General features: G+C 48.1%; 1 protein-coding gene across 1 annotated transcript; it reads left to right on the forward strand.

The window, feature by feature from the left end:
- Positions 1-2,841: 2,841 nt before the first annotated feature.
- Positions 2,842-21,843, forward strand: twnk (twinkle mtDNA helicase). Its single transcript, XM_085994309.1, has 5 exons — positions 2,842-4,231; positions 9,860-10,100; positions 11,613-11,720; positions 13,546-13,687; positions 20,412-21,843. The coding sequence occupies exons 1-5, from the start codon at positions 2,845-2,847 to the stop codon at positions 20,658-20,660; spliced, it is 2,127 nt and encodes a 708-aa protein (XP_085850435.1). The 5' UTR covers positions 2,842-2,844; the 3' UTR covers positions 20,661-21,843.
- The last annotated feature ends 50,246 nt before the right edge of the window (positions 21,844-72,089 follow it).

Here is a 72,089-nt window from a genome sequence, read left to right on the forward strand (position 1 = left end):
TTCAATGAGATCACCTCTCATTCTTCTAAACTCTAGAGAATATAGGCCTAGTCTACTCAACCTCTCCTCATAGGACAATCCCCCATCTCAGGAACCAGTCTGGTGAACCTTCGTTGCACTCCCTCTATGGCAAGTATATCCTTCCTTAGGTAAGGAGACCAAAACTGTACACAATACTCCAAGTGTGGTCTCACCAGGGCCCTATATAATTGCAGAAAGACGTCTTTACTCTTATACTCAAATCCTCTTGTAATAAAGGCCAACATACCATTTGCTTTCCTAATTGCTTGCTGTACCAGCATGTTAACTTTCAGTGATTCGTGTACAAGGACACCCAGGTCCCTCTGAATACCAACATTTCGCAGCCCTGCCTTCGATCTAGTTCCTTTTCTCTCCAGTTTTGAAGAAGGGTCAAACCCGAAACGTCCAAATTTCTCTCCACGGATGTTGCCTGACTTGCTGAGTTTTTCCAGCATTTTCTGTTGTTATTTCCCAATCTCTCACCATTTAAAAAATACTCTGCTTTTCTATTTTTCCTACCAAAGTGGATAATTCAATGCAGAAAAGTGTGAAGTAATACATTTTGGTAGAAAGAATGAGGAGAGGACATATAAACTAAATGGAACAATGCTGAAGGAATGCACAAACAGAGAGACCTGGGGGTATGTGTGCACAAATCATTGAAGATGGCAGGGCAGGTTGAGAAAGCAGTTAAAAAGGCTTATGTGATCCTGGGCTTCATAAATAGAGGTATAGAGTAAAAAAGTGTGGAAATTATGACAAATTTGTATAAAACACTGGTTCGGCCCCAACTGGAGTACTGTGTCCAATGCTGGGCACCACACTTTAGGAAGGATGTGAAGGCCTTAGAGAGGGTGCAGAAAAGATTTACGAGAATGATTCCAGGGATGAGGGACTTCAGTTACGTGAATAGACTGGAGAAGCTGGGGTTGTTCTCCTTGGAGCAGAGAAGGTTGAGAGGAGACTTGATAGAGGTGTTCAAAATCATGAGGGGTCTGGACAGAGTAGATAGAGGGAAACTGTTCCCATTGGCAGAAGGGTCGAGAACCAGAGGACACAGATTTAAGGCGATTGGCAAAAGAACCAAAGGCGACATGAGGAAAAACTTTCTAACACAGCGAGTGGTTAGGATCTGGAATGCACTGCCTGAAAGGGTGGTGGAGGCAGATTCAATTACGGCTTTCAAAAGGGAATTGGATAAGTACCTGAAGGAAAAAGATTTGCAGGGTTACGGGGAAAGGGCGGGGGAGTGGGACTAGCTGAAGTGCTCTCGCAGAGAGCCGGCACGGGCTCGACGAGCCGAATGGCCTCCTTCTGTGCTGTAATCGTTCTATGATTCTGTTCTATGATGGGGGGAGGCTGAGCGATGTAAGTAGTGTCGGATTTTTGCGGTTGTGAGAAAGAATGAGTTAAAGTAGGAAATGGTGCAGTAAGACGGTATTGCTGCACACTGGATGCAGGGAGAGAACATACCATTTGTACACATTAATCTTCTGGGATGTTGCATAAAGAAAGACTTGCATTTCTTTAGCGCCTTTCATGACCACCGGACGTCCCAAAGCGCTTTACAGCCAATGAAATACTTTCTGAAGTGTAGTCACTGTTGTAATGTAGGAAACGCAGCAGCCAATTTGCGCACAGCAAGCTCCCACAAACAGCAGTGTGATAATGACCAGATAATCTGTATTTAGTGATGATGTTGATTGAGGGATAAATATTGGTCAGGGCACCGGGGAGAACTCCCCTGCTCTTCTTCAAAATAGTGCCGTGGAATCTTTTACGTCCAGCTGAGAGAGCAGACGGGACCTCGGTTTAACGTCTCATCCGAAAGACGGCACCTCCGACAGTGCAGCACTCCCTCAGCACTGCACTGGGAGTGTTAGCCTAGATTTTTGTGCTCAAGTCTCTGCAGTGGGACTTTGAACCCACAGCCTTCTGACGTGGAGGAGAGCGTGCTACCAACTGAGGCACGGCTGACATATGAGGAGTCAAGCCCAAGTGTAGGCTTCAGGTGAAGAGGGGTTAGAGGGCAGGGGCTAATTTTAAAGTCACACGTAGTGTTCCTATTTTGGTATTGCTACTCTACGTCCTGTGTCCACATTTCTAATGGAACTACCCATGTAAACTTGTCATGCTGTAATTACAGCCTCCTGCCAGTGGTGGTGCTGCAGCGCCTTTAATTACAGCCTGACAAATTTACTTAAGGCGTTCCCATTATAAATGTGGACGTGGGAATTTATAATGGGAGAACTGACAGGACGTGCGCACAGACGTGAGATTTTAAAAATTAATCTAGAAGTATCTTTGGATAGTTGTGATTACAGATGCTTGCATTGATAAAACGCTGAGAATGCATCATGCCTCGATTTTAAAATTCTCATCCTTGTTTTCAAATCCCTCCATGGACTCAGCCCCCTCCCTATCTCTGTAATCTCCTCCTCCTCCGGCCCTACAACCCTCCTGAGATCTCTGCGCTCCCCTAATTCTGGCCTCTTGCGCATCCCCGATTATAATCGCTCCGCCATTGGCGGCCGTGCCTTCAGTGGCCTGGGCCCTAAGCTCTGGAATTCCCTCCCTAAACCTCTCCGCTTCTCCACCTCTCTCTCCTTTAAGAAGCTCATTAAAACCTACCTCTTTAACCAAGCTTTTGATCACCTGCCCTAATATCTCCTTGTGTGGCCCGATGCCAACACTTTGTATTATAACGCTCCTGTGAAGCGCCTTGGGGTGTTTTTTACTACATTAAAGGCGCTATATAAATGCAAGTTCTTGCTGTTATTCTCTCAACTGTTTTTGTTTTCTCCCCCTCACTCCGCAGAGAGCATGCTTTGCTTGTTTCGCTGCGGCTGCAGAACGGTTAGTGGGGTCCTGCGGGGACCGACCCCCCCTCGAAGATGTTACAGCATCGCGGGCCTCGCACGCAAGCAGCGGCCTGCAGCGCCAGGGCAGCTTAGCCCACGAAAGGAGAAGTCCCGTATGATGTGGCTGAAAGGCGCGACGCAGTCAGCTCCTCTGAGCACCACACCCTCGCCGTGTTTTGGCGTCAAGGGGAATTTAAGGAGCAAGAGCTTAAAAGCCGACATGGTCCCCGCCTTCTCGCCCGTGACGGTGACCGAGATCCGCCAGTACCTCCGGTCAAAGGGCGTCCCCTTCCACGACGGGCACAGCTGCCTCCACGTCCCGAGCTTGTTTGTCGGCAAGGTGTTTGACTCGGGGAAGGCGGAGAAGGACACGTTCACCCTCTTTGTCGACAAGACCACCGGCCAGTTCCTGTGCAAGGAGACTCTACTGGAAGGGAGCTGGGAGGACTTCCAGGACTGCCTGGAGGTGATGCAGAAGGAAGGCCAGGACAACCTGGGCCCGGACGTGCTGCTGAAGGTGCCGGAGAGCGACTGGGAGCTGAGCGAGCAGGCGATGGACCTGGAAGAGGTGCAGCAGATCTGGAACAAAGCCACGGCCTTCGCGGACGTGGAGGAAGAGGAGGCCCAACTGGCCAAAGCCATGTTCGGGATTTTGAAGGTGTCCAATCTGACTCTGAAAAAGCTGAGCGTGAGGTACTTCAAACCCACTAAAAGCTTGGTGTTCCCCTGGTTCAACTGGAGGGATTCGAGTTTGAAAGGGTTGAAGCTATTGTCAGCCGAACAAGATGGCCGCGGTGTCAACTACGTTGCAACAACCCTACCGAAGCCCAGCAGTTACCACAACCTCTTTGGTCTCCACATCCTAACGAGGAAGGACACGGCGCTCATCTTGACTGGGAAGGAGACCGACTGCCTTGCGGTGGCCAGTGCCACCAGCCTGCCCTGCGTGTCCTTGCCCCGGGGTGTCAGCTGCCTGCCCCCTGTCCTCCTCCCGTACCTGGAACAGTTCAAGAAGATCATCCTGTGGCTGGGCAGCGACCTCCTCTCGTGGGAGGCCTCCAAGATCTTCGCCCGCAAGCTCAGCATGAAGCGCTGCTTCCTGGTGCGGCCAGGCGACCACCAGCCCTGCCCCCAGGAGGCGCTGGCCGCGGGCCTCAACCTCGGCAAGATCGTGAAGAGTGCCATCCCTGCCAGTCACAAGTCCATCATCTCCTTCCGCCAGCTGCGGGACGATGTGTTCGGGGAGCTGGCTAACGCGGAGCAGGTCTCTGGGATCAAGTGGCAGCGGTTTCCGGATTTGAACAAACTCCTCAAAGGACACCGCAAAGGGGAGCTCACAGTGTTCACAGGTAGAACATAAGACGTAGGAGCAGGAGTCGGCCATTCAGCCCCTCGAGCCTGCTCCGCCATTCAAAAAGATCATGGCTGATCTGATCTTGGCCTCAACTCCACTTCCCTGCCCGCTCTCCATAACCCTCGACTCCCTTATCGTTCAAAAATCTGTCTATCTCCACCTTAAACATATTCAATGACCCAGCCTCCACAGCTCTCTGGGGAAGAGAATTCCAAAGATTCACGACCCTCTGAGAGAATCATTTCCGTTTTCAATGGGTGCCCCTTATTCTGAAATTATGCCCCCTAGTTCTAGATTCCCCCACGAGGGGAAACATCCTCTCTGCATCTACCTTGTCAAGCCCCTTCAGAATCTTATATGTTTCAATAAGATCCCCTCTCATTCTTCTAAACTCCAATGAGTATAGGCCCAACCTGTTCAACCTTTCCTCATAAGACAACCCTTTCATCTCCGGAATCAACCTCGTGAACCTTCTCTGAACTGCCTCCAATGCAAGTATATCCTTCCTTAAATAAGGAGACCATAAGTTTGGTTGCTGTCTTGTAATATGGTGCTGAGCATGACCCCAAATCTTTCCTACAGCTCCCCCAGTGGCACGCACATTTCAATTTGGTAATGAGCTGTAAGACTCGTAATGCACCTTTCTCGACCTCAGGACATCCCAAAGCACCTTACAGCCAATGAAGTACTTTTAAAGTGAGGTCACTGTTGTAATGTAAGGAAACGCGGCAGCCAGTTTGCGCACAGCAAGCTCCCACAAACATCAGTGTGATAATGACCGGATAATCTGTTTTTAGTGATGTTGGTTGAGGGATAAATATTGGCCCGGGACACCAGGGAGGACTCCCCGCCCCCCCCCCCCTCCTCCCCCCCTGCTCTTCTTCAAGAGGTGCTGCGGGATCTTTTACGCCCACCTGAGAGAGCAGACGGGGCCTCGGTTTAACGTCTCATCCAAAAGACGGCACCTCCGACAGTCCAGCGCTCCCTCAGCACTGCACTGAACTGCCACTGCTGACACCCAATGAGCTGCATGGACCAGGATGGTCCCAGGTGTGATCCTGGTCTGTGCTGAGTTAGCAGATCTTAGAAGGATAGCAGGGTTTAGGTGAAAGATAGTTTACAGCGTTGGAAGCCTCCCCTTGCATTTAACAGTCAGTTTGGGAATACAAGTATCTTGAAATTTAAAGTGGTGGGATTTTTTTCCTCACAAGTTTAGCGTTGAATTCCTATTTCTCCGTTTAACTGTACCTGAATCACTGTTTGGATCTACCAGACCGACCATTCTCTAAATATGATGACACTCATTCACTGCCCTCACCTTCAACATCAGTTACTTTAAGCATTATGTTCAGCTTATACCCCTGCCACACGAGCTTCTGTTTAGCTCAGTGGGTAGCGCTATTGTCTTGGAGTCAGAAGGTTGTGGGTTCAAGACCCCTTTCGGGACTTCTATTTCAATGCAGTACTGAGGGAGCGCTGCACTGTCGGGGGTGCCGTCTTTCGGATGAGACATTAAACTGAGGCCCTGCCTGCCTGGCCTGGTAGATCCTATGGCACTGTTTTAAAACTGGAGGGGTGGGATATGTGTCGGTGCAGGCTCGATGGGCCGAAATGGCCTCTATCTGCACTGTGGGGTTTCTGTGTTCTGTGTAGACGGGAGTACATAATGCTTAAAGTAACTGATGTTGCAGGTGAGGGCAGTGAATGACTGTCATCATATTTAGAGAATGGTAGATCCAAACAGTGGTTCAGGTACAGCTAAACGGAGAAATAGGAACGCTAAACTTGTGTGAAACCAGTGAGGAAAAAATCCCACCACTTTAAATTTCAAGATACTTGTACTTCCAAACTGACTGTTAAATACAAGGGGAGGCTTCCAACGCTGTAAACTATCTTTCACCTAAATCCTGCTATCCCTCTAAGATCCACTAACTCAGCACAGACCAGGATCACACCTGGGACCATCCTGGTCTATGCAGCTCATTGGGTGTCAGCGGTGGCAGTTCATAGAAACATAGAAGATAGGAGCAGGAGTCGGCCATTCGGCCCCTCGAGCCTGCTCCGCCATTCAATGAGATCATGGCTGATCATCCAAATTCAGCACCCTGTCCCTGCCTTCTCCCCATATCCCTTGATCCCTTTAGCCTTAAGAAATATATCCAACTCCTTCTTGAATATATTTAATGAACTGGCCTCCACCGCCCTCTGTGGCAGAGAATTCCACAGGTTCACCACTCTCTGGGTGAAGAAATTCCTCCTCATCTGTCCTAAATGGCTTACCCCTCATCCTTAGACTATGATCCCTGGTTCTGGGCTCCCCGGCCATCAGAAACATCCTTCCTGCATCTAGTCTGTCCAGGCCTGACAGAATTTTATAGGTTTCGATGAGATCCCCTCTCAATCTTCTAAACTCCAGTGAGTATAAGCCCAATCGACACAATCTCTCCTCATACGTCATTCCTGCCATCCCATGTATCAGCCTGGTGAATCTTCGCTGCACTCCTTCCATGGCAAGAACGTCCTTCCTCAGATAAGGCGACCAAAACTGCACACAATACTCAAGGTGCGGTCTCACCAAGGCCCTGTACAACTGCAGCAAGACATCCTTGTTCCTGTACTCGAACCCTCTTGCTACGAAGGCCAACATACCATTTGCCTTCTTAACCGCCTGCTGCACCTGCATGCTTACCTTCAGTGACTGGTGCACAAGAACACCCAGGTCTCTTTGCACTTCCCCTTCTCCCAATCTATTGCCATTCAAAAAATAATCTGCCTTCCTGTTTTTGCCACCAAAGTGGATAACCTCACATTTATCCACATTATAGTGCATTTGCCATGTTTCTACCCAATCACCCAACCTGTCCAAATCGTACTAGAGTTTCACGACATCCTCCTCACAGCTTACCCTCCCACCCAGCTTTGTGTCATCTGAAAATTTGGAGATATTACATCCAATTCCCTCGTCCAGATCATTAATATATATTGTGAACAGCTGGGGTCCTAGGACCGATCCTTGCGGTGCCCCACTAGTCACTGCCTGCCACTTGGAAAACGACCCGTTTATTCCAACCCTTTGCTTTCTGTCCGCCAACCAGTTCTCGATCCAAGTCAGTACCTTGCCCCCAATCCCATGTGCCTTAACTTTACACGCTAATCTCTTATGCGGGACCTTATCAAAAGCCTTCTGAAAGTCCAAATACACCACATCCACTGGTTCTCCCTTATCTATTTTACCAGTTACATCCTCAAAAAAATTCCAGTAGATTAGTCAAGCATGATTTACCTTTTGTAAATCCATGTTGACTTTGTCTGATCCTGTCACTGCTTTCCAAGTGCTCTGCTATTACATCTTTTATAATGGACTCTAGCATTTTCCCCACTACCGATGTCAGGCATACCGGTCTATAATTCCCTGCTTTTTCTCTACCACCTTTTTTGAATAGTGGGGTAACATTAGCTACCCTCCAATCCATGGGTACTGTTCCAGAGTCTATCGAGTTCTGGAAGATGACCAGCAACGCATCTACTATTTCTAGGGCCACTTCCTTAAGTACCCTAGGATGTAGATTATCAGGCCCTGGGGATTTATCGGCCTTCAGTCCCATCAATTTTCCTAACACCATTTCCCTACAAATACTGATTTCTTTCAGTTCCACCCTTTCATCAGACCCTATGTTCCCCAGCATCTCTGGGAGGTTATTTGTGACCTCCTTTGTGAAGACAGAACCAAAATATGTATTTAGTTGGTCTGCCATTTCTTTGTTCCCCATTATAAATTCCCCTGATTCTGACTGCAAGGGACCTACGCTTGACTTCAGCAATCTTTTTCTCTTCACATATCTATAAAAGCTTTTACAGTCAGTTTTTATGTTCCCTGCAAGCTTACTCTCATAATCTATTTTCCCTTTCTTAATTAATCCCTTTGTCCTCCTTTGTTGAATCCTAAACTGCTCCCAATCCTCAGGATTATTGCTTTTTCTGGCCAATTTATATGTCCTCTCCTTGGATCTTATGCTATCCCTAATTTCCCTTGTTAGCCACGGTTGAGTCACCTTTTTTGTTTCATTTTTATGCCAAACTGGGATGAACAAATTCTGTAGTTCATCCATTCGGTCTTTGAATGTTTGCCATTGCCTATCCACCGTCAACCCTTTGAGTGACATTCCCCAATCAATCCTACCCAACTCGCACCTCAGACCATCGTAGTTTCCTTTATTTAAATTGAGGACCCTAGTCTCTGAGTCAATTACTTAATTCTCCATCTTAATGAAGAATTCGATCATATTATGATCGCTCTGACCCAAGGGGCCTCGTACAACAAGATTGCTAATTAATCCTTTCTCGTTACATAATACCAAGTCTAAGATGGCCTGATCTCTGGTTGGTTCCTCGACATATTGGTCCAGGAAACCATCCCGTAAACACTCCAGGAATTCCTCCTCCACAGTATTGTTACTAATTTGGTTAGCCCAATCTATATGTAGATTAAAGTCACCCATGATGACTGCTGTGCCCTTATTGCACGCTTCTTTAATTTCCCTTTTAATGCCATCCCCAACCTCCGCCTTACTGTTTGGAGGTCTATATACCACTCCCACTAACGTTTCTTCCCCTTAGTATTTCTCAATTCTACCCATACAGATTCCACATCATCAGAGCTAATATCCTTCATTACAATTGTGTTAATCCCTTCTTTAACCAGTAATGCTACCCCACCTCCCTTTCCTTTTTGCCTATCTTTCCTGAATATCAAATACCCCTGGATGTTGAGTTCCCAGCCTTGGCCATCCTTGAGCCACGTTTCCGTAATCCCAACCAAATCATATTCGTTTACCTCTATTTGCGCAGCCAATTCATCCACCTTATTACGAATGCTCCTCGCATTAAGACACAAAGCCTTCAGGCTTGTTTTTTTAACGCTCTTAGACCTATTAGAATGATTATTTACTGTGGCCACTTTTGATTTAAACCGCTGATTTATCTGACTGCCACTTTTGTTTTTCTCCTTCCTATCTTTTGCTTTTATCCTTGTTTCCCTTTCCTCTGTCTCCCTGCTCAGGTTCCCAACCCCCTGCCATTTTAGTTTAAACCCTCAGTGCAGTACTGAGGGAGCGCTGCACTGTCGGGGGTGCCGTCTTTTGGATGAGACGTTAAACCGAGGCCCCGTCTGCTCTCTCGGACGTAAAAGATCCCACGGCACTATTTGAAGAAGAGCAGGGGGGAGTTCTCGCCAGTGTCCCGGGCCAATAGTTATCCCTCGACCAACATCACTAAAAACAGATGATCTGGTCATTATCACATTTGTGGGAGCTTGCTGTGCGCAAACTGGCTGCCGCGTTTCTACGTTACAACTCCGGCAATGCAGCACTCCCTCAGCACTGCACTGGAAGTGTCAGCCTAGGTTTTGTGCTGAAGTCTCTGGAGTGGGACTTGAACCCACGACCTTCTGACTCTGAGGCGAGCGCGCTGCCCACTGAGCCGCGGCTGATCCCAGACCCTGATGTCGAGCCCGAGATCGGCACGTTGCTGCGTTTCTCCACAGGGATCGGGTAACCCGTGGCAACCTGCTGGACCAGGTCTGATCGGGTCTTATTGTAAGTGCCCATCTTTCTCTCGCAAATAGGTCCGACAGGCAGTGGGAAGACCACCTTCATCAGCGAGAGCGCTCTGGACCTCTGCATCCAAGGGGTGAACACCTTATGGGGAAGCTTTGAGATCAACAACGTCCGGCTGGCCAAGATCATGCTGACTCAGTTTGCGATGCAGCGCCTGGATGATCAGCTGGAGAAGTACGACGAGTGGGCCGACAAGTTCGAGAACTTGCCGCTCTACTTCATGACGTTCCACGGGCAGCACACCATCAAGTAAAGTACTTGGCGATGACGGATAAACAACAACAACAACAACTTGTATTTACGTAGCCCCTTTAACGTAGCCAAACGTCCCAAGGCGCTTCACAGGAGCGTTAGCAGACAAAAATTTGACACTAGCCACGTATGGAGATGTTAGGACAGGTGGGCAAAAGCTTGGTCAAAGAGGTGGGTTTTAAGGAGCATCTTAAAGGAGGAAAGAGAGGCAGAGAGGTTTAGGGAGGGAATTCCAGAGCTTAGGGCCCAGGCAATAGTAGGTACGGCCACCAGTGGTGGAGCGATTAAAATCGAGGATGCGCAAGAAGCCAGAATTGGAGGCGCGCAGAGATCTCGGTAATCCCCCTTTCAGGCGGTGCATTACAGGTCATAACAATTTGTGTGAAAAAAATTCTCCTCATCTCCCCTCTGGTTCTTTTGGCAATGACCTTAATTCTGTGCCCCCTGGTTACCGACCCTCCTGCCGGTGGAAACAGTTTCTCCTTGTTTACTCCTATCAAAACCAGCCATCATTTTGAGCGCCTGCATTAAATTTCCCCTTAACCTTCCGTGCTCTAAGGAGAATAACCCCAGCTTCTCCCGTCTCTCCACATGTGTCTACGGTGAGAGAAGGGAATGAGGGCGATGATGGAGAGGCAGGCGGGCGGGATTGAGAACGGTTATAAGGATGACGGGGCTTGTGGGGCCGACTGCACCAGTTGCTGAAGGTAAGCATGCAGGTGCAGCAGGCGGTTAAGAAGGCAAATGGTATGTTGGCCTTCGTAGCGAGAGGGTTCGAGTACAGGAGCAAGAATGCCTTGCTGCAGTTGTACAGGGCCTTGGTGAGACCACACCTTGAGTATTGTGTGCAGTTTTGGTCGCCTTATCCGAGGAAGGATGCTCTTGCCATGGAGGGAGTGCAGCGAAGATTCACCAGACTGATACCTGGGATGGCAGGAATGACGTATGAGGAGAGATTGGGTCGATTGAGCTTGTATTTGCTAGAGTTTAGAAGAATGAGAGGGGATCTCATTGAAACTTATAAAATTCTAACAGGACTAGACAGACTAGATGCAGGAAGGATGTTCCCGATGGTCGGGGAGTCCAGAACCAGAGGTCACAGTCTAAGGATAAGGGGTAAGCCATTTAGGACTGAGATGAGGAGGAATTTCTTCACCCAGAGAGTGGTGAACCTGTGGAATTCTCTACCACAGAAGGCAGTTGAGGCCAATTCATTAAATATATTCAAGAAGGAGTTGGATATATTTCTTAAGGCTAAAGGGATCAAGGGATATGGGGAGAAAGCAGGGACAGGGTACTGAATTTGGATGATCAGCCATGATCTCATTAAATGGCGGAGCAGGCTCGAGGGGCCGAATGGCCTACTCCTGCTCCTATCTTCTATGTTTCTATGACTGGAGTTTTCACCTCGGCTGGCGTCTGCGTCTCTTAAGTAGTGTTGCTTTTTTTTTTTAAGATGTTGATCGGTGTGAATTTAACAGGGGGTGTCTCTCTCTCTCCGTTGTGCAGGTCAGTTATCGACACGATGCAGCACGCGGTGTACGTGTACGACATCAGCCACATTGTTATAGACAACCTGCAGTTCATGATGGGACAGGAGCATCTCTCTGTCGACAAGTAATTGTACCTCTTTTCAACTACAGGAAACTTTTTTTTATCCGGCACCGACGGGACCGGCGTGGTGCCGATTGATCAAAAAGTCCGGATTACAGAGAGGTATAGTTACCACGGTACGAGAGCCCTGTACACGGCCACAGATCCAGGCGTCCCTGTTGCACGGCCACATGTGCAGGAGCCCCGGTTACACGGCCACAGATCCAGGCGTCCCTGTTGCACGGCCACTAATATATAGTAAAACTTACCTGAACCTACTCGGGAATTTTGCCAGTTAAGAGAGATTTCCGGATATTTAGGTGCCGGTTAAAAGAGAGTTTCCTGTAAAATGTCGGCCGAGTTGTGATGGCAGTATCTTGCACTTTCTGCGACCCTTCCAATGAGATCTCGGCAACCTGCCCGACATCGCACGTGATTTCCCTGGGCTGTATATTTTGTGCGACGTCGGGGAATCCTTTTGACGTTCTGTCAGTGACTCCTGAAATCAGCGTAAACTCCACTGATCGATTTCCCTGGGTCTCCTCGACTCCACAGACCTCCTGTGCAAAATGTATCGCCTTAATCAATCCTCCGACAAAAACAGGTGCAATCCTGGGGCTGAAGCCACTTTCTTCTTCAGGCTCCCGTGGAGAGGTTTGCTGGACCTAAACATAAGAACATAAAAGAAACAGGAGTCGGCCAAATGGCCCCTCGAGCCTGCTCCGCCATTCAATAAGATCATGGCTGGTCTTCTACCTCAACTCCTCTTTCCTGCCCGATCCCCATATCCCTTGTTTCTCTTTGTGCTTAAAAATCTTATCAGTCTCTGTCTTGAACATACTCAACGACTGAGCATCCACAGCCAATGCAAAAAAGCAAAATACTGCGGAGGCTGGAAATCTGAAATAAAAACAGAAAATGCTGGAGATACTCAGCAGCATCTGTGGAGAGAGAAACAGAGATAACGTTTCAGGTCGATGAAGTTCTGACGAAGGGTCATCAACCTGAAACGTTAACTCTGTTTCTCTCTCCACAGATGCTGCCTGACCTGCTGAATATTTCCAGCATTTCCTGTTTTTGTTTGAGCATCCACAGCCCTCTGTCTTAATTCACTGTTCTCCTTTCTCTCCTGCCCTCCCCAGGTGAGAACTTAAGAACATGCAGTCTGATTGAGATCAGGAGCTGCTGCTGCTGGTACCTGAGGCTGCAAAGTTGCACCTAGCCGCTCTACCCGCGTATGTACCTGCCGCATCACTGCGACCCCCAAATCTTTGCATCCTTAACTTTGTTTATGCTTCTGTTTGCCCCCCCAGCCAAAATAGATCCTCTCCTCCCTCTCACCCCCCACCCCGCCAAAATAGATCCTCTCCTCCCTCTCATCCCCCCCCACCCCTTACCAGTCTGCTCATAGGAGCAGGAGTAGGCCATTCAGCCCCTCGAGCCTGCTCCGCCATTCAATTAGATCGTGGCTGACCTGTACCTCAACTCTATTTACCCGCCTTAGCTCCATATCCCTTACCTAACAAAAATCTATCAATCTTGGTCTTGAATTTTTCAATTGCCCCCACCCCCCAGCCTTGACAGCTTTTTTGGGGGAGCGAGTTCCAGATTTCCACTACCCTTTGTGTGAAGAACTGCTTCCTGACATCACCACTGAACAGCCTGGCTCTAATTTTAAGGTTATGCCCCCCCTTTTGTTCTGGACTTCCCCCCCCCACCCCCCCCCAACCAGAGGAAATAGATACTCGGGGGAGTATCTGTCTGATTGGACAAGTGAAGATTTTGAGGGGGGTGGGGGTTGGGGCTTCATTCTAATTTAAAGAACTGAAAATGTTTCTTTCCACTTCAGGTTTTCTGCCCAGGATTATATTGTTGGAATGTTTAGGAAGTTTGCTACGGACAATAGTTGCCATGTGACTCTCGTCATCCATCCCAGAAAGGAGGAGGACGATAAGGAACTGCAGACCGCTTCCATCTTCGGCACAGCCAAGGCAAGTCAGACATCACAAAAACGTTTTATTTTTATAAAGGAAACGCGGGCTAGGTCAGCGAGTCTTGCTGTGGCTCGCCTGCGGCTCTCCTTACCCTGTCCTGTTGCCTTAAGCAAGCTTGCCGCTCCACGTTTCCATAAACTTGAGCTCATCCCCAAACTCGGCTGCCCGTGTCCTAACTGGCACCAAATTCCCGTTCACCCATCAACCCCTGGGCTCGCTGACCTGCATCGGCTCCCGGTCCGGTAACGCCTCGATTTTTAAAATTCTCATTCTCGTGTTCAAATCCCTCCATGGCCCTCGCCCCTCCCTATTTCTGTAACCGCCTCCAGCCCCACAACACTCCGAGATCGCTGCGCTCCTCCAATTCTGGCCTCTTGCACATCCCCCACTTCCTTCACCCCAACATTGGCGGCCGTGCCTTCAGCTCTCTAGGCCCTAAGCTCTGAAATTCTCTTCTTAAACCTCTCCGCCTCTCTCCCCTCCTTTCAGACACTCTTTAAAACCAACCAAGCTATTGAGCACCTGTCCGAGTATCTCCTTGTGTGACTCGGTGTCAAATTCTGTCTGACAACGCTCCTGTGAAGCGCCTTGGGGACGTTTTACTACGTTAAAGGCGCTATATAAATGCAAGTTGTTGTTGTCGTCCCAGTATTCCTGCTACAATTAAAAGGGCAACTCCTCAACTTCCTGCTACAGCAGAATTGAAATTGGGAGCTTGCCTGAGGGAGCATGGGAGCAGAGCCGTCTCCTCGCACCCCAACGCTGCAATGCTGGAGTAATCCCAGAACTAGCCCTTGGGGTTGTGGCCTTTGACCAAGAGTTTGTAGCACCGGCCTCACCGGATTTGTGTGTTCGACCCTTTTAAAAGTTGAAATTTGTGCAGTAATTTCTTGACCCTACTGGGCACCAGAATAGGCTTATAACAACAAGGGACAATGCTGGGAATACATAGGATGTTTCCTCTTGTGGGTGAATCTAGAACTAGGGGTCACTGTTTAAAAATAAGGGGTCGCCCATTTAAGACAGAGATGAGAATTTTTTTCTCACAGAGGGTTGCGAGTCTTTGGAACGCTCTTCCTCAGAGGGCGGTGGAAGCAGAGTCTTTGAATATTTTTAAGGCAGAGGTAGATAGATTCTTGATAACCTTTCACCCCCTTGCTTATCGGGGGCAGGCGGGAATGTGGAGTAATCAGATCTGCCATGATCTTATTGAATGGCGGAGCAGGCTCGAGGGGCCGAGTGGCCTACTCCTGCTCCTAGTTCGTATGAATGTATGTTCGTATAGCAAGTCTGTCCACATCTGGTAGAGAGAATAGACAGGTCAACCTTTTGGTTGGGAACCCTTCTCCAGATAGGTTTGTAGCATTGGGTTTTCAGCCCTACGATCAGCATTTAGGAAGAAGGGAACTAAACTTGTCTCCGCAGGATCCCTAATAAGTGATTTAGTTGTAAAAAGGACTGTCCCAATGCAGCACAGTTCTTGGGTTTGAACATGAGTAAAATGTTCCAAATTACAGCTCATGAGCCTGAGGTGACTACCTGATTGAGTCCACGTCGAACAGCTACGAGAACGCAAGAAAAATCAAGGACATAGAAATATAGAAGATAGGAGCAGGAGTAGGCCATTCGGCCCCTCGAGCCTGCTCCGCCATTTAATGAGATCATGGCTGATCATCCAAATTCAGTACCCTGTCCCTGCCTTCTCCCCATATCCCTTGATCCCTTTAGCCTTAAGAAATATATCTAACTCCTCCTTGAATATATTTAATGAATTGGCCTCAACTGCCCTCTGTGGTAGAGAATTCCACAGGTTCACCACTCTTTGGGTGAAGAAATTCCTCCTCATCTCTGTCCTAAATGGCTTCCTTATCCTTAGACTGTGACCTCTGGTTCTGGACTCCCCCGACATCAGGAACATCCTTCCTGCATCTAGTCTGTCTAGTCCTGTTAGAATTTTATAAGTTTCAATGAGATCCCCTCTCATTCTTCTAAACTCTAGCGAATATAAGCCTAATCGACCCAATCTCTCCTCATACGTCATTCCTGCCATCCCAGGTATCAGTCTGGTGAATCTTCGCTACACTCTCTCTATGGCAAGAACATCCTTCCTCAGATAAGGTGACCAAAACTGCACACAATACTCAAGGTGTGGTCTCGCCAAGGCCCTGTACAACTGCAGCAAGACATTCTTGCTCCTGTACTCGAATCCTCTCGCTATGAAGGCCAACATACCATTTGCCTTCTTAACCGCCTGCTGCACCTGCATGCTTACCTTCAGCGACTGGTGCACAAGGACACCCAGGTCTCGTTGCACTTCCCCTTTTCCCAATCTATTGCCGTTCAGATAATAATCTGTCTTCCTGTTTTTGCCACCGATGTGGATAACCTCGCATTTATCCACGTTATACTGCTTTTGCCATGCATCTGCCCAATCGCCCAACCTGTCCAAATCATACTGGAGTTTCTCTGCATCCTCCTCACAGCACACACGCCCACCCAGCTTTGTGTCGTCTGCAAACTTGGAGATATTACATCTAGTTCCCTCGTCTAGATCATTTTATATATATTGTGAATAGCTGGGGTCCTAGCACCGATCCCTGCGCTACGCCACTAGGACAAGCAAAGTGCGACTGTCCCGTCAAAGCTCACCCCGTTAATATCCTAACTTTCCTGTTGCAATATTCCCGTTGTGTTCGGAATGCCTGGTGTAAATCTCTCTTTTGAACTACGCAGCGCTGCTGATCAAATTGATTTGGGACAATGGCCGGTTGCCTGCAAGTTGCAGCCTGTAGTTCAGTTAATTGGGTTTGGATGCTGTCCTAAAGCCTGAGTGGAATTCGCAGTGAGGCGTGGGTGAAAGAGTAATGAATGGTGAGATCAGGAGGTGATGGGGTGCAGCATCACATGACTGGCACTACAGGTCTCCCCCCGGAGAAAATGATCAGGAATCTAGTACAGGTAGACTATCCTTTATCCGAAAACCTCGGGACCAGCCGTGTTTCGGTTTTCGGAGAATTTCGGATTTCGGAAGGTGAGCGAAAACACTTCGGTTTTCAGAGTAATTCGGTTTGCGGGAGTGCGGATAAAGGATACACTATCCCTTATCCGAAAGGGTGGGGGTCGGCGGGGGGTCGGGGGTGGGGGGTCGGCGGGGGGTCGTGGTCGGGGGTGGGGGTCGGCAAGGGTGGGGGTCGGCGGTGGCTCGGCGGGGGTCGGGGTCGTGCGCACGACTTACGCTGAGCGAAAACACTTCGGTTTTCAGATTAATTCGGTTTTCGGGAGTGCGGATAAAGGATACACTATCCCTTATCCGAAAGGGTGGGGGTCGGCGGACCTTATGAATACCTGAGTGGGATAAATAACGACTATAAATACTGTAGTTACAGGGATAAATACTGTAGTACAGTTTATTTGTAAGGAAAACATTCAGTAAAACTTCAAACATGTACAGGTACAAACTAAGCTAAATACCTGTACATAAACATGCAATAAAGGTACATTACATCTGGCTTGAGGATCTTGGAGAAGAGGGTACATCAGTGTTGTCATCATTGTCATCAGGTTGGAGTTGGACATCTGAAGATGGGCCAGGTTGGGGGTCGGGTTCGTCGGGGGTGGGGGTCGGCGGGGGTCGGGGTCGTGCGCACGACTTACGCTGAGCGATTTCGGTTTTCAGAAGTCATGCTTTGCGCCACTTTCGGCTTTCAGAGGTTTTCTGGTTTTGGATGTGCGGATAAAGGCTGGTACACTTACGCTGAGCGATTTTGGTTTTCAGAAGTGCGGAAAAATGCTACACTATCCCTTATCCGGCTAGGCCTGTAAGTCGTGCGCCACTCTGGTCATGTCGTGCGCACGACTTACGCTGACCGAAAAAACCTTCGGTTTTTAGAGGGTTTCGGTTTTCGGAAGTTCGGATAAAGGGTAGTCTACCTGTACAGTTATAACCAACCAACCCTGTCAACAGATCTAGCTAAATGCCTCCCAGCTGCTGTCAGTCCACAAACTATAAACCACACCAAACACTAATACTGCAATGTCTGGAGTAGCTTTAAGATTGTAATCTTAACCCTAAACTACAAACATAAACGCTATTGTATATCAAAAAGTGCTCAAAATTCTCACGGTAGTGTGCCAGCAGGTGGCACTGTGAGTATAACGTTATGTGACTCTTTAAATACAGTGGGGTTACACCTAACTTTACGTGACAACCCCACTGCACTGATCCAACAGAGTGTTACAACCTAATTGAATTCCCACCTAATCATGCTCTGTAATGCTGCCCCTCCCCCCTTTGCTTTCTCACTCTTGCTGCAGTTTATTTGCGAAGGCGGACTTGCTGCTCGCGAGTTGGTATTCCTGCCGCGGCACAGATCGATTCGCTCGCCCGCCCTGACTGCTGTGATTTCTACAGCCCCAGCTTCTGTGACCTGCCTCGCTCTCTCTCTCTCTCTCTCTCTTCCCCCGCTCGCCCTCCCTTTGCGAAGCCACTGCTCCCTTTTACCGCTACTTCCTGCAGAGTTTCCGGTGTGCCCTTAATTTTATTTATTTAACACCGCCAGCCCATCCTGGCCCTCTGCTTCCCCGCGACCCATTGTTGATGCTCCTTCGGAGGTGGACGCCTGCTCCCTGCCTGCCTCAGGCTGGTTGATGCTACTTCCCGTTCCGTACAGGGTCCCCCACACCTGCGAGTTGCCATTCTGGTCCATTCTGTGACCATTCAATATTAACATAGAAACATAGAAGATAGGAGCAGGAGTAGGCCATTCGGCCCCTCGAGCCTGTTCCGCCATTTAATGCGATCATGGCTGATCATCCAAATTCAGTACCCTGTCCCTGCTTTCTCCCCATATCCCTTGATCCCTTTAGCCTTAAGAAATATATCTAACTCCTTCTTGAATATATTTAATGAATTGGCCTCTACTGCCTTCTGTGGTAGAGAATTCCACAGGTTCACCACTCTCTGGGTGAAGAAATTCCTCCTCATCTCAGTCCTAAATGGCTTACCCCTTATCCTTAGATATTGATATTACTACTGGGGGTTGGGGGAGGGGGAACAGGACTCGTCCCAACCACACCACCTCAAAGAGGACAATATTAAACTGCCATTGCAATACAATTTGGGGACGATAGAGTTAAGAGATCCGGGCCTAGAAATTCAGTCGCGTTTGCGCCCACTTATTGGCTATAAAGTGGTTTGCGCCGGAAGTTTTTTAGCGCCCGAAATTGAGTTGGTCCCTAACATCGGCGTTAGCCGGTAGCGCTGCGCCGGCACCGATGACATCATCGGTGTGCGCAGCGCCCCGGTTCCAATGGTAATCCGTCCCGATGGCCAAATGCAGTTGCGGCCGCCTCGCCCGTCGTGGCCGCAAACAGCGTTTGCAAAATGGTGCCTTACAGCTCCGAGAGGCCGGCGCATAAAGGTGGAGGGGCGGCCGGCCGCTTTCCCGGCGGCCGCCTGGCCGCACCTCCCTCCCCGGACTCCTGCACCCCCCCCCCCCGCGGCATTGGTGTGTGACTCCCGCGAGCCCGGCACTTCTCCGTGGTGCCGGGCTCATTTGACGGGGGAATCCAGCGGCGATCTCACGGCTGCAGGCAGCTCCTCCTTAAGAGAAGGAGGAGGCCTGCAGTACCCCAGCCTGCCGCACTGCATCGGTTGCCGCAGCGGCAGCTGGGCGCCGGAAACTGACATTCTTCGCCCCAAACGAGGCGGCCAAACCCTCCAATAGCGCCCGCCTCCGTCTTGGGGCGGCGCTACTGAATTTCAGGCGGGCGCTAGGGGAATCCGGCCCAGCGCTAAATTTCGGGCACTAAAGACCTGGCGCGGCGATACCGAATTTTTAGCCCCCGGTTTTCACCAGTTTCTCCACACTTCGAAAAAAGAATTCCCTATTTTTCTTGACTTTGGCCTGTGTGATCGTCATGCCTTTGAAAGAGCTCTCCACATAACCCCGGTTCTCTGCTCTTGCCCCGCATCCTTTAAAATGTTTCTTCGTCAACTAGTAATCCCCTTCCCCTTTAAGATCCCTTACAGATTCTGATATCCCCCCACTATTTCTGGTCGGGCATTCCCTGTCCTAACAATGCTTAAAAAAAAATTCTCTCTACCTCTCCCTTCGTCTTCTGGTGTTGATCTTAAAGTGATGCCCTCTAGTTACCAAATCACCGACCAGTGGAAAATAGTTCTCCCCACCCCTTGCCCAATACCTCATCAAAAACCCCTCGGTGCCTTGAATTCCGAAGCATTTCTTTTTAATCTTGGTTAATATTCTGTGGTTGAAGCTGTCCCCGACTTTTAATCCCCTTCCCCTTTAAGAGCCCTCACAGATTCTGATACCCCCCCACCCCCCACTATTTCTGATCGGGCATTCCATGCCCTAACAATGCTTAAAAAAATGTTTTCACTACCTCTCTCTTCGTCTTCTGGTGTTGATCTTAAAGTGATGCCCTCTAGTTACCAAATCACCGACCAGTGGAAAATAGTTTTCCCCCTTGCCCCTTTACCCACTCGGAGTTTTTAATTCCGAAGCATTTCTTTTTACTCTTGGTTAATATTGTGTGGTTGAAGCTGTCCCTGACTTTTAATCCCCTTGGAGCCAAATATTGTTCTTCCTTTTTTGTTGAGTATTTGTTGCTTGGGAATAATCATGGGATGCGGGGGGGGGGGGCGAGAGACAGAAGTTGCTGAAACCCATTGCTCACTTCCCATTGCTTCCCTCGCCAGGCCAGCCAGGAAGCTGACAACGTGCTCATTCTACAAGACAAGAAGCTGACCTCGGGCCAGGGGAAGCGACACCTGCAGGTGACAAAGAACCGCTTCGACGGAGACCTGGGCGTCTTTCCGCTGGAGTTCAAGAAGGCCTCGCTCACCTTCTCCCCCGTCAAGGGGAAAGTCAAGCTGCGGAAGCTGCAGGAGGACGACGAAGCCCCCAAGCAGGCTGGGAAATCCGCCAACGCCAAAGGGAAAAAGTGAGGCCGGCGGAGGAGCCTTTTTCGACCAGGCCGGAAAAATGGCGGCGGGGGGGGGGGAGAGAACCAGTGGGGGTGGAATCGCCGCCGTCGATCTCCTGCGGGCGCACGAGCGAGCTCGGACTCTGGCACGGTGCTCAGGTTTCCTGTTGGTTGCTAAGCAGAACACTGAAAGTGGCTCCGCCATTGTGGTGGGACTCGTCAGCCTTTCCATAGGCCGGGCTGACTCTCAATGTGAACTAGGATCTCTCCCTTTCCGTTGCTCTTGTACAGTAACCCTCGGCAACCGTCAAACACTCAGCACAGCTATCGCCCTGTGGGTTAACGCTTGGGACGTTGGATAAAAAAGCACTGACAGAACTTTTAGAACATATCGAAGCACTTTGAGATGCTTAAAGGGCAGCTATTACTGATCTCTCTTCAACTTACTTAAACCTGTGGTCCGTCTTGTAGACCTCTCCAAACACCCCTCCCTAAATTTTCTCTCCTGTCGACTTGAAGGTGTTCACTTCTTTCTAAAGAAAGAAAGGACTTGCATTTCTGTGGCGCCTTTCACAACCTCAGGATGCCCCAAAGCGCTTTACAACCAATGAAGTACTTTTTGAAGTTGTAATGTTGGTTGACTCTTAACGGCAATTTGTGGCAATCTTGGGCCAGAAATTCGGGTCCCCGCGGGTGAGTACGCGCTGTGTACTCGCCCGTCTGGCCAACGAAAGTGCCGGTTTCGCGCATGCACTGCGCATGCGCTGGAAACCGGAACTTCCGTTCCCTTGAAAGAAGGGGTTCGAGGGTCAAACACGTGCGCCGGAGAGGCAGCGCGTAGACCTTGAACTTCCAATTTTCTTTACAGCTTTCTTCGTGCGGGTATGTCCCTAGCAGCTGCGCGTGAAAAAAGCAGGCGCAAGGCCTGCTTTTAACAAGGTAAGAGGTGAACTAAGTAAAATTGAAACACTTTTTCCACAGGTTCATCATTTTTTAATACTTTAAAGAAAGGTAGGTTTATTTTTAGCCCTGTTTAAAACTTTAATTAATTTTTTCAAAAATTTAAATTTTTGTTTAAAATAGTTAATTTATGTAATTTATAGTTATTTTAAAAATATGGGGCTAAAAATTCGGTGGCGCCGCGTTTGGGGCGCCAAGCTCGCCTGGGTGGCGGAAGTCCCGCCCCGGAAGGAGCCGGGAGCGCCAGCCCGATATTCAGTTTGAGCGCCCCAAGAGGGAAGCGGGGCACTGCTCGAGGCACCTCGCATCCCTCTTGGGGTGCTCAAACTGAATATCGCAGCGCAACGTGCCGCAGCGCCACATGCTGCGGCACGGCGCGCTGCGGTACTGCAGGCCTTCCTCCCCTTCTTAAGGAGGAGGGGCCTGCACTAGCGCGATCACCGATCGCGAGTGCCGGCAAAAGAGCCCGGCACCGAGGAGAAGTGCCAGGCTCTCGGGACACAGCCGGCACTGCCCGGGGGGGGGATCAGGAGACCGGGGAGGGCGACGCGAGGAGGTGCTGGCAGGCGGCCACCGAAAAAAATGGTCGCCCCGCACCTCCCCCTTAATTTGCGCCACTACCGCCACAGGTAGGCCCCCCTGAACTGGTCGCAGATTGCGACCGGCGCTACGGGGTGGGGGTGGGGGGGCGCGACCTAATATCGCGTTCGGGGCGGTAGCGGGGCGCTGCGCACACCGATGACGTCATCGGTGGTGGCGCAGTGCTACAGGCTAACGCTGCCATTAGCGCCCCGCTAAATTTCGCGGGAGGCATGGCCAGTGGCGCTAAAGCCACTGAGTGCCCTCTCTAGGCGCAACTGGTGGCGCAGCCCACCGAATTTCTAGGCCATGATTTTTTTTTAATGTATTTGAAGTTTTACTTAGGTTTTGGGGCTGATCTCTATTCATAGATTTGACAGATCTTCCTAGACAAATCTATGAATGGAGATTCCCTGCTCCGATTGGCTCCCCATGGCCCACGTGATCCCAGGGGATGCTGCGAACTAACTGCGCCTCTGGGATACACGAGCACTGCGCGCCGGCAGCTGGAGGAGGCCCAGGATCGGATTCCCACGCGGGCCCACAGCACAACGGCCGGCACGCTATCGAACTAACTTCGCCTCTGGGATACACGAGCACTGCGCGCCGGCAGCTGGAGGAGGCCCAGGATCGGAATCCCACGCGGGCCCACAGCACAACGGCAGGCGCGCTATGTAAGTGCAGGTCGGGGGCTTGCGCCCGCAGGAAGCCTCCAACCCAAATTTCTGGCCCATTAGGGACAACTGGACCCAAAGTGCACAGAGTTGGCGTGTACCTTTTGTCATCACCGACCAGCCGACTGACTGACTGACAGAAAAAAATAATGACAATGCTTGAAATTAAAATGTTTTTTTTTAATTTTTCTTTTATTTACGTAGTACTGCAGCCAAATTTGGGAACCCAACTACAAAAACCGAGCTAACTGAGCCCAACCCACCTCTGGCCATCTAACCTTTACGATCCTAACTCCTATTTCAGCTGTAAAATTATATTTGGAAACCGAGGAACAAAAGGAAAAATACCGCAAGTGCTGGAAATCTGAAAAACAGAAAATGGTGGGAAATCGCTCAGCGGGTCAGGCAGCATCTGTGGAGCGAGAGAGAGAGAGAAACAGTTAACGTTTCAGGTCGATGACCCTTTGTCAGAACTGGAACATGTGAAAGGTCATCGAGCTGAAACTTTAACTCTGTTTCTCTCTCCACAGATGCTGCCTGGCCCGCTGAGCGATTTCCCAACGTTTTCTGATTTTATTTCAAAACCTAGGCCATTTCTAGCAGCGCCGCCCCCCCCCCCCTTGTGTTAGTGTGTGTGTCAGTGTGGGGGTTCGAACTCCCATCAACTACCTCCACGTTTTACCAAAAGCACAACTTTGTTCCCTTTTTTGTTGGAGCCTGGAGATTTTTATTTACGAGAAATGATCGCAAAAAAATAAAAATCCACCCCGTTGACTCGTCCAGAGGCTGAAGCAGCAGCATAGAATGACAGGTGGACATTACCGGCTGCTGAAGGAATGGATTCCGCGCTGACTAAAATTGCCGGCCACGGGCGCTAACGCTTCCTGATCCCATCCCGCGACAAATACCGGCTCCTCGTTGCTGCTGCGGTTTAAAGCTATGCCGGTGTTCCTACCCTGAATCCTGTGGTCGGTGCAGTATCTGACCAGGAGACGTGCAGCTTTGGACAGAGGTTTGATTGATTGATTGCTCTGACGTCATTCTGAATTATGCAGTGTTTCATATTTAATACTGTATGTGTCTGATTTTTTTTTTAAAACTGGATCATGTTTTATTTCCCAAGTTAAGAGTATACAATGTGCTGCTATGTGTTGGAACTTATTGTACAAACTCTATTACTGGATTACCATGTCTGTTGGAAATTTTTGTTTCATGTAAGAGTACGTCCGAGTTTTTTTTAATTATCTGGTGTCTCTGTATTACTGATGTCACTCTTTTTTGTTATAAAATAGATCAAAATCCACAGGTCTCCTGACTTTGAAGACTCTTCGAAACTGAAGCAATTTGCCATTAATATAAGATGGGTGGCACCAATGTTCCCTGTGAGCTGCACTTTGTTCTGCACGGCCTGTTTCTTTTAATGCGCGGTCCCTTTAAATTTCTGCGCGGTATTTTCACATAATGGAAAAGCTGGCGAGCGACCTTTGACGTTACAGCGCGGACCGCGCACCTTAGCGGGAGCATTGGGCGGCTAATGAATGCAACGGAATTCGGGAGAAACTTCTTCACCCAGAGAGTGGTGAGAATGTGGAACTCGCTACCACAGGGAGTGGTTGAGGCGAATCGTGTAGATGCATCAAAGGGGAAGCTAGGTAAGTACCTGAGGGAGAAAAGAATAGAAGGCTATGCTGATTGGGTTGGATGAAGTAGGGGTGAGAGGGGGCTCGTGTGGAGCATAAACACCGGCATGGACTTGTAGGGCCGAACGGCCTGTTTCTGTAAATTCTATGTAATCCACTTCCTCTTCACTAGGTGGTGCTAAATCTATGTATCATCACTTGAATGATGAGGGTTTTTTTTCAATTGAGAAACTCAAAGGCATTGCAGGAAGCAGCAAGGTTGAAAAGAGTTTTTAAACTAAAAACATCAAGTTAAATCAAGAAGTGAGGGAGGGACCAGGTGAAGCCAAACTTGGATTAAAAGCCTGAAGATTTGAGGAGGAAGGAAAGAATGACGGGGAGAAATAGCCTTTGAAAGCTTTGCGGCCTTGGGACAGAATGGGAGACGAGCGGATGAACAGGAGAGGAAAATTGACCGGAGTGCAGATCATGTATTGATAAAAGAGAGAGGTTGTGACGGAGGGGGAGTTGGTGCCTATTAGACAAGATGTTTCTTGTGTGCTGTCCAGGACCGAGAGAGTAATCTCTCCCCAGATATGGGAGCAATGTTCCAGCCTTGGATAGACTTGCTCTTACAACAACAATTTCTACTTGTATAGCACCTTCCAACGTAGAAAAATGTCCCTGTTGCTGCGGGAAGAGCAATGTTTAGTGCACGAGGAAACAGCAATTTTATCGATGGAAGTGTTCTGAGGCAATGATGTGGATCGATGAAAAAACAAGGGCGGGGATGCCAACAGTGGTTGTTGCAATTGCAAAAGACATAAATAAACGGAAGAATTGAAAGACACGAAAGATCTTTTTTTCTCACTGAAGGGCATTGAGGAGCGCAACATAATTCAGCCATAAAATAAAAACTGAAAATGCTGGCGACACTCAGCAGGTCATGCAGCATCTGTGGAGAGAGAGAAACAGAGTCAGCGTTTCAGGTCGTTGACCCTTCGTCAGAACTGGATAAAAGATGGAGGTGTAACAGGTTTTTAAGCAAGTGCAGGGGCAGGGAGGCGGGGGGGGAGGGGAGGAAAGAACAAAAGGGAAGGTCTGTGACAGGGTGGAAGGCAGGAGAGATTAAGAGACAAAGGGGATGATGGTGCATAATTCAGTCATTGCACTGCAGGAGGACAAGGTTGTGAGCATTCAGGACTCCAGGAAGTTGCTGAATATACTGTGGCATCATCAGCAGCAATGACTTGCACTAATATACTGTCTATTTATAATAAATGCAGTATCTATTTATAGTAAACACAATACTTATATTAAAAAACATGGAGTAGCTGTTTCTTATAAACACAGTGGCTCGAAATTCGTTTGCCCCTGAAAATGGGCGCGGGGATCGCGATGTGCTAGCAACCTGCGCCCATTCGGAGGTTTGCAGACAGCACGCAATCTTCGTGCCGCCTGCTTCATTTCATTGATTGAAGTGTTCATCCCAGCGCTGAACACGCTGCTGAGAGGCTGAATGCTCAGCAGAGGTTCCAAGTTCGTGCGAGGCTAGCCTGCACTGCTTAAAGGCAGGCTGCACCCCTTAAAGGGGAGGTGCATTCTGCCGGCAGCAGATCAGTGAACTGGCTGAGGAAGTTGGCGCAAAAAAATTAATTAATGATGGTGCAACAGGGGAGAGAGCGTGCATCAAGGTTCTCCGATGCAGCACTGGAGGCCTTGGTGCAAGAGGTCAATAGGAGGAGAGATGTCTTCTTTCCACAGGCGGGGCAAGAGGCCCTCCAGGCAACAGACCAAAGTGCAGTGGGAGCAGATAGCCATTGTGGTGAATGCCAGTAGTGTAGCCCTGATGACTTGGATGCTGTGCAGGAAGAAGCTTAAAGACCTCACATGAGTGGTCAAGGTCAGTGAATGCCATAGCCCACAAACTGCACCACCAGCCTCACACACTGCTCAATGCACCACACACCCCATCACTCACCTACCAACAATCTCTTACCAATCACAACTCCTACCTCACATTCACATGCTCCATCTCACCCTCAGACAATTACCACTGCTGCAAGCCTCACACCCACCTCTCACAGCTTGCGCACACTCAGCTTTTCAACCACGACAAGCACATCACCCAAACGTGTTACACCACACTCACTGACACACTTCTCTTTCTCTTGCAGGAAAAGGTGGCGCATAACCGGTGTCAGCAGAACCTAACCGGCGGGGGACAGGCTTGCCTGCATCACATCACCCCGATGGAGGAGACAGTGCTGGCCATTCTTGGGAGGGGCATCGCAAAGCCTGTGGCCAGCGGCGGGGCTGAAAGAGTACAAGATGCTAGTATCCTCATACGTTATCCTCCTTCTGATATCCCACTTCCCCCTCAGCCCACAATCTCTTCTGTTTACAAGCTGCACACGGTGTAAGCATGCACATCTTGCTTTCCCTCCTTCCCTCACCACAATCCTACCCTTGTGCCTTTCTCATTTCAGATACCCAAGAAATCCAACCGGCCCAGCCAGTGGTTGTACAAGAAGAGGGAGAGGAGAGTGATGAAGAAGAAGAAACGGTGGCATAGTGGTTAGCACTGTTGCCTCACAGCACCAGGGACCCGGGTTCAAATCCGGCCTCGGGTGACTGTCTGTGTGGAGTTTGCACATTCTCCCCGTGTTTGCGTGGGTTTCCTCCGGGTGCTCCGGTTTCCTCCCACAGTTCAAAGATGTGCGGGTTAGGTTGATTGGCCATGATAAAAATTGGCCCTTAGTGTTAGGGGGGATTAAATACGTGGGTTTACGGGGTTACGGGGATAGGGCTTGGGTGGGATGGCTGTCGGTGTAGGGACCGGGTGCTAGGGTTTGGATGATCAGCCATGATCTCATTGAATGGCGGAGCAGGCTCGAAGGGCCGAATGGCCTACTCCTGCTCCTATCTTCTATGTTTCTATGTACCATCACTCGATCTGACAGTGGCAGCCGTCAGCTCAGATACTGGCACTGCGTGGAGTTTAGAGGCTAGCTTAGAGGCGGGATCTGCATGGGGTGAGTCACTGGGCACGAGTGGCCTGCAGCCAGGGCAGGGGGAAAGGGTAGCGAAGGTGCCAGCTCCCCGGAGGGTGAGGTCCAACACGAGTTCTGCTGCAGAGGAGTCAGATGAGGACTTCGATGGGCGTCCTACAGAAGAAGGCTCATGGGTATTGACATTAATCAGTCATTCGTGAAAGAAAGACTTATGAAATAATACTGAGCAGCCTACGGGTGGCGCTGTCCAGGGAGAGTACAAATACTCGGGCATGGGCCCAGTTTGCGCAGGACATTCTTAACAGGAACTAGTGAAGGACACAACTAGACCTCCATGTTGTAAAAGAGTTGATTAAAGCTTTGTTTAACGCTTAGACCAAGTGCCTAGTAGTTTTCTTACGTCAGGTATGCTTGGTGCATCGGCAGAAAGCCTGAGTGCAATGTCAAGGAACACGGAAGAGTCCAGCACCAACCTTGCACAGGGCTTTGGGCAGAGCTTGGAGCCCATGATTTCCAGCGTGGAAGAGATGGGCAGATCCATTAGCGCACTTGTGGACCCAACCATCTGGGCTTCCATTGCAGCACAAGCCATCCAACGTCTGGGTGCTGCAGTGCAAGCTCAGACTGCTCTCATGCAGGCTCAGTTTGCTGCCATGGTAGCTGGGGTTACCAGTGTGGAAAGGGGCTTGCAGGGTGTCACAGCAGTCCAGCAGTCGGTCCTCCAACAGATGGCTGGTTAGGAATGCTGAGGCGCTGTCCTCTCTCCAACCACTGCCACTCTGCCGGTGCCCTTGCTGTTGCCTGTCAGCCAATTAGCGCAGACTGCTGCCGCCCATGCCGAGGTGGTGCAGTTCGCAGCCAGGCCTTCTAGGTCCAGAGGTGCTCGAGGTCCTCCTGCAAGGCCATCTGCAGACTCCCCCACTGAAAGTCAGCAGCCTTCCACCAGCCGTGCTGCAGCCACTGGGGTAGCACCTCGTAGGAGCACTAGGACAGGCAAAGGCACACCGAAGACCGGCACTAAGGGAATTCACAAGAGTGATTAGTTGACTTTGTTAGGTTATATTGGATGGATTGATGGATAAAGTTGGATTGGAATGTTTCTTTTGTGGTGGCTTTTATTTCAGCATTGTGGCCAAGAGGACGCTGTGATGGTCAGTAACAAAGGGAAGCTAAGGTGTTGGACTATTGAATGGGGAATTGGAGTTGCGTTTACTCATACCGCAGTTGGATGAGTTGATCAAGGACAGTCCGGGCAGAAAGGGACTGTCTGGGTTGCCTCCGCTTTCTTCTCTTCTGCTTCCTCCTCCTCCTCTTCCTCCTCCTCAGCTGGTCGCCGTATGCCTGGTGGCAAGGGCTGTGCCCTCATGATGGCGAGGTTGTGGAGCATGCAGCAGACCACGACAAATCTCGAGACGCGCTCTGGTGAGTACTGCAGGGTTCCTCCAGAGTGGTCCAGGCAGCAGAACTGTTGCTTAATGATGGTTTGCTCTATCAGATTCCGTGTGGCAGCATGGCTCTCATTGTATGCATGTTGCCACATGTGGTTGGGTTGCAATGGAAAGCTAAAGTGATCCTTCAGGACTCCGTTCAGGGGAAGAAGAAGCACAGTCAATCACCTTGAAAGATCGATGGCTCTGGGTAAGCGAAGGCGGCAGATGTAATCAGTGCTATTTTAGTGGCAGGCTGCATTGGAGAAGCCTTTGCACCAGTTCTCAAATGGTGACAAGTTGGTCTGGGTACCTGACGATGACGGTGGGGTCCTTCCCTCGTTTCCTACCCTTGGTGTAGTAAACTGATTCAGTCGCACCCTCTCAGGTCGACTGCAGTAAAGTACTGCGTTGAGCTTCTGTTTGACCCAACTGTACTCACACAGCTGTCAAGGCTTATGAGTATCATGGACTTTCTAACATTGCAAAATGGCAGGACTGTTTTTTGGTATTATCTTTTGCAACACTTCTACAGTATTTCTCATTTCAACTAACGTAATGTTCCATCAGTTCCACCACATCAGTCAAATCCATCTGTGTCACTTTGATAGGTGATGCACTTCAGCTGAGGCCTGGAGCTCGCGCCGAGGAAAAATCATTTGGAGCAATAAATAAATGTCGTTGATAGAAAATTGAATCAACATTTCCTTGTTTAGCAGCCACGTTGTAATGACAGAACCAGGAGTCTTATTACACCCCTTGCTTGGTGTGAGCATGGTGCTAATTAGCCCCACGCACGCTGTGCTTGAGGTAACAGGGGGAAAAGCAAATCGACATCTAAAGACGGAACGGTCGTAAATAATCTGTTACGGTATTGGCATGGCCGGCATTTTCTGATTGCAATGTTCACGTATCTTTGTTTAATGTTTCTATATGAATTATGACTTTGATTAAAGCAAATGTTACGGGAAATGTGCTTCACACAAAGATTAAATAGTACTATAACTACAGTGTGTAATATCAGTGTGGTACTCTTTGTTTTTTTTTTGAATTCTCAAAAGGATACACTCACATTAAATTTTATGAAGCCACTGTACAATTTGATTGCGGGGTGTGGGGGGAGTACATTGGCACATCCTGTCTCCTTGACATGAATGTACTTGCTTTGGGAATAATGCAGCTCAGGGCGGATCTCATTTGCCCGTTTACATCGAGACGGGCAGTTCGGCGAGAAAATCCTACACTCGTAAGAATGGGCCGAGATCCTTCGTAATGGGTCTCTATCCCATCTTCTGCCCTTCACCCACCAGAATACCACCTGGAAATCAGCTGGGAAACTTCCCTCCTCTCTCCTGTAAGCAATTCACTGCAATAAATGATCAGGCCTAATTTAATTCCAGGGAATGAGTGCATCACTGAGCAGTGAAATTACCAAGCATATTTCTGGAAAGAGATAGATAATCATTTGTTTAGCACAATTTCCTTGGGGTATCTCGCAAAACAACAACTTACATTTATATAGCATAGTTAATGTAGCAAAACATCCCAAGGCGCTTCACTAGACCGATAGCAATAAAAACATTTTTGACACCGGGTCACATAAGGAGATATCAGGGCAGGTGACCAAAAGCTTGGTCAACGAGGTAGGTTTTAAGGAGCGTCTTGAAGGAGGAGAGAGAAGTCGAGAGGCGAAGAGATTTAGGGAGGGTGATTCCAGAGCTTAGGGTCCAGGCAGCTGAAAGCACGGCTGTCATTGGTGGAGTGATTGAAATCGGGGACGCGCAAGAGGCAAGAATTGGAGGAGTGCAGAGATCTCACAGGCTTGTAGGGCTGGAGGTGTTAGTCTTAGTAATAAGCAAAAATATGTATTTAATATTGAAGTCATGTTCTTTGAATCAGAAACTAATGTTCGGCTAGATTTTGATGTGCTGTTGGATTCTTTACACTTTTAACTTTTGGTGGATAGAAACATTGTGTTTCAGTTCTGTTCTGTCTGAATCAGAATGTTGTAGGTTCAAGACCCACACCGGAAGGTGAGTAAACAATCTAGGCTGACATTTCAGTGCAGTGTTGAGGGGTGCTGCATTGTCAGAGGTGCCATCCTTCAGTTGCAATGTCAAACCATAGGAACAGGAGCAGGCCATTCGGCCCCTCGAGCCTCTTCCGCCATTCAATGAGGTCATGGCTGATCTGTATCCTAGCTCGGTCCACCCGCCAAAACCGTAGGCCCATCTGCTTGTTTGAGGTCATTAAAAATCCCATTGCACTTTTCAAATTAGAGCATTGGGCTGTCCTGGCCAACAGTCCTCCCGCAACCGTTTTTGGGATCCCACTTACATGCAAGACGGCTGCTGTGTTTACCTAGAAAACAACAGCCACTGCCCTTCAAAATGATTAACTGTACTTGAAGTGTTTTGGGATGGTTTTCAGAAATATGCTCGGGCCCTTTTATTGAGGTTACATTAACGTATATTTATATACTGGGAAAAGATTTCAACATCTGTCCCAATACTAAAGGGCTAAAATAGTTAAATTATGAGGACAGGTTGCATAGACTAGGCTCGCAGTCCCTTGAGTATGGAAGATTAAGGGATGATCTAATTGAGGTGTTTAAGATGATTAAAGGATTTGATAGGGTAGATAGGGAGAAACAAGGGCAGACGTCGATGACGAAGTCCAACACCGCCTTCAGTGTGCCAGTGCAGCCTTCGGTCGCCTGAGGAAGAGAGTGTTTTAAGACCAGGACCTCAAACCCGGCACTAAGCTCATGGTCTACAGAGCAGCAGTGATACCCGCCCTGCTGTATGCCTCAGAGACATGGACCATGTACAGCAGGAACCTCAAAGCACTGGAGAGGTACCACCAACGCTGCCTCCGCAAGATCCTGCAAATCCATTGGCAGGATAGGTGCACAAACATCAGTGTTCTCGCTCAGGCCAACATCCCCAGCATCAAAGCTTTGGCCACGCTCGATCAGCTCCGATGAACAGGTCACATCACCTGTATGCCCGATACGAGACTCCCAAAACAAGCGCTCTACTCGGAGCTCCGACACGGCAAGAGAGCCCGAGGTGGGCAGAGGAAATACTTCAAGGACACCCTCAAAGCCTCCTTGAAAAAGTGCAACATCCCCACCCCCAGGAATCCCTGGCCCAAGACTGCACAAAGTGGAGGAGAAGCATCCGGGAAGGCGCCGAACACCTCGAGTCTCTTCGCCGGGAGCAAGCAGAAGCCAAGCGCAAGGAGCGCACGTCAACCCAAGAACCCCACCCACCCGTCCCTTCAACCACCGTCTGCCCCACCTGTGACAGAGACTGCAGGTCCCGCATTGGACTCATCAGTCACCTGAGAACTCATTTTTAACGTGGAAGCAAGTCATCCTCGGTTCCGAGGGACTGCCTAAGAAGATTTCCTTTGGTGGGGGGAGTCCAGAACAAAGGGGCATAACCTTAAATTTAGAGTTAGGCCACTCAGGGGTGATGTCAGGAAGCACTTCTTCACACAAAGAGCAGTGGAAATCTGGAACTCTTCCCCAAAAAACTGTTGAGGCTGGAGGTGAATTGAAAATGTCAAAACTGAGATTGATAGATTTTTGTTCGGCATGATATTAAGGGTTACAGAACCAAGGCAGGTCGATGGAATTAAGATTAACACTGGATCCTCCATGACATAATTAACAGCAACAATATTTGGCAACAAGGCATCTGACAACCCCATCCGCCGCTGCATTTGTTTCTTGCTGTCTGCCTGCAGACCGATTCAGTCCCTGTAGAACTGAGAGTATAAACTCACTCTCCTGCTCAGCTTGCTGTGCATCTGTAAAACAACACAACAGCACCGGCCTGCGGTCAGCACAGCTGTGGGGAGCCGGTTACTGGAAAATAACGGCAAAAACCGAGCTGAGCCACAACTTAACTCTTGGGTCAGCTCCAACGTGGGATGCACAGTAAGAACTGAGAGCGTCACAATAGCGCAAGATAGAAGAAGACCTTGCATTTGCACAGTGTCTTGTCATGTCCTCAGGATCTCCCAAAATGCTTCACGGCTGATGAATTACTTTTGAAGTGTAGTCCCTGTTGTTATTGAGGGAAATGCAGCAGCCAATATTGCGCACAGTATAGGGTGACCAACCCTCCTGGATTGCCCTGGAGTCTTCGGGAATTGTGAGGACACTGCTGTGAGCAACCTGGGAGAAAAATCAAAGGGCTGTTCAAAAAAATGCTATGTTTTTTTCTCATTTTCTTTGAATACTTTTGTTTATTGGTTATAAAGATATTGGAAATGGAGGGGGGTGGGGGGGGCGGTGGGGAAGAAAAGGCTGTTTGACCGAGCAGGGCCATTGGAGGCGGCAGGTCATGTGATGAAGCCTCCAGAAATACGCCCAACCGCAACCCGAACACAGTACAGTCCCACAAAGAGCAGTAAGATGAACGACCAGCTTTACCGTTGTGTTGACAGTGTTGCTTCAGATGAAGAAAGCCCTTTGGACAATTCGATCTCATCCTCCCAGAACATCAACCCTGCTGTCTTCCCATTATAACACTCATTGATTTCTCAGATGATTCCACTAATCTGGCCACAAACCACCCTTTGCTGACAACTTGGTGCCACTTGGACCATCACAGAAGCCAGTCTTCAGCCAATTCGATTCACTCCACATGATATCAAGAAACGGTTGAGCGCACTGGATACAGCAAAGGCTATGGGCCCCGACAACATCCCGGTTGTCGTGCTGAAGACTTGTGCTCCAGAACTAGCCGCGCCTCTAGCCAAGCTATTCCAGTACAGCTATAACACTGGCACCTATCCGACAATGTGGAAAACTGCCCAGGTATGTCCTGTCCACAAAAAGCAGGACAAATCCAATCCGGCCAATTACCGCCCCATCAATCTAATCTCAATCATCAGCAAAGTGATGGAAGGTATCGTCGAAGGTGCTGTCAAGCAGCACTTACTCACCAATAACCTGCTCACTGATGCCCAGTTTGGGTTCCGCCAGGACCACTCAACTCCAAACCTCATTACAGCCTTGGTCTAAACATGGACAAAAGTGCTGAATTCCAGAGGGGGGATGAGGTGAGAGTGACTGCCCTTGACATCAAGGCAGCATTTGACCAAGTTTGGCATCAAGGAGCCCTAGTAAAACTGAAGTCAATGGGAATCAGGGGGAAAACTCTCCACTGGCTGGAGTCACACCTAGCACAAAGGAAGATGGTTGTGTTTTTTTTAATGTATTCATGGGATGTGGATGTTGCTGGCAAGGCCAGCATTTATTGCCCATCCTTTAATTGCCTTCTTGAATACAACTGAGTGACTCGCTAGGCCATTTCAGAGGGCAGTTAAGAGTCAATCACATTGCTGTGGGTCTGGAGTCACAAATAGGACAGCAGATTTCCTTTCCTAAAGGACATTAATGAACCAGATGGGTTTTTACAACAATCCAGTAGTTACATGGTCACCATTACTAATATTAGGTTTATTTAATTAATTGAATTTAAATTCCCCAGCTGCCATGGTGGGATTTGAACTCATGACTCTGGATCATTAGTCCAAGGCCTCTGGATTACTAGTCCAGTAACATAACTACTCTGCTACCGTACTCCTGGTTGGAGGTCAATCATCACAGCCCCAGGACATCACTGCAGGAGTTCCTCAGGGCAGTGTCCTAGGCCCAACCATCATAAAGTCAGAAGTGGGGATGTTCGCTGATGACTGCACAGTGTTCAGTGCCATTCCCAACTCCTCTGATAATGAAGCAGTCCATGCCCGCATGCAGCAAGACCTGGACAACATTCAGCATAGGCTGATAAGTGGCAGGTAACATTCATAGGATATATACGGCACAGAAACAGACCATTCAGCTCAACCAGTCCATGCCGGTGTTTATGAACTACTTGAGCCTTCTCCCGTCTTTCCTCATCTAACTCTATCAGCATAACCCTTTATTCCCTTCTCCCTCATATGCTTTTCAAGCCTCCCCTTAAATGCATCTATACTATTTGCCTCAACTACTCCCTATGGTAGCGAATTAATTCACCTACATAGTGAGGGAGAATTCCTCCTGAGTGATGCTGGTCTGCAGAGAATCTACAACACTAGTGAAAATTTCAGTGTCAAACCAGTCAGTTTCTGCTTCACAGTTCTTGTCAATGCCTGGGCAGCCCACCAATACCATCCTGGGGAAAATCTACCCCCAATGTCTTTCCACATCTTAATTTAAGTTCTTTTGTTCCAACCTAAAAAAATCAAATGAGTTGAATTTTTGTAAGCAAACAGGGTCAGAGAGGAATTTTCCAGATTTTTTTCCCTTAATTGGCCTTGGTTGTTATCCAATATTTCACCTTGCCCTGGAGATGACCTGGGTCCAGGTGGATAGAGAGTCACGCCACACAAGTGCCAGGCAATGACTATCTCCAACAAGCGAGCGTCTAACCACCTTGACATTCAATGGCATTACCATCGCCAAATTCCCCACCATCAACATCCTGGGGGTCACCATTGGCCAGAAACTTAACTGGACCAGCCACATAAATACAGTGGCAACAACAGCAGGTCAGAGGCTGGGTATTCTGTGGCGAGTGTCTCACCTCCTGACTCCCCAAAGCCTTTCCACAAACGAATAAAAAAAATACAAGGCACAAGTCAGGCGTGTGATGGAATACTCTCCACTTGCCTGGATGAGTGCAGCTCCAACAACACTCAAGAAGCTTGACACCATCCAGGACAAAGCAGCCCGCTTGATTGGCACCCCATTCACCACCTTAAACATTCACTCCCCCCACCACCGGCGTACCGTGGCTGCAGTGTGTACCATCTACAAGATGCACTGCAGCAACTCGCCAAGGCTTCTTCGGCAGCACCTCCCAAACCCACGACCTCTACCACTTAGAAGGACAAGGGCAGCAGGTGCATAGGAATGCCACCACCTCCAAGTTCCCCTCCAAGTCACACACCATCCTGACTTGGAAGTATATTGCCATTTCTTCATCGTCGCTGGGTCAAAATCCTGGAACAACCTCCCGAACTGCACTGTGGGAGTACTTTCACCACACGGACTGCAGCAGTTCAAGAAGGCGGCTCACCACCACCTTCTCAAGGGCAACTAGGGATGGGCAATAAATGCTGACCTTGCCAGCGACGCCCACATCCCATGAACAAATAAAAAAAAGGAAAATACTACAGAGCCTTATGGGAAAGGGGGGGTGGGGGGGAGAGTGGGACTAATTGGAAAGCTCTTTCAGAGAGCCGGCACAGGCACAATGGGCCAAATTGTCTCTTTCTGTGCTGTAAGATTCTATAATTCTAATGGCCGTATCTTTCCTACTTTTGTTCATAGCTGTGTTTGCTGGTAACGAGCTGCTGACTAGTTTATAGAAGGACATTGTCATTAGCTCACCCGAAAACTGAAAGTTTCCCCACACAGTGTCGCTAATCACTGCATTTGTTTATAGTCACAAAAAAAAGACCTGCCTTTATACAGCACCTTTCACAACCTCAGGATGTTGCAAAGCACTTTACAGTCAATGAAGTACTTTTTAGATGTGTAATCACTGTAATGTGGCAGCCAATTTACACACAGCAAGCTCCCACAAGCTGCAATGTGATAATGACCAGATAATCTGTATCTTGAGTGATAACTATCAGCCAGGATCACCAGGGAGAACTCCCCTGCTTTTCTTTGAAATAGCACCGTGGGGATGTTTTATATCCACCTGAGAGGTTTAACACCTCATCTGAAAGTGCAGCACTCCCTCAGTACCACACTGAAGTGTCAGCGTAGACTTTGTGCTCAAGTTGCTGGAGTGGGGCTTGACCCCACAACCTTCAATAATCCAAGAGGTGAAGGTGCTACCCACTGAGCCACGGCTGACAAGCCGATAAATCAAATGCCAGTCTAATAAACACACACTAAAAGAAGATTCAGCATGTTTCATAACAGAATCAGCCATTTTTTCAGCGTGTAGCGCTGTACAGATTGGTTGAATGCCAGCTGGTCACACACTCCGCCATTTCATTTTTAAACACAGCCTCAAATGCAGAATTTGATCACCTCCCTTGCCTGTTGCAAGAATAGAAAAGGTCCTCCGTCACTGATTATAACAATATCAATTAGCAACACGTAGCAAACGAACAGTCTTCAGTAAAGTCCTCCAGTGGCTAAAGGTTTGTATCCAACCGTTCATTATGTTCGAACAGTTCTATTTCTCAATATGTGTGATAGTTGAACATTGCAATTGTCATTGAAGTATAACACAGGCATGATGGGCCGAATGGCCTCCTTCGGTGCTGCGTCGTTCTATGATTAATTGAAGACTAACCTATGAGGATCTGTGAGGATTCTTCATGAATAAAGCAACTGAATTTACAAAACCCTTTATGACTGGCGCACAGCTGTCGCCCATGAACCATTGCCAGGTTTGTCCCCTCACATACAAAAAGAAAATACTGCAGATGCTGGAAATCTGAAATAAAAACAGAAAATGCTAGAGATACTCAGCAGGTCAGGCAGCATCTGTGAAGAGAGAAACAGAGTTAACGTTTCAGATCGATGACCTTTCTGACGAAAGGTCATCGACCTGAAACAATGGCCCAGAAATTTGGGTCGGAGGTTTCCCGCGGATGCAAGCCTCCAATCTGCACTTACCTTGCGCGCCGGCCGTTGAGCTGTGGGTCCCCGTGGAATTGCGATCCTGGGCCTCCTCCAACTGCCGGCGCGCAGTGCTTGCATATCCCAGGGGCGCAGTTAGTTCGATGCGCCCTCTGGGATCACGTGGGCCATGGAGAGCCAATGGTAGCAGGGAATGCTTCGTTCATAAAACCTATAAATACTATAAGCCCCAAAACATCACTAAATCCTCAAATAAATTTTAAAAAACATCACATTTTAAAAATAAACTATAAATTACATGAAATAACTATTTTAAACAATAATTTAAATTTTTGAAACAAATAATTTTATTTTCTAACAGGGCTAAAAATAAACTTACCTTTCTTTAAAGTATTTAAAAATAATAAACCTGTGGAAGAAATGTTTTAATTTTAATTAATTCACCACTTATCTTGTAAAAAGCAGGCCTTGCGACTGCTTTTTAAATGTCTAACTTCTGGAGACTTACCCTCCCGGGAAAACCTGCAAAAGAAACGTAAGTTCGATGCGCACACGCTACCTCTCCGGTGCACGCGTTCGACCTCTCAACCCCTTCTTTCAGGGGAACGGAAGTGCCGGTTTCCCGCGCATGCGCAATGCATGCACGAAACCGGCACTTCCATTGGGCTTACGGGTGAGTACCCCGTGCGTACTCACCCGTGGGGACCCGAATTTCTGGGCCGCTAACTCTGTTTCTCTCTTCACAGATGCTGCCTGACCTGCTGAGTATCTCCAGCATTTTCTGTTTTTATTTTGTCCCCTCACATGCCCGCTAAATGCTGTCTTGCTCGGCACTCCATTCTACGTTTATCGTATTCCAATTCTTCAGTGGGGGGGGAGGAAATTCAATGCAGCCCATCGACGCTGGCATTTCAACCCCTTTCTATCTCATTAGGCCTCTCGCCAAACTCCCTGGTCTGTCACCTGAAGGGGGAAAGAAAAGAAATCAGTGCACGTAAATGTCACAAGAATGTTAACAAGAACAGGAGAGGAATATGCAATGAGACGTGTTGTCACCATTTGTCAGACGTTCTTTACTAATGGACGCTATTACCATATAGATGTTCCTTGTGTTAATGCAGAGTTCAACCAAATAGCACTGTCAAGTCAGGATCGGTGATCTAACTTTTACTACCTATCTTTCCGAATGATCTCGATCTGCTCCGCACACAGTGATAATGTCAGAGTGTCACAAAAGAAAATGCTTTCAAAGGGACAGTGGCTCAATTACAGCTTTTTAATCCATGTACATATAGATATAGTCTGTGATCAATCGATTAGGACTGAGATGAGGAGGAATTTCTTCACCCAGAGAGTGGTGAACCTGTGGAATTCTCTACCACAGAAGGCAGTAGAGGCCAATTCATTAAATATATTCAAGAAGGAGTTGGATATATTTCTTAAGGCTAAAGGGATCAAGGGATATGGGGAGAAAGCAGGGACAGGGTACTGAATTTGGATGATCAGCCATGATCTCATTGAATGGCGGAGCAGGCTCAAGGGGCCAAATGGCCTACTCCTGCTCCTATCTTCTATGTTTCTATGTTTCTAATTGATATAGATATAGTCTGTGATCAATCGATATAGATATAGTCTGTGATCAATCGATATAGATATAGTCTGTGATCAATCGATATAGATATAGTCTGTGATCAATCGATATAGATATAGTCTGTGATCAATCGATATAGATATAGTCTGTGATCAATCGCATCATTTTTACTAATGTCTCGAAGGCGAGAGTACTGTGGAGGATTGCAATCTCCAATGTGAACAGGTCTTTAGCTAAGGACCTCAGGTAACAGTCAATAACATTCTGTTGGATGCTGAGTAGTGTTTCCAACCCTCCTGGAGTCTCCAGGGATTGAAGATTAATCTCCAGGCCACTGCTGGGAGCAAACCCGGGAGAAAAATCACAGGGGCATTCGAAAAAATAGTGTGTATTTTTCATCTCCTGTGAAGATTTTTGTTTAGTCATCATAAAAATACCTGAGATGGGGAGAAAGGTTCTTTGAGTGACAGTCAAGGATCATCCAACCGGGTAGCAAAGCGTCTGTTCACTTTCCAATCAGCACGAGAAGGGGTGGGCACCGCGAGGATGGACGTGTCAGGTGACGAGTCCATTTGGTTACCCCACCGTGACCCTGGATACATGGGCAGGGTCAGGAGCACGGGTCAGTGATGGAGACTGATTCCCACTCCACTGCACCTACGGCGGGGGGGTGGTGGGGGGGGTGGGTGAGCGGGGGGAGTGGGATGGAGGAACTTCAGCCCTTGGGTGTCTTTGTTGTGTTGTGAACACGGCGTCCGCTTGTACTCCCATTCGAGCCATTAACCTGCGTATTGGCAAACCCACTACTCTGGTGGAAGTTTTGGTGCTTTGTTGATTTTGGTGAGGTATCATAGTGCAAGACTGTTCTCACCCTTCTTTGGTATAGAATGTATTTATTCCGAAAGAAATGGCCTTGATTTTAACTCCGGGTGGATTCCCCTGCTCAGGCCCGAGTTAAAATTACAATCGGGTCTCAATGATGTCATCGGGCCGCAACATGCATATGTAAAGAAGGACCCTGTTGGCTCCGGGCGCCTGTCTTTGCTGCCTGCTCAGGAGAGTGGGTTAAAATTGGAGATGTTGCGATCATGGCGGCTTTCGGACAGGTAAGAGCCAGGGCGATTTTAACTGCCCAGCCGCCAGGTTTCTGCTGAGCGAGTAGGGTTAAAATGATAAGAACATAAGAATTAGGAGCAGGAGTCGGCCATACGACCCCTCGAGCCTGCTCCGCCATTCAATAAGATCATGGCTGATCATCGACCTCAACGCCACATTCTTGCCCGATCCCCGTATCCCTTGATTCCCCTAGAGTCCAAAAATCTATTGATCTCAGCCTTGAATATAGTCAACGAGTGAGCATCCACAGCCCTCTGGGGCAGAGAATTCCAAAGATTCACAACCCTCTGAGTGAAGGAATTCCTCCTCATCTCAGTCTTAAATCGCCCCCAATGTGTCTAAATTTGGTAAATTAATTCACCAAAACAAACAGTGTGAAGTGCCTCTTTTAACTTTTAGTTTAGGTCTCTACGCATGTCATTCACTGCCGCCAGCAAATTTTGTCAAATTCATCAGCGCCAGTCAAGTGCTTTCTTGTCTCTGTTGAGATAGATTTGCGCAATTCCAACCAATTGCTTATAGAGCATCTGAGCTTACCACAAACAATAAGGTCGGACGTTCTGTATTGGAGTTCGCAGCCTCTCCACCCAATTGATAAACGAAGGCTTCTGTTGCCACGTAACTGTCTAAAGTACCTCAGCGCTGCACACCACTACAACAACAACTTTAATCTCTATAGCACCTTTGATGTAGGAAAATGTCCTAAGGCACTTTCACAGAAGCGTAATCTGGCACTGTTATCAACCTTTTAATCGCGGTTGTGTGAAGCTTAATGTACGCAGCCTGGCAGGCAGTGTTGCAGGACATTTTGAGCCTGTAGTAACTTGAACTGGTTGATCTGCTCTGTCGCAAGCTCTGTGATGACTCTCTGTCTGAGGAATTCCTAAACCTGAACAACTTCACAGTAAACACTTGACCAGCCTAAGACCATGGTGAGTTTTCTTCCTACTTGTTATGTCACACCAAACCACTTGGCCAATGTTTCATCGAGATTAAAATAAAAGAATCGGGAGGGGTAAAGAAAGGCTGAACTAAATCTGTCCAGGGAGATGTCACATACATCAACAGTCATTTGAGGGGGAGCCAGATGAGTACCTGAGGTAGAAAGGAATGGAAGGATCTGCTGAGAGGGTGAGATGAAGAGGGGTGGGAGGAGGCTCGTGTGGAGCATAAACACCGGCACAGACCTGTTGGGCTGAATGGCCTGTTTCTGTGCTGTAAATACTATGTCACGTAGTTCTATGTAACAGTCAAATGACTACATGGAAAAGCAGTCAATAGGAGCCCATTATGATGGCAGGTGTTGCATACGCTGCAGTATGCAGCTTTAAAAGGGAACGGTAGCCTAATGGTACTCTTTTTTTTTGTTTGGACCCAAAAAAACCCCAATTGGACTGTAAATAAACAAAAGTTCAACTAAAACTTAACAAATCAAATTAAAATTTGGTTTTCCGGGTTGATAATGCACTCCAGTCCCCGCGGCGCCCACCGGTCGCGGAAATACTCAAGCGCGTCGGTGGAGGTAGCCTAATGGTAATGTTACTGGACTCGTAATCCAGAGGCCTAGACTAATGATCCGGAGACAAGACAATAAATCTGGAATAAAAAAACTAGTATCAGTAATGGTGACCATGAAACGACCGGATTCTCGTAAAAACCCATCTGGTTCACGAATGTCCTTTAGGGAAGGAAATCTGCCGCCCTTACCCGGTCTGGCCTATATGTGACTCCAGACTCACAGCAATGTTGTTGACTCTTAACTGCCCTCTGAAATGGCCTAGCAAGCCACCCAGTTGTCAAGAAGGCGGCTCACCACCACCTTCTCGAGGGAAATGAGGGATGGGCAATAAATGCCGGCCTTGTCAGTGACGCCCACATCCCGTGAATGAATTTTAAAAATCTTGTGCATCCCTGATTTTAATCGCTCCACCATTGGCAGCCGTGTCTTCAACTGCCTGGCCCCTAAGCTCTGGAATTCCCTCCCTAAATCTTTCCGCCTCTCTACCTCCCTTTCCTCCTTTACGACACTCCTTAAAACCTACCTCTTTGACCAGGCTTTTAGTCACCTGTCTCTAATATCTCCTTACGTGGTTCGGTGTCAAGTTCTGTTTGATAATCGCTCCTGTGAAGCACCCTGGGACGTTTTAGAGGTGCTATATAAATGCAAGTTGCTGTTGTTAAATGGCTGGATAGAAGCAATCCGTGTCTGGAGATCTTTAACTGAAGTTCGCTGAGAGACAATCGCTCTTTTCCAGTTCTGCAAGATGAAATAATTTCAGTCGACTGTGTCTGAAGATGTTGCAGCAACAAAGGACTGGAAATGTGCCCCTTTATCTCCTGTTTACACAATTCTCTTTTCTCCAGATAACGCAAGCCTCATGCTTTCCCCACCAAAGCTACATTATTTATGCTGTCCTTTGTATTTTACTGCATTTTAATTTTTGCATTGGGAAAGAGAGGGGGGGGTGGGGTCAATTTCTATTTCATGCTCCACAGAAGGGAAGCCAGCTGTTAAATCTGGACTGTGTTCGTGCCAGGACTGAATTGCGGTTCTGTTCTGACAAGCCCGGTTCTGTTCTGATCCAGCGCTGCTGGGCTGATTAAAGTCAGATTAGTTATCCGTCTCCCTCCATGCAGACTGGCAACTTGGCATCTTATTGTGGTGTCACGGCCTCTGTTTACTTTGGACCCAGAGAAGGTGCACAGCATAGGAACAGGAGTAGGCCCGTCGGCCCTTCGAGCCTGCTGCGCCATTCAGTGAGATCACGGCTGATCTGCACCTTAACTCTATTTACCCACCTTGGCTCCATATCCCTCGATACCCTTAACTAACAAAAATTTGTCAATCTCAGTCTTGAAAGCTTCAACTGACCCCGCAATCCACAGCCTGTTGGGGGAAGAGAATTCCAGGCTTCCACTACCCTTTTTGTGAAAATGTGCTTCCCGATTTCACTCCTGGGTGGCCTGGCTCTAATTTTAAGATGATGTCCCCCTCGTTCTTGATTTCCCCCACCAGAGGAAATAGTTTCTCTCTGTATCTACCCCTATCGGATCCTTTTAACATTTTAAACACTTCGATCAGATCACCCCTCAAATCTTCGATACGCAAGGGAATAACAGCCAAGTTTATGCAACCTGGCCTCATAATTTAATCTTCTAAGCCTTGGTATGGGGCTCCTCTCCTGAGGGCGCTGACAAATGCTTGGGTGTCATTCGGTAGCTTGCTCAAGGGGCTGCTGTTCATGTGGGAGCCTAGACAGTGTATGCCAAAAGGCAATTTGACCATGGTAGGTGTAATGTATTATCACATGGTTTGTCACATGGTTTAGTAGGCCAGATCAATAGGCAGACCAGTTCGCTCTGGCCTGTAAAGCAAGCACATGGACTAGCAACTCATAGTGTCTCTGTCCTTCATTTGTTCTGCCCACATATATTACAGTAGGCATCACAGTCAAGCCCACTATCTATACTTGCACACGTTCCAGCAACAACATTGGATGACAGGCAGGAGAAGGAACACTGATTAATGTCAGCCTGGCTATCCTCCCTCAGTGAGGTCAATATTAGCACCGACCGCCATCCCCAGCTGAAAGAACAAACTCAGCACAGACTGCAAATTGAACTTAGATCCTTCTACATAGAAACATAGAAGATAGGAGCAGATGTAGGCCATTCAGCCCCTCGAGCCTGCTCCACCATTCAATGAGATCATGGCTGATCATCCAAACTCAGTACCCTGTCCCTGCTTTTTCCCCATATCCCTTGATCCCTTTAGCCTGATCTGTAAGGCTCAGTGACACACCGCCCTTCAACAACTTATCAATTCTCATCCTCATGTTCAAATCCCTCCATGGCCTCGCCCCATCCCTGTCTCTGTAAGCTCCTCCAGCCCCACAACCCTGTGAGAACTCTGCGTTCCTCCAACTCTGGACTCTTGTGCATCCCCCACTTCCTTCGGCCCACCATTGGCGGCCACGCCTTCACCTGTCTAGACCGCAAGCTCTGGAATTCCCTCCCTGATAAAGGACTGCGTGACCATCCAATAATCATCTCTTTTCTAACACCAAGCGAAAATGCTTTTCTGACTGGAAATACGCAAGCATGGATCGTTGGAAAGACAATCAAGGTCATATAAACTGCACCTTATTACCACATGATCCCTAAACTTTTCCGCCTCTCTACCTCTCTCTCCTCCTTTAAGATGCACCTTAAAACCCACCTCTTTGACCAAGCTTTTGGTCGCCTGTCCTAATGTCTCCTTCTTTGGCTCGGTGTCAATTTTTTTTTGGTCTGATTACGCTCCAGTGAAGCGCCTTGTTGCTGTAAACATGAACAAAAATACAGCAGTTAATCTGAGAAAGAGAGGGAATATACCATTTAGAGTGCTGCGGGCATTAAAGCCAACTTGTGCCTAGGCTGCAGAGTAACAGTTACCAGCCTAGGCTCACCTTGAATCATGGCCGGCAGTAAGGTCAATCTTGGACTTTGCCTTTTTCGGAAGCGTCCGCTTTTGTACTTTTTGAAATGATCTCAACCAATTGCAAAAACAATTTGAAGTTGGACACCGGCCAACTTTTTTCAATCATCCAGGTCCGTCCCACTCCAAGTTATCGTTAGGTCAAGAATTCCATAGACAAGGGGTGCGGTGGGGGAGGGAGTCCGCTGTTCCACCGCCAGTCCAAACACGGTTCTGCTAGGTAGTCATCGAGTGACATTCGTGCTGTGCTTGTAGTAATTCTTTAATGAATAATAAAACACAGCTCTAGTGAATTGTAATTGTAGCAGACTTAATAGCACACTGCACATCAAGGGGCCAGAGTTGCTCCATTTCTCCAGAGGAGTTAATTACACTCTTTAGGCCCCACTTAATCGCTGTCAATCAAATCGAAGGGGCCTCTTGATGTTACTTCAGCTGATTTCATGCAACATAAATTTGATAACGGAAATGGCAGAAAAATGGCCAATCAAGGCTCCTCTGCAATGGTGCTCATTTCACACTTCTCAAGCAGCTTAACGAGCATAAAGGATGAAACTGCCGTTAATCCAGCTGTGCAGTGCCCAAAACTGATCGGTTTCTTAATGGCTACACAAGACATTCAGAAAGTCTGGTTTACAGATCAGCACTTGGAGGTCCCTCCCGATCTTTGTAACCTCCTCTAGGCCTGTGGGATTTCTGCGCCGCTCCAATACTGGCCTCTTGCGCGTCCCCCCACTCCCGTCGCCACAACATCGGTGGCCGTGCCTTCAGCAGCCTGGGCCCTAAGCTCTGGAATTCCCGCCCTAAACCTCTCCCCCTCTCTCTCCTCCTTTAAGACGCTCCTTAAAACCTACCTCTTTGACCCAGCTTTAGATCACCTGTGCCTGATATCTCCTTTTTTTGGTTTGGTGCCAATTTTTTTTGCCTGATAACGCTCCTGTGCAGCACCTTGGGATGTTTCACTATGGTAAAGGCGCTATAGACAGGCTCAGTGGGTAGCACGCTCGCCTGTGAGTCAGAAGGTTGTGGGTTCAAGTCCCAGACCAGTAGACCTGAGCACTTAATTTCAGGCTGATACTCCCAGTGCAGTACTGAGGGAGTGCTGTATTGTTGGAGGTGCCGTCTTTCAGGTGAGATGTTAAACCGAGGCCCCCTCTGCTCTCTCAGGTGGACGTAAAAGATCCCCAGACATTATTTTGATGCAGAGCAGGGGAGTTCTCCCTGGTGTCCTAGGGCCAATATTTATCTCACAACCAGCATCACTAAAGAACAGATTATCCGGTCATTATCACATTGCTGTTTGTGGGAGCTTGCTGTGCGCAAATTGGCTGCCGCGTTTCCTACGTTACAACAGTGACTACACTCCAAAAAAAGTACTTCATTGGCTGCAAAGTGCACTGGGACGTCCCGAGGTTGTGAAAGGCGTTATATAAATGCAAGCCTTTCTTTATATGCAAGTTGTTCTTGTTGCTGTTGGGGGCCAGTTACGTGGGCCAGGCGCGCAGACGCTGTTTTAGCATTTCCATTAGCCGCGGCAGGTTAACGCAAACTCAGCTGATTTGCATAATTTCTTGACGCCCCGGGCGTGCCGGGATTGGCATCCGCTCGGAGTGCCCGGGGCCACAGATACGGGCGCCAGCAGCAAATGAAGGGCTACCGGTCGCTCCTTGTGCGCCAAGTGGGGCAGGGCACTGGCAAAGGGTGCCAGAGAGGGTGAGGTGGGTGGGGGGGGGGGGGCGGGTGAGGAAGGTGGGCATCGGGCCGCAGTGGGTGGTAATTGTTTTAATAAAGATTTAATATAGAATTCTGTCATAACTACCTTAATTTCTTGCCGGAAAGCTGTCCAAATGAGACTCAAGAACATAAGAGCTTAAAAAATTATTTTCTTTCTCTTTTCCTAAGAATAAAGGAGCAGGAGGAGGCCATTCGGCCCCTCGAGCCTGCTCCGCCATGCAATAAGATCATGGCTGATCTTCGACCTCAACTCCACTTTCCCGCCCGATTCCCATATCCCTTGATTCCCCTAGAGTCCAAAAATCTATCTATCTCAGCCTTGAATATACTCAAAGACTCAGCATCCACAGCCCTCTGGGGTAGCGAATTCCAAAGATTCACAACCCTCTGAGTGAAGAAATTCCTCCTCATCTCGGTCTTAAATGGCCGACCCCCTTGACGTAATAAAACTCACTACGCACTTGGTTCGAGTATAAAGCAAGGCTTTAATCAACTTGTTTCAAAACATGGAGGTCTAGTTGTCCTTCACTAGTTCCTTGTCTTACAAAATGTCCCTGACAAGCTGGGCCCACGCTCGAGTATTTATACTCCTTGGATGGCGCCACCAGCTGGCCGTCCAGTGTTATTTCATGAGTCGTTTCTTCATGATGATGAGATTTATAACACCCCTTATCCTGAGACTGTGACCCCTGGTTCGAGACTCTCGTGAGGTGATTTAAAAAACAGCAGGTCATACGGCAGCGGGTGATTGGACGTCGTAGGAGCCAGACGCTTTGAAATGAACCCCGGTGGCAGGAAAATGCCTCTGAAAGGGTCTGGTTCAGTATCCTCGGCTTTTTATTTTAGGCGAGCCCGTGGCTAGCAAAGCGAGTGAGGGGGAAAGCGGAAATCTACAATGCCGCAGCTTCAGAGGCGAGCTGCCTCCCCCCCACCCCCAACCCCTGCCGTGCCACCTCCACCCCGCACCCACCTGCCTCGCTGTAGTGTTTGCTGCTGATTTGTCAAAGCACTCAAGTGGTGAATGAAGCTGTGCTGCTCGTTGATTAGAACACCGCAGCCACCTTGGCAACGAGGTCGCCGCTAATTACAGCATTCAGCTTGCTGGAGCTGAAGGCCCTCTTCGCAGTCTCGGCCTTCCCATCTCTGGGTGTCACAGAATGTTAGCCTCTAATTGTATTTGAACGGCGATGAATATTCCAGTGGCTGATCAGGCCGCGAAGAGGGAAAAAAAAACAGCCGATAAATAACCTTTTCTCCATTTGTTTCGAAGCCTAATATAGCTCAGCCGTCACTGTGATCTAAGAGATCGTGACAGCAGCCGAATCATTGGGTCATTAGAAAAGTAAAACCAATCAGACTAGTCTCTTGACCTCTGAACGTCGAAGACTGTTAAGTGTTCAGTGATGTGGACAAGCAGTGAAGTGGCTGCAGGCAGTGCGAGCCGCTGGACCAATGTACTTCACTTGATTTTTTAACACGCAGGTGTCGTCTTTCGGACGAGACATCAATCCGAGGCCCAGTCTACCCTCATTGCTGTTTGTGGGGTTCTGCCGTGTTTGCCTATATTACAATAGTAGTTGCATCTGAAGCACTGTAGGATATTTCGAAGAGCACATAATCTAGGCGGACACTCCAGTGCAGTGCTGAGGGAGTGCCGCACTGTCGAAGGTGTCGCCTTTCAGATGAGGCGTTAAACCGAGGCCCTGTCTGCCCTCTCAGGTGGACGTAAAAGATCCCATGGCCACTATTTCGAAGAGCATGGGAGTTCTGTCTGGTATCCTGGCCAACATTTATCCCTCGCTCAACACCTAAAACAGATTATCTGGTCATTATCACATTGCTGTTTGTGGGAGCTTGCTGTGTGCAAATTGGCTGCCACCTTTCCTACATCACAACAGTGACTCCACTTCAAAATACTTCATTGGCCGTGGAGCGCTTTGGGAAGTCCTGAAGTCGTGAAAGGTGATGACATGAATCAGTCATTCATGAAAGAAAGACTTATGAAATAATACTGAGCGGCCTACGGGTGGCGCTGTCCAGGAGAGTATAAATACTCAGGCATGGGCCCAGCTTGCGCAGGACATTCTTAACAAGAACTAGTGAAGGACACAACTAGACCTCCATGTTGTAAAACAGTTGATTAAAGCTTTGTTTAACGGTCAGACCAAGTGCCTAGTAGTTTTCTTACGTCAGGTGCTGTATAAATACAAGTCTTTTTTATGTTTTGACTTTCCCGCTTCTCTCCGTTACAAGCTTTCTCCATCGGCGCGACCGTCCTCAGCCGAGAGGATCTACGCAGCCAGTGCAGGTTACCACAGCCTTGTCGATTAGCCAGGAGCATGCCTGAGTTGGTACTGCTGCTCGGCCTTCTTGTGAACGAGGCATGTGCGGGCTCCTCACTTCGTAAAGCTATTGCTTAGTGCAGTATTGAGCCCAACAGACCAGGCAAATCCCAGGCTTGATTCCCTGCCCAATTCCCAGTTAGCTCACCTCGGCCGGGAAGGCAAGGGTACAATACCTACAGTGTGAGCTGTGGCTCAGTGGGCAGCACTCTCTCGCCTCTGTGTCAGAAGGTTGTGGGATCAAGTCCCAGCCCAGAGGCTTGAGCACATAAAGCTAGGCTGACACTCCCAGTGCAGTGCTGAGGGAGTGCTGCATTGTTGGAGGTGCCGTCTTTCAGCATGAGATGTTAACCGAGGCTCTGAGGAGAACTTAAAAGATCCCACGGCACTATTTTCGAAGAAGAGTAGGGGAGTTATCCTCGGTGTCCTGGCCAATATTTATCCCTCAAACAGCATAACAAAAACAGATTATCTGGTCATTAGCACATTGCTGTTTGTGGGAGCTTGCTGTGTGTAAATTGGCTGCCGCGTTTCCCACATTACAACAGTGACGACACTTCAAAAGCACTTCATTGGCTGTGAAGCGCTTTGGGATGTCCGGTGGTTGTGAAAGGCGCTATAGAAATGCAAGTCTTTCTTTCTAGAGAAGGAGGAAAACAATCTGAGACCCACTCCTGGTCGGTGTCCTGCGAGCTCCGCCGTGAGATATGCCGTCAGGTGAGGACAGGAATAGATTTAGCTGCGATGCCCTCGCAGTCGAACAGCCGATGTTAAGGCTTACAAATGCAGAATGGCTACTCGGACTACTGGAAGGCCGCTTGCACCCACCGAACTGGACCCCACCTTCAGCGACACTTCAATAGTGATGGGGAGAGAAGGAGCATTAACACAGAGGGGGTGAAATCTGTCTTAGGTGATCGCCCGTCGACTTCAGCAGAAAAGAGTATCGGGCGGAGTGTAAAACAGGATGCCGATTCGCCATTGCTCATTTTGCACTGCCACCCCAAGATGGATTTCACCCCCTTGTGTTTGACAAGACATTTTTCACCTGCATACAAAATGCACGACACATCGTGAAGCATGGTCGCGTGACCCGCACGCAGCGTTGTCAGGAAGATTTTCCAGCGATTTTTCCCCGCTGAAACCAACAAAAATTGCCAGGCTCTGTTTCACAAACATGTTGCCTTTTTAAATGGATTGGCTAAATTAAATCTAACAAAATTGGATTTATAAAATGCAAGGTTCTTGTGATTTGACAGTGTTAACTCTATTAAAAAAAATGCTCCATGATTTACTTTACATAATATATGCTTTTGGCATAGAGCTTTAACGCTGTTCTTTCAACTCTCGGAACTGGCTTTGAATCCAATCTTAGCAGATGGGGGATTAAAGTCTCCTTGCTCTTTAATGGCTGTCAAGGGTCCTAAATGAAATAAATGTGGGGCAGTTTGGGTTCAGTTCCCACTGGGCACAGCGCAAACTACTTATAATTAACAATTCAGAATCGACAGAATTTTAGATGTACTGATTCATGGCCTGCTTCTATAGTTTTAAGACGAAGAAGAAGAATGGGGGGATGTAGTTTGCACCTCTTGCGTTGGTGTGAAGTGTTTTTTTTATCTCTCACCTGCGCGAGATGAGCGCGCCAGTTCTGACAATGTCACATCAATCCAGTGACTTCAGGCAGCCATCAGGAATTCGGTCTGAAATTCGGGCTCGCTGCACCTGAAGGTTAGCGAACGACCCCTTAACAAAGCCTGCCATCTGGGGCATGCTAGCCTAGTGGCTGTGCTGCTGGACTAGTAATCCAGGGTAATGCGAGTTCAGAATCCCACCATGGCATTTCAAGAATTTGAATTCAGTTCAAAGAAAGGGAAATCTGGAAATGCGAAGGCGTCGTAAAAACCCAACTGGTTCACCAGTGCCCTTTAGGGAAGGGAACCTGCCGTCCTTATCCGGTCTGGCCTATGTGTGACTCCAGTCCCACACCAACTTGATTAACTCTTACAAAAGCAAAAATACTGCGGATGCTGGAAATCTGAAATAAAAAACAGAAAATGCTGGAAATACTCGGCAGGTCAGGCAGCATCTGTGGAGAGAGAAACAGAGTTAACGGCCCGTATTTTCCGATCCCTACGGGTGTGCACGCGCTGTGTACACACCCGTAGGGGCCTCGCAAGTGCCGGTTTCAGGCATGCCAAGCGCAGGCACTGAAAACCGACATTTCCGATCTGTCAAGAATTCTCTTGACAGATTGCACGCCTGCCCAGGAGAAGGGCCTCTGCGGGGGGAGCGTTCCGCTTTCTGCACAACCCTCCGCCCGCTGAAAACCTTTAAACATCTTACACCTGGTAAAAGCATGGTGTGGAGATGCCGGAGTTGGACTGGGGTGGACAAATGTAAGAAGTCACACAACACCAGGTTATACTCCAACAGCTTTATTTGAAATCACAAGCTTTCGGAGCGCTGCTCCTTCGTCAGGTGAAGTGGAGAGATGCATAAAAACACAGCTTATATAGTCAGAGAATAATGTCAGATGTTTACAGGTAATCTTTCTAACTGCCATTTATCACACCTCGGCAGAGAGAGTCCTTTCGGGATCTTGTCTGCTTTCTTGCATCTCTGTAGAAACTTGATGTCTGTGTCAATATGCGCGATCTTCTTGGAGATCCTCTCCACTTTGAGCCGGCAGTTTGTGATTGGCAGCTCCAAAAGCTTGTGATTTCAAATAAAGCTGTTGGACTATAACCTGGTGTTGTGTGAGTTCTTACACTGGTAAAAGCAGTAAGGCATAAGGCCTGCTTTTACAAGTATAAGAGTTTAAAAAAGTAAAAAAATAATTTATAATTAATATTATAGGGCCAGAAATTCGGGTCGGGGGCTTCCCGCGGGTGCAAGCCCCCGACCTGCACTTATCTAGCGCGCCGGCCATTGTGCTGTGGACCCGCGTGGGATTCCGATCCTGGGCCTGCTCCAACTGCTGGCGCGCAGTGCTTGCGTATCCCAGGGGCGCAGTTAGTTCGAAGCGTCCCCTGGGATCACGTGGGCCATGGAGAGCCAATGGTAGCAGGGAATCTCTATTCATAGATTTGACAGGAAGACCTGTCAAATCTATGAATAGAAATCGGCCCCAAAACCTAACGAAAACTTCAAATAATTTTTTTTTAAAACATCACATTTTTAAAATAACTATAAATTACATAAAATAACTATTTTAATCAATAATTTTGATTTTTGAAAAGTTAATTACAGTTTTTAACGGGGCTAAAAATAAACTTACCTTTCTTTAAAGTATTTAAAAATAATAAACCTGTGGGAAAAATGTTTTAATTTGACTTAATTCACCACTTACCTTGTTAAAAGCAAGCCTTGCGACTGCTTTTTACAAGCGTAGCTGCTGGAGACTTACCCTCCCGGAGAAACCTGTAAAAAAACCGGAAGTTCCAGGCGTACGCTCTGCCTCTCCGGCACACGCGTTCGACCTGTGAACCCCTTCTTTCAAGGGAACGGAAGTTCCGGTTTCCCGTGCATGCGCAGTGCATGCACGAAACCGGCACTTTTGTTGGCCTTACGGGTGAGTACCCAGCGCATACTCACCCGTGGGGACCCGAAGTTCTGGCCCAATATTAATGTAAAAATAATTTTTAAAAAGATAAGTTTATTTTTAGCCCCGTAAAAAACGTTAATTATTTTTTTCAAAAAATTTAATTTTTGTTTAAAATATTTAATGTCATTTTAACACATTATAAAAACGTGATTTAAAAAAATAATAATTTAATGTTGTAGTGTCTTTTTTCAGCCTACCTGTCAAAAGTATGAAGGGGGATTCCCTTCTCCCATTGGCTGGCCTGGCGCACGTGATCCCAGGGATGCTTGCGAACCGCCTGCGCCCCGGGGTGCCTGGGCCTCTGCGCGCACGCACCAGGGGAGGCCCAGGAGCTGAAGAGTCCGGATCTCGGGAGCCCTCAGGTAAGGGTGCAGATTTTTTCCCGATAGTCATAGAGTCATTGTCATAGAATCATAACGGCACAGAAGGAGGCCATTCGGCCCATCAAGTCCATGCTGGCTCAGCCGCACGCAGGAAGCCTCCTATCGGAAATTACGGGCCAACGTTTCAGGTCAATGACCCTTCATCAGAAGTTCGTCAGAACAGATTAACTCTTAGCTGCTCTCTGAAGTGGCCTAGCTCGACACTCGGTTGTATCAGACTGCTACAGTTCAAGAAGAAGGCCCACCACCACCTTCTCAGAGCAACTAAGGACAGGCAGTAAATGTCGGCCTTGTCAGCGGCACCCACGTCCTGAGAGAATAATGGAAAGAAAAAGGTGGGTAAATGGAGTTGAGGTGCAGATCAGCTATGATCTAATAGAATGGGGGATCAGGCTCGAGGGGCATGAACGTCCTATGTTGTTGGCACTGTTTACGTCTGAAAGGTTGCTGGTTGTAGTGCGGCCAGATGGTGGGATGGAATGGGCAGGTGGCCAATATAATCCAGTGTGCGGCGATCAGACAGTACAGAGTACTGTGGCCACTGTTGCGTTTGCAAAGATAATCCAGAGGCCGTATGCAGAGCTCAGTTCATGTTGCTTTTAATGGCTGGTCCAAACACACTCTCCTAGGCCAAAGCAATCGAATACCTATATCCAATGTCAGACACAATACAACGATAACAGCACTATCAAACTCCATGTGCTCAGGCCAAGGCAATCGAGTACCTATCACCAATGTCAGACATAACAGCCAACCTCCAGTGTGTGTGAGAGAGAGCAACCAAATCTCCAGATCCACTCACCAGGTCACAACTGTTTGCTGAGGGCACACGTTGGGAATTCAGGCACTCGCTGCACTGCACATGATTTTCTGACCGTTTAAATGGTTGGAGAAGTTGTGCGCCACAAACAGATGAAGTTTCAATATTCTCCCCGTCGGCAGTGTGCGAAACCGCCAGGTTAATACATCCTTTAGGGAAGGAGGAGACCTGTTGGAGATGTACCCATAAGGAAAATTAAATCAAATTCTTTCGTGCACCCAAACTTCATTCCCGTGCTTTAAGCTCTTCTACAATTCCGAACGCGCGACACATGAGACTCGCTACAATTTGCTGAAAATGTATCAGGCTTGGACTTATTTCAATGAAAAATCAGGCTCATGCGTTCTGGCCAAACCATCCATTCTAACCCCGGCTTTCAAAATGGCGAGGCTGAAAACTCTTGGCTTCAAGACCTCATTCAAGTGGCTACTTTGTGGGCAATATTTGCTTGTCATCACCCTTCACTGCACACGTCAACAACAACAACAACAATAACTACTCGCATTTCTATAGCGCCCTTGCCGTAGTAAAACGTCCCATGGCGCTTCACCGGAGCGATTATCAAACAAAATTTGACACCGAGCCACGTAAGGAGAGATTAGGGCAGGTGGTCAATGTGGTAGGTTTTAAGGAGCGTCTTAAAGGAGGAAAGAGAGAGAGGGGCGGAGAGGTTTAGGGATCATGTGGTAATAAGGTGCAGTTTATATGCCCTTGATTGTCTTTCCAACGATCCATGCTTGCGTATTTCCAGTCAGAAAAGCATTTTTGCTTGGTTTTAGAAAAGAGATGATTATTGGATGGTCACGCAGTCCTTTTTTTAAACTGCAAATACAGGCACAGTGAAGGATGTTAAGAGCCTATGTTGATCACATCATTCTTCTATTTTTTGGGGTAAAATTGATGTTTGAATTTCTTTTAGGGGCACGGTGAATTACCTCTTTCCTTTTAGTATGCTTTCAAGTATCACTGTGAGACATGCTCAGGATTATGGCTCCACCAGGAACAAGTAAATAAACACAGACACTTCCTTCAGATGGCAACCTCTTCATGAAAGACTCCATCTAGTGATCAATTACTTTACCTTCCCCCTGGCCTTGGTCCCACTGCATAGCTGCAGCTATCAGTGTCTTTAAGGCTCTGTATTGAATCGCTAAGAATGGTGTGCTGGTGCAGCGATGTAAGAGTTGCAGCAGAGAAACATTCGTCGACCACCTTTCTCAACGGTCCAGTTGGTAAATACACTGGAGTAAACCGCACAGGCCTAGAAAGATCCCACGCTCGGTCTCCCGTCTGCACTGAGTCAGCTGATCTCAGCTGGGGAGTGTGGTCGAGGTGCTCTGATTGCCCACAGCCGCCCTGGGCTAGGGAGGGGGACAAATTTTAAAAAGAAAGAACTTGCATTTATCTTCTTCTTCTTAGGCAGTCCCTCGGAACCGAGGATGACTTGCTTCCACATTAAAAATGAGTTCTCAGGTGACTGATGAGTCCAATGTGGGACCTACAGTCTCTGTCACAGGTGGGGCAGACGGTGGTTGAAGGGGTGGGTGGGTGGGGTGCTTGGGTTGACGTGCGCTCCTTGCGCCGCCTGCGCTTGGCTTCTGCTTGCTCCCGGCGAAGAGACTCGAGGTGTTTGGCGCCTTCCCGGATGCTTCTCCTTCACTTTGTGCGGTCTTGGGCCAGGGATCCCCAGGTGTCGGTGGGGATGTTACGCTTTTTCAAGGAGGCTTTGAGGGTGTCCTTGAAGCGTTTCCTCTGCCCACCTGGGGCTCTCTTGCCGTGCCGGAGCTCTGAGTAGAGCGCTTGTTTTGGGAGTCTCGTATCGGGCATGCGGACAATGTGACCCGTCCATCGGAGCTGATTGAGCGTGGTCAAAGCTTCGATGCTGGGGATGTTGGCCTGAGCAAGAACACTGACGTTGGTGCGCCTATCCTGCCAATGGATTTGCAGGATCTTGTGGAGGCAGCGTTAGTGGTACCTCTCCAGTGCTTTGAGGTGCCTGCTGTACATGGCCCATGTCTCTGAGGCATACAGCAGGGCGGGTATCACTGCTGCTCTGTAGACCATGAGCTTAGTGCCAGGTTTGAGGTCCTGGTCTTCAAACACTCTCTTCCTCAGGCGACCGAAGGCTGCACTGGCACACTGAAGGCGGTGTTGGACTTCGTCGTCGATGGCTGCCCTTGTTGACAGTAGGCTCCCGAAGTTTATATAGTGCCTTTCATGACCTCAGAACGTCTCAAAACACTTTACAGTCAATGAAGTATAAATTTTCCCCTTCTGTACGCTATGCAGTAATTCCTGCTGGGAAACTTGTGTGCACATCTATCGATAAGGACGACATTGGGCTAAGTTGGTTGAACCACTCCCTATCTCTGTAACTCCAGCCCTACAACCTTCTGAGAACTCTGTGTTCCTCCAACTCTGGCCTCTTGAACATCCCCCACTTCCGTCACCACCGCCTTTGGCGGCCGTGCCTTCAGCCGTCTGGACCCTAAGCTTTGGAATTCCCTCCCTAAACCTCTCCGCCTCGCCCTCCTCCTTTTTAAGACGCTCCTTAAACACTACCTCGTTGACCAAGCTTTTGGCCACCTGTCCTAATGTCTCCTTCTTTGGCTGGGTGTTAATGTTTGTCGGATGATGCTCTTGTGAAGCGACTTGGGACGTTTTACAATGTTAAATGCGCTGTATAAACGCAACTTGTTGTTGTTGAAATGCTTCCCACGGTCGAATTGCTTGCCAACCCTCGTGAAGAGTGGTTATTTGTCTGAGGCGCTATAGGGCAAGGTGTATCCATGGAAACATATACCAGAGAGAGTCATACCTTCAGGAAGGAAGGGGAGAAAACTGGCGGGGAAAAAGAAAAGTAATGGCCCGTAATTTCCGATAGGAGGCTTCCTGCGTGCAGATGCCTCCAATCGGGAAAAAATCTACGCACTTACCCGAGGGCTCCCTAGGTCCGGACACTTCCGCTCCTGGGCCTCTCCGAACTCGAAATGCGCATGGCCCACGTATCCCAGGGGCGCAGGCAGTTCGCAAGCGTCCCTGGGATCACGTGGGCCAGGCCAGCCAATAGCAAAAGGGAACCTCCCTTCATACTTTTGACAGATAGACCTGTCCAATGTATGAATGGAGATCACCCCAAAAACACAGTAAAACATTCAATAAATTTTTTAAAAACCATCACGTTTTTAAAATGAGTTAAAATTACAATAAATTAAATATTTTAAGCAAAAATTTAATTTTTTGAAAAAATGAATTAAAGTTTTTTACGGGGCTAAAAATAAACTTACCTTTTTAAAAAGTATTTTTAAATTATAAATGAGTGAAGTTTAAAAAAAAAACTTTTTTCAACTCTTATGCTGGTAAAAGCAGGCCTTATGCCTTACTGCTTTTACCAGGCGTAAGATTTCTAAGGGTTTTCCTCAGGTGGAGGTTCTCCAGAAAGCGGAACTCTCCCCCCGCGGAGGCCCTTCTCCAGGGCAGGCGTCCGATCTGTCAAGAGCATTCTTGACCGATCGGAAGTGCCGGTTTTTAGCGCATGCGCTTCACATGCCTGAAACCGGCATCTCCGATGTCCCTACGGTTGTGTACACAGCTCATACACACCCGTAGGCATCGGAATATACGGGCCTAAGTAATGAAAGCTATCTGACGCTTCCTGTTGATGTACAGCTTTGCCTGTTTTATTTTAAATATCTGTTTTCCCCCCCGTCTAATTGATCCCTCCCACCTCCACCCACGCCAAGCTCACAGGATCTGCCAATGGATAGAAAAGTGTAAATTATAAATTAGAATACATGTTGCAAACTAAAAAGGCAGAGTGAACCGACAATGAGAAATGACTCTGTGAACTGACGACAGCTTTATCTGGCACCGCTCCCAGCCTGTGGTTCTTATCCAATACTAAATGAATGAGGAGCCGCTAGATTAATTATGGACAGAGACAACTTTCCATACAGGAGGTCAGTGCTGGATTACAAACTGCATTCTGTTGACTGACAAACTTGTCCAGTTGATCCAACCTCTTAATTGCAGTATCGATACTGCACTTACCTGGATTAAGGGGAAGTCTTTATAATTCTCATAACCAAACTGATTTATCATTACAGTGAGTACCGTGGGAATTTACAGAGAAAGAAAAACTTGTATCCTTGTATTTGTTAAGCGAAATGAGGAACGAAAGAAAGGCTCGCATTTACACGGCGCCTTTCACGACCTCAGGACGTACCAAAGTGCTTTACAGCCAGCGAGGTAATTTTTGAATTGCAGCCAATTTGTGCACAGCAAGCTCCCACAAACAGCAATGAAAATGAAATAAATGACCAGATCATTTGTTTTAGGTGTTGGTTGAGGGATAAATGTTGGCCAGGATACCGGGGGGATCTCCCCTGCTCGTCTTCAAATAGTGCCCGCGGGATCTTTTATGCCCACATGAGAGGGCAGACGGGGCCTCGGTTTAACCATCTCATCGGAAAGACGGCACCTCCGCCAGCGCAGCGCTCCCTCGGTACTGCACCGGGAGTGTCAGCCTAGATCAAGTGATCCTAGAAATATCCCAAAGTTCTGCAGATGCAGCTACTGTTGTTATATAGGCAAATACGGCAGAACTCCACAAGCAGCAATGAGATGAATGGCCAGTTAATCTGATAGCAAAATACTGCGGATGCTGGCAATCCAAAAATAACAACAGAAAACGCTGGAAAAACTCAGCAGGCCAGGCAACATCTGTGGAGAGAGAAATAGAGTCAACGTTTCAGGTCGAAACCCTTCGTCAGAACTGAGAAAAAAGGCAGGAAATGAAACAGATTAAAAGGCCAGTTTGGGGGCTGGGAAATGGGGAGGAAAGAACAAAAGGGAAGTGAAGAGACATTAAGAGATATTCAAGACGAGACGAGATGGTAATAGGACAGGTAAAGGCGGCTCTAGATGAAGTGTGAAATACGCTGGCAGAATGAGAGACAGCTGCCATGTGGGAGAGAGAAAAGGGAAAAGGCACAAACCAAAGGTGTGGATAAAAAGTATAAAAATATGTAATAGGGGCCGAGGTTATGATCTGAAATTGTTGAACTCGATATTGAGTCCGGAAGGTTAATCTGCTTTGATTGCAGTGGTGGTTGAGGGCGGAATGTTGGTCCAGACAGCTGGAGAACTCCCCCTGCCCTCACTTCTTCAAATAATGCCTTGGGATCTTTAGCATCCACCTGAACCACTGGGACGGGCAGACAAGGCCTTGGTTTATTTTCTGTGACAATGCAGCGCTCCCCTAAATGAAGTCTGGGAAAGGATAGTGAGAGGAAGGAGAGAGAATGTCCCAGCATTCTATTCATTACAGGCTTAAGTTTTTTTTTTACATAGAATTACATAAAATATGCAGCATAGAAACAGGCCATTCGGCCCAACTGTTTATGCTCCACTCGCGCCTCCTCCCATCCTTCCTCATCTAACTCGATCTTCAGCATGACCCTCTATTCCCTTCTCCCTCATGTGTTTATCTTGCTTTGCCTTAAAATCATCAATACTGTTCGCCTCAACCACTCCCTGTGGTAGCGAGTTCCACATTCTCACCACTCCCTGGGGCAAAGAAGTTTCTCCTGAATTTCCTATTTGATTTCTTGATTCCCATAATTGATTTTTTTTTTAAACTGGAATATTACAGGACAGGCCAGGAAGTGCATACTTCTCCATGGGGATGCAACCAGGAATCAGCAGACTAGCAGCTTTCAACATGTGGGGCCGGCCGGGGAGGTGACACTCGTGGGTTAATAAGGCAGGCCGGCTGGCTCGGGAGCGGCCATTGTGCGTTCCGCGCAGCTCAGCGAACTGCCACAACAATTCCACTGTGCGCGGACGCTCATCGGCCTGGTTTCACTCTCGTGGGCACCCGCGACTGGAAACATAGGAATAGACCGTCGAGGGAATAGAGGAAAGGATGCCTCATCTGCAGGAACGGACTGACGATGATGAGGGAATGTTGGCATTTCCTGGAGGTGAGTAGAGGCTGTGGGAACCTGGATTTTTAGTTCAGCAAAGAAACAGAACAAAAATACAAGAAGCTTCAGGCAGAGCGTGGGCTACAGATTACCTGCCGGGGTTTATTTTTATTTCCTTTCGGGTTTATAGTCACACGGATGTCTCAGGCCAGGGGTATCCAAGCATTTTGCCTTTGTGGGCTGCATAGGTTCGTACCATGATGTTTTGAGGGCCACATATAAAGTGTAAATCCACGGTCCCATTAATCGGCGATTTTTTTCTTCTGAGATCAATAGGTTTTTAGACACTAAGGGAAGCAAAGGATATGGGGATCGGGCGGGAAAGTGGAGTTGATGCATTAGATCAGCACTGATCTTAGTGAATGGTGGAGCAGGCTCGAGGGACCGTATGGCCTACTCCTGCTCCTATTTCTTATGCTCTTATTTGCCTGGCTGATTAGGTGGAGGTTCTTAGCTAGCAATTAGTTATTACGGTTTTCTATTATTTTACTTTTTAACCAGTAAAGATAACATTAGAATGATAGGACAGAGAGTAGTGGTTAATGGATGATTATATATAGGATATGGGCTCCAGTAAAGGGAGCACAATATCAACATTTAAAGATAATGGCCCAGAAATTCGGGTCCCAACGCGTGAGTACGGACGGAGTACCCACGCGTGGACCCAATGGAAGTGCCGGTTTCTTGCATGCACTACGCATGCGCGGGAAACCGGCATTTCCGATCCTCTGAACCAAGGGGTTCAGAGGTCGAACGCGTGCGCGCAGGAGTCTGCGCGTGCGCGTTGAACTTCCGCTTTTTTTACAGGTTTGCCCGTGCGTGAAGGCCTGTACTTTGTGCACATTTAAAAACCAGACGTAAGGACTTCATTTTAAAAGGTAAGTGGTCAGTTAATTAAAATTAGAACATTTTTTCCACAGGTTTATTATTTTTAAATACTTTACAGTAAGGTAAGTGTATTTTTAGCCCCGATTTTTAATAAAATTAATTTTTCAAAAATTTAAATTATTGTTTAAAATAGTTATTTAATGTTATTTATAGTTGATTTAAATAGTGTGATTTTTTTTCAAATTTATTTTAAGGTTAAGTACTGTTTTGGGCGCCCGGAGTTTTCATGAGTTTGACAGTTCTTTCTGTCAAACTCATGAATGGACTTTTCCCCTCCTCCGATTGGTTGCCCAGTGCTCACGTGATCCCAGCCGACGCATCGCACTAACTACGCCGCTGGGTCACGCAAGCACAGTGCGCTGGGAGCTGGAGCGGGCCACAGACCGGAAATCCACGCAGGGCCCAGGCCTCAACGGCCGGCGCGATAGTTAAGTGCAGGTCAGGGGCTTGCACCCGCGGGAAGCCCCCGACCCGAATTTCTGGGCCAATACAAAAATAGGCAGCCTGGTTAACCGCAAAGAGGACTGTAAATTGGATCGCCAAACCCCCAGGATTGTCCTGGAGTCTCCAGGATTCAAAGATTAATCTCCAGGACACCGCAGGGAGAAAAACCATAGCGGCATTAGAAAGAAAGAAAGGCTTGCATTTATAGAGCGCCTTTCACAATCTCAGGACATCCCAAAGCGCTTTACAGCCAATGAAGTACTTTTTGAAGTGCAGTCACTGTTGTAATGTAGGAAACGCGGCAGCCAATTTGCGCACAGCAAGCTCCCGCAAACAGCAATGTGAAAATGACCAAATAATCTGTTTCAGTAATTGCGGGATAAATATTGGCCAGTAATAGTGCCATGGGATTTTTTACATTCACCTGGGAGAGCAGACGGGGCCACGGTTTAACGTCTCATCTGAAAAACTGCACCTCCGACAGTGCGGCGCTCCCTCGGCACTGCACTGGGAGTGTCAACCTACATTTTTGTGCTCTAGTCCCTGGAGTGGGACTTGAACCCATAACCTTCTGACTCAGAGGCGAGGGTGCTGCCCACTGAGCCACAGCTGACACTTAAAAAGCAATTTGTTTGGTTTCATTTTCTTTTAATACTATCATTTATTAGTTCTAAAAATGTTGGAGATGGGGAACAATGGCTGTTGGAGGCAGGAGATCAGGTGATGAAACCCCCAGGAACACGCCCAACCAGAGTTGGCAACCCAACTGTAAGCGACCAGCAAGAGGACATGGACAGGTTAGCAGATTGGACAGACAGATGTCAGACGAAATTTAATGTGGAGAAAGGTGAGATGATAAATTTTGGGAGGAGAAATAAGACACAACAAAGGATAGCATTTTTCAAAGGATTACAAGCGCAGAGAGAGTTGGGGATTGAGCGCTGGCCAGGTACAGTACACCCAACGCACGTTGCGCCTGACTCCACCCCCATCTGGATTTGCAGGGTCGTGTCATTTGCATGGCCAGATGTGACCTCCGCCCACCCCCAACCCACCCCCAACACAGCCCTGCCCCCTTGGCAGGGACTTGCACCCAGTATTGAGAGCATCAGGCCTAAGAGGCAAGAATATCTGCCAACTGTGGGCCCTCCTGTCCAAAAACTGGTGGAGTCAGTGGTCTCTGCCCTTTCTTCCTGAGGTTTGGGCCTGGGTAGTAAGCCCAGGATGCTACTCACAAGAAAATTGCCCATTGTGCATCTTAACAGACTGTTATGTATTGTGTGTTCTCCTCCCACCTGTGGTGGCGCTGTCACAGCAGATAAATGGTTGGGTGTTCTCTTGGTTGAGTTTCGCTCTCTTTGTTCGGAACTCTCCAGAACTTCCCTTTCCCTTCGAATAAAGCACTTCATGTTTGAATCGCTGAGTTCTGAGTTCTAATTGTGTCTAGGTAAAAAAGATACCGACACAACAAAGTGGCGACGAGGAGCGGATGAATCTGCGTACGTTACGGGTGCAGTGAGTAAACAGAAATTTCAATTTGAAACGTGAGATGGCTACTATATTAGGAAACATCGGTGATTTTGATGAAAATGTGGAGCAATGGAGCGCTTATACAGAACGTTTTGACTATTTTGTCTTGGCGAATGCGGTGGCAAACGAAAAGGTCGTGCCTACCTTTTTGAGTGTAATGGGGCCGAAGACATTCAATTTACTTCGCAGCCTTGTGCAGCCAGATAAGCCAGGAACTAAAACATATAAGCAACTAGTGGAAATTCTTGGAGCACATTTTTCACCAAAACCTCTGGTTATTGCTGAGAGATTTAGATTTCACAAACGGAATCAAGAGGAGGGGGAATCAGTGATGATGTTTATTGCTGCTTTAAAAAGGTTGTCGGAACACTGCCAGTTCAAGGAGGTGCTGAATGACACCATTAGAGACAGACTTGTGTGTGGTCTGCAAAGTGCAGCCACACAGAGGCGACTTCTTACTGAGGACAACCTTACTCTTGAAAAGGCCATTGAAGTTAGTGTCTCCATGGAGATGGCGGAAAAGGAGGCTCACCAATTGAGTTCAACAGGGAGAGCTCACAAGGTGTCGTCTGAGCCTAAAGGTGCGCGGAACGGCACATGTTACCGTTGTGGGAAAACGGGCCATCACACTAATGACTGCTGGTGTACGGAGCTGGAATGCCAAAATTGTGGTAAAAAGGGTCACATTGAACGCGCCTGTAGAGGTAAAAAAAGAACAGACAGAGCTGGGAAACATGGAAGCAAAATGTCTGTATTTGGACAAGAGAGGAAAAAGAGTGTTCATTCAGTGCAGTATGATGGAACAAGCAAAACAGAGGGGAGCGACACCTCTGATGGTTGCAGGTGGTTCAAATGGCTACTGGGTGTCACCACTGGTGGAGGGACAATCAGTGTGGATGGAGGTGGACACAGGCGCGGCTGTGTCCCTTGTTTCAGACAATGTCTACAACAAAATGCTAAAGCATCTTACCCTTCAGCCAACAAACATTGTGCTAAAGATGTATACCGGCGAACCTGTGGCCATGAGAGGCGCCATTGAGGTGACAGTTAAATTGAACGGACAGACTGCAAAACTGCCACTATATGTGGTAAAGGGAAATTATCCATCGCTACTGGGACGTGTGTGGCTAGAGAAAATCACACTGGACTGGCCTGCAGTCCGCATGATGTCAAAAGGGGAGTCAGGTCTGACTGCAGTGTTAAACAAACATGCAGAACTCTTCAATGGGGAACTTGGGAGCATGAAAAAGATCAGCGTGAGACTGGACATTAAACCTGACAGCAAGCCGAAGTTTCACAAAGCCCGACCTGTACCCTATGCAATTAGGCCAAAAGTTGAGGCTAACTTGGAGGCCTTAGTTGAGAATGGAGTCCTGGAGCCTGTGAGCGTGAGCAAATGGGCCACACCCATTGTGCCTGTCCTGAAAAAGGATGGATCTGTTCGAATCTGCGGGGATTTTAAAGTGACTATTAACCCGGTGCTGTCTGCGGAACAGTACCCTCTACCCCTCATTGATGATCTTTTTACAGGCCTGGCCGGAGGGCAAAAGTTCAGCAAAATAGACTTATGCCAGGCTTATCTACAAATGCATGTCGATGACAAATCAAAGGAGCTGCTGACAATTGTGACACACAAGGGGCTATACAGGTACTGCCGCCTTCCGTTTGGAATTACGTCGGCCCTTGCTCTATTCCAAAGGGCAATGGATCAGATTTTGAGTGGACTGCCAGGAGTCCAGTGCTACCTGGACGACATCTTTGTCACTGGGACAAATGAGGAGGATCATCTACTGAACTTGGATGCGACACTACAACGACTGAAAGAGTACGGACTCAGAGTTCGTAAAGACAAATGTGAATTCTTTCAGTCTTCAGTTGAGTACCTAGGGCATGTGATTGACGCTACTGGCCTGCATAAGGCGCCGTCAAAGGTCAAGGTGATCGTGGAGGCCCCAGCACCCCAGAATGTGAGCCAGTTACGTTAATTTCTGGGGCTACTTAACTACTATGGGAAGTTTATTCCTGACTTAGCAACATTGCTGAAGCCGTTACATCAGTTGCTATGTCAAGGCAAAACATGGAAATGGACTGAACTGTGCAACAAAGCTTTCGCCCAAGCAAAGAAAGCATTGCTGAAATCGGAGGTCCTGACACACTTCGACCCAAAGCTACCCGTGCAGCTAGCATGTGATACATCACCATATGGTGTGGGAGCAGTCATATCCCACATCATGTCTTCGGGTGAAGAGAAACCTATCGCCTTCGCATCACGCACCTTGAACAAGGCCGAGAGTAACTATGCGCAGATCGAGCGTGAGGCCTTGGGAATCGTTTTTGGAATTCGAAAATTTCATCAGTACCTGTTTGAGAGAAGGTTCACACTCCTGACGGACCACCATCCATTGACTTCAATCTTCGGGCCCCACACCGGAATTCTGTCTCTCGCTGCAAGCAGGATGCAAAGGTGGGCTTTACTGTTGTCAGGACACACATACGACATCAAATATCGCAAATCAGACTTGCACGGCAACGCAGACGGTCTCTTGAGGCTACCCTTGTCTGTTACTCCCCCAGAGCCTCATCAGATAAACATCTTCTACTTTAGACAAGTGGAGGGAGCACATGTCACTGCAGTTCAGGTGCGAAGGTACACCCGCAACGATCCAGTCCTGTCTGAGGTAATGGACGATGTCATTCGAGGGAGAGCTATAGGAGATTCTCCTAGTTTGAAACCTTACGTTTCAAAAAGAATTGAGCTCTCCGTCCAGACAGGTTGTCTTCTTTGGGGACGCCGTGTCATCATTCCGCCACCTCTGAGGGAACCTATACTGCAACAACTTCATACAGGCCACAGTGGGATGGTTCGGATGAAGGAAATGGCAAGAAGCTACTTCTGGTGGCCAGGTCTCGATGGGAATATTGAGGAGAAAGCCAAAACATGTTCCCCATGTCAAAGGGTCCAGAATGTTCCACAGCTAGCAACCCTACACCCCTGGGATTGGCCTGCAGAAGTGTGGCAGCGAGTACATGTGGACTTCACCGGTCCTTTCGAAGGGAAGGTGTTTATGGTGGTTGTGGACACTCGTAGCAAGTGGCCGGAGGTCGCTGTGATGAGGTCTACCACGGCAGAGAAAACAATTGAGAAACTTGGTGAGATGTTCAGCCGTTATGGCTCACCGGAACAACTCGTAAGTGACAACGGTCCACAATTTGTATCACAGGAGTTTGCGACCTTCCTGCATGTGAATGGTGTCCAACACATCAGGTCTGCGCCCTATCATCCCTCTACTAACGGCCAGGCAGAAAGGTTCGTGCAAACTTTGAAGCACGCCTTGAAGACATCGCAAGGTCAGGGCTCAATCCACCAACGTCTGAACAGCTTCCTGTTGTCCTACAGGAACGAGCCGCATGCCACAACCAAAACTTCCCCGCTTCGCTCATGATGAAGAGGCAGTTGCGGACAGGTTTTGACTTACTCAAGCCTCCAAGGGCAGAGCAGGTTGTCCATCATCAACAACAAGCTCAAGTTGAAAAGAGAGAGAAAAGAGCCAAGGAGAGACGGTTTCATCCGGGAGAGCACGTCCTAGCTCGAAACTACAACACTGGACCGAAATGGGTTCTTGCTACGGGGATCGCGCAGACGGACCCTGTGTCTTACACGGTTGAGACTGCTGAGGACGTCATCTGGAGAAGACACACAGATCAACTGTTGCTAGGAGCAGAGACAGCCACAGAGGCTCTAACGGCTGGTTGGCCTGAACTGTTTCCGGATGATACCGCAAACCAGCGTCCTTTGCCACAGTGCTCTTCTCCAACACAGGAAGTCAAAGAGACTGTTCCACCTGTGCAAACTCCTGACTTACGACTAACACAGGCACCTTCTCCATCTAGGCCTGTGTCAATGCCTACTGCTGTGGAAGCCAGCGATGACCACCTGTAGTGTATGTACTTTGAAGAAGGAACTATATTCTGCAGCCCCTGTATACTGCAGTACCAGTAGTGACCACCCCTGTATATAAGCCTGTGTAGTAACTTTGTATAGTAGTTCCAGTTTTGTCTCCACTCAGTAAACACCTGTTATAACCAACTCCTGCAGTCCGTGTCTCAATTACACACGGACGTAACACCACCGGTATCCTGTCAGAGAGCACCGGCCTCCAAGACGCTTGGATCTGTAGGCTTAGCGATTTACCCACAAGTCTGGGGCAGAATAAACCCCAGGGTAAAGTCAGGGGTTGAGGCAGTCTACCCCTATCCTAGGTTAGTTGAGTGCATTGAAAGTAACTTACCTGTTGAGGAATAATGTGGACCTTCCATTTAAGAGGGGAGGAATATGTTATGTATTGTGTGTTCTCCTCCCACCTGTGGTGGCGCTGTCACAGCAGATAAATGGTTGGGTGTTCTCTTGGTTAAGTTTAGCTCCCTTTGTTCGGAACTCTCCAGAACTTCCCTTTCCCTTTGAATAAAGCACTTCATGTTTGAATCTCTGAGTTCTGAGTTCTAATTGTGTCTAGGTAAAAAAGGTACCGACACAACACAGACCATGATTCAGTGCCCCGTTGAGCTTTGGACTAGCATAAAGTAGTAACCCTACCAGTTGTATAAGTACATCAGTACAGAGGGCATTTTACAATGCAACGTGGATTGAAGGGCCCTGTTGTCCCTCTATCCTGGGGAGTGCTGTTAATGATCACATTGCACGCACCGAGGCAAAAGTCAGATTTCATTCTTTAAAGGCAGAGTTTATTTTGCCGTGATCTCAGATCACGTAAATGTCAAGGAGTTCGGTAAAAATGCACGGCCCACCAATGGATGGCCCACACATCTTTTACCACAGCTATCCAACATCCAGGCTGCTAAAACACAGCTGCGCATGTCAATAGGGCTGCTGAAATAACAACAGAAAATGCTGGAAAAACTCAGCAGGTCAGGCAACATCCTTGGAGAGAAATTAGAGTCAACGTTTCGGGTCGAAACCCTTTTTCAAAACTGGAAAGGAAATGAAATAGATCGAAGGCAGGGCTGCGATAGAACAAAAGAAGTAAAGAGGTATTCAAAACCAGACGAGATGGTAATAGGACAGTGGAGACAAAAGACGGCTCAGATTAGGTGTGAAGTGTACTGGCAGAAAGAGAGACAGCTGCCATGTGGGAGAGAGAAAAAAAAGGAGGAGGGGGGGTGAAGGGAAGACCCAAAACAAAGGGGTGGAAAAAAAAAAGTAAAAATGTAATAGGGGCCGAGGTTATGATCTGAAATTGTTGAACTCGATATTGAGTCCGGAAGGCTGCAAAGTGCCTAATCGGAAGATGAGGTGCTGTTCCTCGAGTTTACGGTGAGTTTCCGTGGAACAATGCAAGAGGCCAAGGACGGTGAGGTCCGAGTGGGAATGGAGCGGTGAATTAAAATGACAGGCGACCGGAAGCTCGGGGTCACCCTTATGGACTGAACGGAGGTGTTCCGCAAAGCGGTCACCCAATCTGCGTTTGGTCTCCCCAATGTAGAGGAGACCGCATCGTGAGCAGCGAATACAGTATACTAGATTGCAAGAAGTACAAGTAAATCACTGTTTCACCTGGAAGGGGTGTTTGGGGCCCTGGACAGTGGGAAGGGGGGACGTATAGGGGCAGGTGTTGCATCTCCTGCGCTTGCACGGGAAGGTGCCGGGCTATCGTAATAGGGCTGCTGAGTCGTCTAACTATTTGCCTAAAGCGTCGGCCTCTGTATATTTGAGAGAGTCGCTGCTCCCGCAGTGCTGCAAAAAAAATAATAAAAGGAACAGGAGAGCCGCTTCTGATAACACGCTGAGTGTGGCAGTTTTGGACACATCTAATGGTCATTATTTCACGTCGCTGGTTGCCGGGGCAACCCGCATAAAACGAGCACTTGTCTCAACGCTGCTGTGATCTGGGACTGGAGTCCTGCCAGTGTGTTGAAATGTGCTGAAACTCTATCCGGTGCCCAACGAGGTGATTTGTCTGCCTCTTTGTCAGCCTGTTTATCCACCCCAGGAGAATAGGGATCAAGATTAAAGAAAGAAAAAGGAACCGGGAGTTCCGACATCTTTTTGCTTTGAGAAACACAAGCATCCGGCAAGATTTCAAACTCTTCTTGTCTGTCTGCAAAATTTTAGTTAAAAAAAAAAGAAATCTGAAGTAAACCGGAAAATGCTGGGAACGCGAAGCATCTGGAAAAAAGATTCTCATTTATAGAGCACCTCATCGCCTCTCTCAGAAATGTCTCAAAGTGCTTCACATCCTATGATTTACATCGAATTGTACTTCACCTGACGAAGGAGCAGCACTCCGAAAGCTTGTGATTTCAAATAAAGCTGTTGGACTATAACCTGGTGTTGTGTGACTTCCTACATTACATCGAATTGCAGTGGCTGTTGTTACGTAGGCGAATGCGGCAGCCATTTTGAGCAGAGCAAGATCCCGCAAACAGGTAAGTGACCAGTCAAACCATTTTTTGCTAGGGCTGAAGAATGTTGACCAGGGCAAAGATGAAAGACTCCCTTCTGCTCTTCAGCCATGGGATCGTTAACCTCCACCTCAACAGAACAGACAGAACCGCCTTTTAACGTCTCATTCAAAGGGCAGCGCCTTCCACGATGCAGCACTCCTACAATACAGCACTCCCACAGCCTAGATGATGAGTTCAAGACCTGGAGTGAGGCTTGAATGAGAAAGGAAAGTTTAATATTTTACAAAATAACAACAGAAAATGCTGGAAAAACTCAGCAGGCCAGGCAACATCCGTGGAGAGAGAAATAGAGTCAACGTTTCAGGTCGAAACCCTTTGTCAGGACTGAAAAAACACAGGAAATGAAACTGATTAAAAGGCCAGTTTGGGGGCTGGGAAATGGGGATGAAAGAACAAAAGAGAAGTGAAGAGACATTAAGAGGTATTCAAAACCAGACGAGATGGTGATGGGACTAGTGGAGACAAAAGACAGCTCATAATATTTTACATGTGAGTTGTGATGAAGGATCTTGCCCAAAGAGTTAACCTTCCTCTTTCAGATGCTGAACGACTTGCTGAGCGTGCCCAGTTGGTTGTGTTTTTTTTCCCCTTTAAGTAAAGTGCCATCACCGGTCAATCCGCATTCTGTAATCATTTTATTAATTCTATAAATGAACTCTGTGCAAAATGCTGTGGTTTGCTTGCTAATGATCCAGTATAATTTTAGTCTTTTGCTAAAAAATAATAATAATAAATAAAGCTTTCCATCTGACTTGCCGGAATGTTCAAGGACAATGAGTGCTGTTCATTTAAAGCAGATGAATAATGTATACTTTATATTTGCGTGTCTGTGTGCGTGCAGAGGTGTGTGTATATCTGTGCGTATATCTGTGTGCGCACATGCATGCGTGTACATGTGTGTGTGTATCTCTGTGTGTGTGCAGATGCCTGTGTATATATGTGTGTGGGGCACTTGTTCCTCAGAGGCTAACTCGGAATTCTCCACACCGACCAATACTTCTCACCAAATATCAGACAATGAAAATAATGTAGCAATAGGGGAGTTGCTGGAGGCTGGCTTTGGGAATGGTTTGACCATGACTCTTTTTGACCCTGGCGTTGATTAATATCATCTTCTAAAGATGTGGAATCAAGGTTATTCCAAGACTGGGCAATGAGCAGGTGGTGTAATGTCCTCCCTGCTAGTGGTTTGATCACCAGATGGGTTTCACAGCGGTCTGCGTTCCATTGAATGGCCGCTTACAAAGAGAAGTGTGTTTTGTTTCAATGAGTTTACCCTCTCACCCATAATTTACAGGGCTATGGGGGAAGAGCAGGGGAGTGGGACTAACTGGATAGCTCATTCAAAGAGCCTCCTTCTGTATGATGCCATGATTCTAGGAAAGACCAGCATTAATGTTTATTTTTAGATTCCAGTTAAAATTTCAGGGCTTGATTCTGTTCTCCGTGTGCCACTGTGCCAGACATCAATAGATACTTCCCCCCACAGTATATGGATGCAGGGTGCCATTATATTACATGGGGATTGGATGGAGACCACCAAGAATCAGATGCCCCTTCCCCCACACAGAAGACTATTAAAAAAATATCACTGTGATTGAAGACATTGTCTGTCCTGGCCTCAACCAACATCACTAAAACATATTGGGGGAGAAATTGGGTGGAGGCGCAATCGGGGCGCCAAGCTCGCCTGGGCGCCGGATTTAGCGCAGCGTTTGGAGCAGCAGCGACCGCCGGAAATTCAGCTTGAGCGCCCCAAGAAGGACACGGGGGCGAGTCTCGAGGCGCTCCGCGTCCCTCTTAGGGCGCTGAAACTGAATATGGCAGCGCAACGTGCCGCAGCGCCACACGCTACGGCATGGTGCGCTGCGGTACTGCAGGCCTTCCTCCCATTCTTAAGGGGGAGGGGCCTGCACCAGCGCGATCGGAGATCGCGAGTGCCGGCAAAAGAGCCCGGCACCGAGGAGAAGTGCCGGGCTCTCGGAAAACAGCCGGCACTGCCGCAGGGGGCGATCAGGAGGCCAGGGACGGAGGTGCTGGCAGGCGGCCGTCGGAAAAAACGGCCGCCCCGCACCTCCACCTTAATTTGCACTGCCGCCACAGGAAGGCCCCGTGAACTGGGCGCCATTTGCGAACGGCGCTACAGAGGCGGTCGCTGCCAAATATCGAGATCGGGGCGCTGCGCACACTGATGACGTCATCGGAGGCGGCGCAGCGCAACAGGTTAACGCCGCCATTAGTGCCCCAGCTAAATATCGCGGGAGGCGTGGCCAGTGGCACTAAAGCCACTGAGTGCCCTCTTTAGGCGCTAACTGGTGGCGCAGCCCACCGAATTTCTAGGCCATTATTTGGGCATTATCCCTTTGCTGTTTGTGAGAGCTTGCTGTGTGCAAATTGGCTGCCGCATTTCCTATATTACAACAGAGACTACACTTCAAAAAGTACTTCATTGGTTGTGAAGCATTTTGCAACGAAAACTTTGCAGACAGACAAGAAGAATTTGAAATCTTGCCGGATGCTTGTGTTTCTCAAAGCAAAAGATGTCGGAACTCCTGGTTCCTTTTTCTTTCTTTAATCTTGATCCAGAGGCACTGTATGAATGCAAGTCTCTCTATTTTCTTTTTCTTTCTTCCTTTCTTCCTTTCTCTCTTTCTTTCTCTCTTTCTCTCTCTCTTTCTTTCTCTCTTTCTCTCTCTCTTTCTTTCTCTCTCTCTTTCTCTCTTTCTTTCTCTCTCTCTTTCTCTCTTTCTTTCTTTCTCTCTTTCTTCACCTGCCATGATGGCTCACGAGCTGGTGGTAGGATGTGTAAGATGGCAGCGTGTAAAGGGTTTCTTTTATCCTCTGTGTGAAGGTACGGCCAGTTGAATCACTGGGCCAGGCACATCCAAGCTCAAAAGTGCTTGAATTGGTCCAATTTCAACACATTATTAACCTGATTTTGGCTCGAACCAAGGCAAGTTGTGCTTTGGAATTCTGTTTCGCAATGAGTCACCGGGCATCACCAGAATGGACTTTTGTAAAAGAGTCAAAGAAGGAAGGGCAATTTCATTGAGATGTGCAATTAGATCCAGAAAATTGTAAGACCAGAACAGGAAGTTAGAGAATTCGCAGGTTAGGCTGGCAGTGAATGCAGTCACACGGGGAATTAACTGGCGCGGTCCATTTTAG

The sequence above is a fragment of the Somniosus microcephalus genome, chromosome 8 (assembly GCF_052327205.1).
Source record: "Somniosus microcephalus isolate GS21.2 chromosome 8, FLI_Smic_1.0, whole genome shotgun sequence".
Classification (NCBI taxonomy): domain Eukaryota; kingdom Metazoa; phylum Chordata; class Chondrichthyes; order Squaliformes; family Somniosidae; genus Somniosus; species Somniosus microcephalus.

What these genes read in the sequence shown, in the direction of transcription:
- twnk (XM_085994309.1), top strand. Translation starts at nt 2,845, where the DNA reads ATGCTTTGCTTGTTTCGCTGCGGCTGCAGAACGGTTAGTGGGGTCCTG. An exon ending in GGAGCTCACAGTGTTCACAG is followed by an intron (nt 4,232 to 9,859) that starts GTAGAACATAAG and finishes TCTCGCAAATAG; the next exon opens with GTCCGACAGGCAGTGGGAAG. An exon ending in GAGCATCTCTCTGTCGACAA is followed by an intron (nt 11,721 to 13,545) that starts GTAATTGTACCT and finishes TTTCCACTTCAG; the next exon opens with GTTTTCTGCCCAGGATTATA.